Source organism: Chrysochloris asiatica, unplaced genomic scaffold, assembly GCF_000296735.1.
Source record: "Chrysochloris asiatica unplaced genomic scaffold, ChrAsi1.0 scaffold00099, whole genome shotgun sequence".
NCBI lineage: Eukaryota > Metazoa > Chordata > Mammalia > Afrosoricida > Chrysochloridae > Chrysochloris > Chrysochloris asiatica.
Window position 1 is genome coordinate 11,580,171 of NW_006408617.1, and position 60,434 is coordinate 11,640,604.

A 60,434-nucleotide genomic window follows, 5' to 3' on the forward strand; every position below is an offset into this window, starting at 1 on the left:
GTGTCATCTGCAAGTGTGGGTGTTCTTGTGCACATGCCCTCTCTTCCCATCAGCCGGCAACTCCATTCTCCACTTGAGTCCTCCGTGGCCACGTCACTGACTCTGGGCCCAGGAGTCCTCGGGTCTCCTTGCACTGATTGCCAACCAGGACCCCAACCGGGTCCACAGAAGCCCTCTGAATAGTGTGAGGCTTAGCTCACCGCTTCATTGCTGCCTTTACCCTCTTTCTCCCCAATGGTGATGCGTGTGTTTACCAATCCGAGCGTGCATTTCCACCGAGTCTGTTTTGGGGGGTGGGGGGCTACGTTGGTGGGACCCGACCTACTGCCCCAATGTCTCCTAGGGGAGCAACCCGTTTGTTCCCGTAGTAGCGGTCCATCTGTCTCCATTGTGTCATATTTTTCCTGTAGGTCTTCCAGGCTCATCAGCTCGTCCCTTCAAGTGGGGATTTCTCATCTCTGGTGATCTGGATGTGGTTCTGGTTTCTACCTATGGTTTTATGTATTGCAAAGGCTCCGCAGAAAGTCTCGTTCACTGGAGTGCATGGTACTTTAAATATTCTTCTCCAATACTACAGCTCAAATGCATCCATTCATCTATGGTCTGCTTTATTCACTGTGCAACTGTCACATGCATAAAAGGCTGTTGAAAATACAATGGCTTGGGTCAGGCGCAACTTAGTCCTCAAACCAACATTTTTGCTCTTGAACATTATAAAAAGGTCTTGTGCAGCAGATTGCCCAGTACAATACATAGTTTGATTTCTTGACTGCTGCTTCTAAGAGTGTTGATAGTGGATCCAAACAAAATGAATCTTTTCTTCACTTCAATCTTTTCTCCACTTATCATGATGTTAAGTATTGGTTCAGTGGTAAAGGTTTTTGTTTTACATTGAGGTGCAACCCATACTGAAGACTGTGGCCCTTGATCTTTATTAGTAAATATTTTAAGTCTTCTATTTCATTAACAACCTGCGATATGCAGCGGATACAATCTTGATCGCTGAAAGTGAAAAAGACTTGAAACATTTACTTATGAAGATTAAAGAGCACAGCCTTCGATATGGATTACATCTCAATGGCAAGAAAACAAAAATCCTCACCGCTGGACCAATAAACAACATTCTTATCAATGGAGAAAAGATTGAAGTTGTCAAGGACTTCATTCTTCTTAGATCAATTATCAACACTCGCGGAAGTAGCAGTCAAGAGATCAGAAGACGTATTGCACTGGGCAAATCTGCTGCACAGGAACTTTTTAAAGTATTGAAGAGCAGAGATGTCAGCTTGAGGACTAAGGTGCGCCTGACCCAAGCCATGGTATTTTCAATAACCTCATATGGATGCGAAAGCTGGACAGTGAATAAGGAAGATCGTAGAAGAATTGATGCCTTTGAGTTGTGGTGTTGAAGGAGAATACTGAAAGTGCCATGGACTGCCAAAAGAACCAATAGATCTGTTTTGGAAGAAGTGCAACCAGAGTGCTCCTTGGAGGCCAGGATGGCTAAGCTTCCTCTCTCCTACTTTGTACATATTGTCCGGAGGAAACAATCGGAGAAGGATGTCATGCTGGGTAGGGTGGAGGGTCAGAGAAAAAGAGGAAGACTCCCAATGAAATGGATCGGCCAGGTGGCATCATTGATGGACTCAAGTGTGGCAGTGGTAGTGAGGTTGGCCCAGGATCGGACATTGTTTTGTTCTGCTGTGCATGGGGTTGCTATGAGTCGGTTCCGACTCGATGGCACCTGACAACAACAACAACATTTCAGCAAGCAAGATTATATTGTCTGCATATTGCAGAATGTTAGTCTTCTTCCAATCCTGATGCCATGCTTTTCTTCAAATAATTCAGCTTCTCTAATTATTTGCTCAGCATACAAGTTGAGTAAGTATGGTGAAGGAAACCCTGGTACACACCTTTCCTGAGTTTAAACCATTCAGTACTTGCAGTTGAAAATACCATGGTTTGAATCAGTTGCACGTTAGTTCTCAAATTGACATCTTTGGTCTTAAAGATTCTAAAGAGGTCTTGTGCAGCAGATTTGCCTAATGCAACATGTCTTTTGATTTCTCAACTGTTACTTTCATGAGCAAGCAAAATGAAGTCTTTCATCACTTTGATTTTTTTCTCCATTTATCATGTTATTTATTGGCCCAGTTGTGAGGATTTTCATTTTCTTTACATTGAGGTGCAATTCATTTTGAAAAATGAGGGGAAAATAAAAGATTGTCTTGCCTCAAATAATTTAAAAAAAAAAAAGACTCCTTTAAATTAAGTGACTAAACTTTGAGCAAATATTATTTGAGGGGCTGTAGAAGAGCCATCTATTCATAGATGGAGTAAGGCCTTCTAAAATCACATATTTTTTTTGTTGTAAACTAACATATGCTGCTCCTATGTTACCGGCACAGTTCTTGGTACTGTACATATTGCATTTAATGCTCACAACTGTATGAAGTAGGGAAGATTTATCCTTCCTTGGCACTGTTTTATTCCTTGGAAGCTGAGAGGTTGGGTAACTTGTCTAACACAGCACAGTTATTTAAACCAACACAATCACCACCTGTCATGCAGGTGGTTCTGTCTCATGAAGACTTCACATATTATCAGTATGGAAGTGTGCTTCACAGAGTTTTCTACTTCATAGAAGCTCCCCAGGCCTTTTATTAGGTGACTAGGCGCCTGAAGTCAAGAAATTAAACGACGTATTGCATCAGGCAAATCTGCTGCACAAGACCTTTTTAAAGTGTAGAAGAGCAAAGATGTCAGCTTGAGGACTTAGGTGCGCCTGACCAAAGTCATGGTATTTTCAATAACCTCATATGCATGTGAAAGCTGGACAGTGAATAAGGAAGACTGTAGAAGAATTGATGCATTTGAGTTATGGAGTTGGAGAATAATATTGAAAATGCCATGGTCTGCCAAAAAAACCAGTAGATCCATTTTGGAAGACGTGCAGCCAGAGTGCTTCTTAGAGGCCAAGATGGCCAAACTTCGTCTCTCATACTTTGGACATATTGTCAGGAGGGACCAGTCGCTGGAGAAGGATATCATGTTCGGTAAGATGGAGGGTCAGAGAAAAAGAAGACCCCCAACGAGATGGATTGGCCAAGTGGCAGCATTGATGGAATCAAGTGTGGCAACAACAGTGAGGTTGGCCCAGGATTGGGCAGCGTTTCATTCTGCTGTGCATAAGGTCGCTATGGGTTGGTACCGACTCGATGGCACCTAACAACAACAACAAGGAGCCTGAGAGTACTGGCACCTCCAACCTTTTGGTTAGCAGCCAAATGCTATTAACGATTTGCATGCACTCAGGACTCCAGATTAAGAGTCATTCTCAGGCAGTTGGATTCTAGGATCCCAGCTCTCAAACACTATACTGTATTGTTTTCTTAACTTAAAATGTATTCATGTAGTAATTTGAAAGACTAACTTAATATTTGATTGGACTTTGACTTAATAAAAACAATTTGCAAATTAGATAAACGTTCCCTCATACAAGAGGAAACTGTTTGTAGAGAATGAGTCAGAACCAACTCCAGGGCACTTAACAACAACAACAATAAGCTCCTTGGAACAATAATAAGAACAATGGTTTAAGGTGTGGCGCTGTGGGTTAATACGTCAGACTGCAAAATCGTTTGAACTGCAAGGTCAGAGGTTCAAGCTCACCAGCTGCTCCTTGGAAACCCTATACAGGGTAGCTATGGGTCAGAACTGACTCTACAGCACTTAACAACTATCCGAAAAGTCGACAGTTCAAGCCCACCAGTTTTCTCTGCAGGAAAAGATGAGGTGGTCTGCTGCCGTAAAGATGTTTTTATAAATTTGATTCCTAAATTCTACGATTCCATGCATCAGTGATTTAAAAGAAAATTTACGTTTATTTTTCCTTTGAAAAGTATTACAACATGGTATCGTTTAAATATATGTGTGTGCAGTATCATTTAGAAAACACAACATTAACAAAACCAGTTCCAAAAGAATGTAGAGCCAGAAGACGGCTGAGGACTCGAACGCAGTCCAGATAAACTTAAAGATAAGTATTTATCCTGAGATGACAGCTATCTTCCAACACCACGCAGAACATAAGAACCCCACCTCTAGCACAAAGGCCGACGCCCAGCAAGACCGTGAAAGCTCTTGGTGTGCGCAGACTCAGAGCGCGTCGCCGGCTCCAGCCAGCCCGAGGCCCTGCCCACTCAGGCCGCAGGGACTGCCGGGACGGCTTGACTCTCCCCCATCTTCCGTACGCGCGTTAGGCCGCCGGCGGCGCTTATAAGTCTGGACGTTGCTGTTGTGGCTTCCGTTCCTGTGGAGCTTTTCTGCGGGACCGGAACCTTAAAGGTGAGCAATTCTCAGTGGCTGATGCGATTGAGGTCCAAAAGTGTCTGCTTTGCGTGGTGCGAGGGGAGCGTTCATCTTCCTTTCTGCCGCACGCGGGGCGCGCTCGCTCCCGGTCTTCCTCCCCTTCGGGCGAATGGCCCGGGTGGGCCCGTGTGGGCGCCGCGTGGGCCACAGCCCGAGGGGGCGTGCTGGACTAGGAGTGCTGGCGTCGCCGCCGCGTCGATTGCGGAGCTAACAACTGCAAGGGAAGCAGGAGGCCTGAGTTTCCCGCACGTGGCTGGGCCCCTGGTGATCCATTTGTTGCTTTGGAACAGGGCTCTGGCGGGTTCTTTGGGTAGATGCTACCCGCATCTTCACCGCGGCCTTTTGGCTTCAGGCCTTCGCAGTCGCCCGACCACCGAAGGCGGACTTAGATCACCCTTGTAAGTTTTCCTGGCAATTGGCGAGAGGTAAACGTCACAGGGCTAGGGTGGAGCTTTTGGGGCTGAGACTGGGTCCGCAGGTCTTCCAAGGCGGTACTCATTTGGGCTTTGGGGATCTTCACTCAGCAATACTGTGTGAAATCGAAAAGCGTGGGTAATATTTCACTTCAAGTTGTACACTCTGGGAAAGGAGTTGGTGAAATACCTAAATAAAATTGTGTAGGCCAAAGAGATTTCGTAGGAAAGAATTATTCTTGTAGCTGTCTCAGCGTTTGCTGTATGAGTGGCCCGATATCATGGTAGAAAAGCAAATGAATACAGTTAAGCAAATTCTGTAGTGGGATGTGTGCACCATGCACATCTCCATTGGTGACAATTGGAAGCTTAGCAAATGCTCCAAGAATTGTACCTGTAATAGTCCATCACTAGACTCAGCTAATCCATATATCTTTGATGAGTTCTTGTGAGTAGAGTTTTGTACTGTGTTGAAATACTGACCAAGGCTGTGAAAGAGTACACTGGTAGGCATGGTGGTGCTGCTGGTTATGTGCCGTGGAGTCGGTTCCGACTCATAGCGACCCTGTATAGGATTCCAAGACTGTAAATCTCTACGGGAGCAGAAAGCCTCATCTTTCTCCCGTGGAACAGCTGGTAATTTCAAACTGCTGACCTTAAGGTTCGCAACCGATTCTCAGTTTAATATTGATTTTGTGTCCCAAAGCTTGTGTTTTCATATGTTCCTTAAGCTTGTACAATAATCTAACCACTAGGACTTAAGTATTTGGGTGGCCTTTTTTCTCCCAACCTTGAAGTTATAATACCTATTTTTTATTTTTAAAAAAGGTAAGTCAGCATGTGTACAATTTTAAAAGACTATGACCCACAACTAATATAGGACTGAGATCCACAATGATATATACTGACAGTAATCTCTTTAAAGCTGGAAATGATTGGTAAGTTTTCTTTTTCCTCCCTAAAGCTAGCTTGACCAGTTAAATGAAGATAAAAAGTTGCTTTATTAGAGAATAGGGGGCAGTAATTTATTGGATGGGGAGCAAATTATTGATTTTCCATTTTCCATCACGTGTTTCAAAGTTTTGTATTGTTGAGATATTTTTAAATTGATGAGAGAAGTTGAACATGTGAAATTAGAAAGTTTTGAATTTTAAGGAAAAATAAAAAGGGACATTGATATTTTTTAAACATTTTCTGATCTTGAGTTTAAAAATAATCATAGTAATTATTCTTTATACTAATTTAGGACAATTTTCAGATCGCCACAATGGCCGAAAATGGTGATAGTGAAAAGATGGCAGAGCTGGAGGCCAAAATCTGTCATCAAATTGAGGTATGATTCCTGTGCTGTCTAATCATTAGAACAAGCTACGTAATATTTAGGCCTCAGATACAGAGAACATTACATTTCAGTTTGTTGAACTATACAACATTTTGGTTTATGTTTGATTCTTAGAATTCAGTTAACATACAATGGTATATAGTTTTATGTTGATGGAGCCAGTTTATGAAATCCATATTACTTAGACCCCTTAGGTGGCATAAACATTTTGCACTTGACTACTAACTGAAAGGTTGGTAGTTTATATTCAACCAGCAGAGGCACATAGCAATGACTTGACAATCTGCCTCTATAAAGATTATGGCCAAGAAAACCTTGTGGGGCTCAGCTCTGCTCTGTGCTTCAGCACGTGGGGTTGCCACGGGTTGGAGTTGACTTTTAATAGTAATGGGTTACTTAACTTTTTGTTTTCATTTCCTAATCTGTAGAATGAGGATATTAGTAGTATCTTCTTTATAAGATTGTTGTGAGGATTAAATTAGTTGGTAAAGCGTAAAACACTTAGAAGAGTATACCTGGCACGTAATAAGAAAACATAACAATTTTGTAAAGTACCTTCCCTACTAGATAATACATTTTGTGAAGTAGATTTTTATCTACATCTCAGCACTTTTTTTTTTCAAAGTTGCACCTCTCCCATTTTAAATGGGTTTAGTTTTGGTTTTTTTTTTAACTAATTATAAACGTAAAGAGAAATAACAAATTATTCGTTCTGTTTAATATTTAAAACAATATGAAGAACTGTATAGAAAATAATGCCTGTTCCATAGCCTGCCACTTCTCAAATACCCCCCTCTGCGGTTATCAAGGCTAAATGATGAATGTCCTTGATAGGACTTTGAACTGGTTCAATCATGGCCAGTGAATCACAAGTTGAACCCACCTGAATTTTTAAAATTTAGCTGCAGTGGAGCAATAACAAGAATGGTAAAAATTATGGGTTGAATTCTGGAATGGGAAACCCAGAAGAGGCATAGCAAGCCCTTTCAGGAGCCTGATGACAGAATATTGGATTATTGCCAAGACTGGAGAGAGACACACATACAAAACAGTCTGATCAGTTGCCTTCTATGAGCCAGGCACTGTTATTTCAAACTCTGTGGTTCAAGAGATTTTGGTTGCTATGCCTTCTGCATACTTACTGCCCTTGTTTTCTAAGAGAGAGATAAAGTTTGTACCAGGCATTAGCTCATCATTTTTCCTGTTCTGGTTATTGTTTACCCAAATTTTACAAATTTAGATCCGTTCTGGTTTCACTTCATGGGCCATGACTAAACCAGGAAGAAGTTCTGATTCTTTTGGTTCCATTTTCATACTGACATATTTTTCCCTCCACTGAACTTGGAGTGATGAGTTTTGGGGGTAAAAGTTTAGTGTAATTGATAATTTACTTAGTCCCCTTTCCGACATGTAGGATATACTTTTTTGGGTTGTAATAGTTCTTTTATTAGCCTTATAAATCTTAGGAAGCATATTTGTTTTTTTCAAAGATAAAATTCCTAGGATATATACTACTGGCTGATAGATTATATACGTTGAAAAGTTTATTTTTAAATATTGCTATGGAAAATGTACACAACAAAACATATACACCAATTCAAAAATTTCTATATGTACTAGTCAGTGACACTGATTACATTTAAGTTGTATAACCATTCTCCTCTTCCTTTACCAAATTATCCCTCTACCACTAAGTTTCTTCATTTAACCTTTTGAATTATTGTTGCCAGTTTGATTCCATATAAATAGTTATTTAAAAGAGCATGCTGCTCAAGGCAGACATTATACATTATTTGCTAATTAAACAATTGTTTGGTTTAAAGAAGACTTCAGAGAATAATTTTGGTTTCAACTTTAAAGATTGTCTCAGGGCATTCATCTAGTTTTACTCTGGCTTTAGAAAATCAGTTAGCAGACCACTGTGCCACCTGGGCTCTATAAACAAGATAAGATTTAATTTCTTGTCTTGGATATTTAAAATCACAGTTTCTTGGGACATCCAGATTAATTAACCTTATATCAGTTTTACTGTTTCTGTTGTACCTCCGGGTTCATTCAGTGACTGGGGTCTGAAAAACTTGCAAATGACTGTCCAAGGTACAAGTTGATCTCTATTCAGGAATTGTTGTTAAGTGCTGTTGAGTTGGTTCCAACTCGTGGTGACTCTGTAATAGGGTTCCTGAGGAGCAGCTGGTGAGCTTGAACCGTTGACTGTGAGGTTCAGACCAACCTTGCAGTACAGACTCCTGTTCAGGAATTATTGTTGTTTTTAAGTATCATTGAGTTGGTACTGACCCATGGTAACCCTGAATAAGAGCAGTTGGTGAGTTTGAACCACTGGCCTTGCAGTTTATATAAACTTTGCAGTCCAGCATATTAACCCACAGCGTCACACCAGGACTCCTATTCAGGAATAGGAGGAAGAAATGGAATGTATAGCTAATTGTCTCTATGAGCTGCTGCCTCCTTTACCATAAGATTAGAAAAACTGGATAGTGCCCAGCTATCATTATTGAATGGGATGCTGATCAAAAGTGGGGAAATATGGACCTGAATTTGCAATTCTGTTTTCAAATTTTTGATAGTTAATGGCTAGTTTATATCAGGGCTTTGAATCAGTTCCAAATAGTTCAGTGATTGCCATCTTAAACAAGGGTGATCTGTGGTATTTTGATCTGAGTAGGAACAAATAAATCTCTGTGCCCTGCTCAAAGATGATGGCCTACTACACTGTTTTGAATGTGTGTGGCTCACCAGAGCAGCCAATTTGTTTGCTATGCGTGCAAAGTGTAGGTGACTCGTGCTTACAATGGCAATTACTGAACCGTTTTCAACTGGTTTGAAGTTCAATTTTATGTCTATCCAGTCCATCACAGTTTCTGTGAAATCAGGTCAAAACTAGGTATTCACAATTTAAAAATTTTGGCCAGTTTGCTAAGTAAAAAATTCTTACTTGATTGCTATAAATAGCATGTTTTTATTAATAATGACATTGGTGTATTTTAAATTTAGCTACATAGCTACACTTTTTGTAACTATTACTCATATTCTTCACCTATTTTTCTATTGAAATATTCAGTTTTTCTTCCCTTGAGTTATAAGAATTCTTAACAGACTTGTTTGTCTTTTACTTTTTATGCTGCTTTGGCATTCCAAGGAATCACACATTTGTCTTTTTTGTGAAGGTTGGTTTTTGTTTTTGTTTTTTTGTTTTCCCCTCTTTGTTTTTATACTGATGTGTGTAATCCTGGTGTGGTACTATAAGCACTCTACTGTTAGCTGCAAAGTTGGCAGTTCAAGCCCACCAGCCACTCCTCAGAAACTCTGTAAAGGGTTCCTGTGCATCAGAATCAACTGACGACACTTCACAACATACTGAGAAAAAGTGCTTTTTGTGTTTAAAAATTCACCTATCTGTTATATTTTTAATTGTGATTTGGGTAAAAATTTGGGAAGCAGATTGGTTTTCCATTCAACAGTTCATACACAGTTTTTTGTTTTTTAACTTGTTCTTATGATTTGAGCAAAGGCTTACAGAACAGAGCATCAGCTTTACATTCAGTAAATCATTTCAGAGGTTGTAGTCCACTCAGTGTAATATTACTTATGACACTTCTCCCTGTGATTCTTGCTTCCCTTCTTAGTTTTGTAACAGATTACAATCCCTGTGTTTATTGTTTCTGTTCTCCCTTTTTTCCTATCCCTTCCTGCCTTCTTAACTTTATCCTTGGACAAATGTTGTCTTTTTAGTCTCTGTAGTCTCTGATAGTCCTTAGGAGTATATATCTCCCTGGTGTTATGGTTTACCTCCTAAGTTTGTATGTATTGTTTGACAGAAAATTGTGCCGTGTGAATGAGTTTAGTTACAAGCTTGAAGACTGTCTGAGGGCCATAGTCTCAGTAGTTCACTTATCTCTAGCAAATGATTTTGAGTTTTGTTCACATTTTCTGTCACTCTATTTAGGACCCCCCTTTCAGAGTTCCAAGCAGTTAGCAGAGGTAGCCATCTAGTTTTTTTGGTCTCAGGGTCATGTCATGGAGCTGGGGTTCATGTGGTCCATTAGTCCTTTATGCTAATCATTTTGTTGTGTCTTTGATTTTTTTCACTCTTTGTTCAGATAGGGAGAAGCCAATAGTTTTAGCTTTATTTGACTGCTTTTAAGACCCCACTTGTTACTCATCAAAGTAGAATGTAGAACATTGTCTTTGTAGACTGTGTTATGCCAGTTGATCTTGGTATTAACTTGGGTGAAGAGAAAGGAATTACACAATAGGAGGAAGGTCAGTACAAAATAATAATAGAGGCAAAAGAAGACCCTGGTCGTGGGGGGAGAAGGGGTAAGTGTTAAAGGCAACAAATATAAGTACTATCATATATACAACCCTGTAATAACAGTAATAATCTATGAGCTAGACACTCGAGCTGAACATGAGTGGGAAGGCTAAACAATCTATACCCAAAAATATATATAGGTTTGGCAAAGGATAATTCTGCATATGTATTTATTGCAAATATACCATGTAGGTTAAGTACCAGACTGCTAACCACAAGGTCAGCAGATCAAACCAACCAGTAGCGCCTCAGAAAACTCCATACAGGGTTGCTAATGAGTTGGGATAGACTCGACAGGACCTAACAACAATATAGTAGAGCATACAGGGGGCAAAGTTATGAAAACTTAGACTTAACCAAAGGCTTTGAGGCAGTGAGTTGCTGGGCCTTCCTGGAGTATCAAGACCATAGTATCAGAGCACATCAAGATTATTCACCAATGTTTTTGACTTTTAAAAATTAAGAGTGATTACCCAATCTGTTGAAATTCTTTTTATTTAAAGATCTGATGTTTTTGTGCTATATTGAAACAATAGGCAGTTGACATTTTAGTTTTATCTTATTAATTATAATTATCTCATTAAAGTTATATATAGAAGAAAATGTGTTTCATGTAAGTTATGATTTGTATTTATTTTTGTTTTATTGTGAATTATGTGTTAGTTTACATGGGAGAAGATTAGCTTTCCATTCATCCTATTGTATATCGTTTCATTGCCACGGTTACAATCCCCTCCATGCATCACAAACCAACCAAAGGGTATACCCTGCAAGCCTGTTCTTCGGTCATCAGCACATAACCCCTCTCCCTCTCTGGGTTTAGAGTCCCCAGCCGCTCCATCTCTCTATGTCATCATCTCTGGCATCACTGTTTCTCTGCTCTTCTCCCTTGATGGTCCCAGGAACCTCCGCTCTTGGACTGCAAAGTCAACCACTCCCCTCCTTTTGCCTCCATTTCAGGCATCACTGCTTCTCTGGGTAGGGTCCCGCTCTCTGCTCTTCTCCCTTGATGGTCCTAGGGACCTCCGCTCCTAGACTGAAAAGTTGTTCATCACTCCCCTCCTTGCTATAAAATGTCTACCTTTACATTTCCAACCCTCACAGTCAGTCCTGATAGCAATTATTCACTGTTGTACTACAAGAGTCCTATCCCCATTTCCTTTCATCAGCCCTGCCCAGACAGATTGGATACTACTCAGTGGAGATTCTACCTTCCTCCACGTCCTCTGGACCTAGGCTCCCTCTTGAAAGCTTGTAAGCCAGTCACTTCTTGCCTTTGTAGCCCCCCATTTTGGATAGCCAATGTCCAAGTTGTCCATCCCTGTATACCCTGTGTATCGAGGGGATAGGAATGATCCTCGCTATAAAGATTTGTTCCCTCTTTTGAGCTACTTGCATCCATAAGTGTAGGTCAAGTTCATCAAATTGTATCAGATTACTCTTTTTTTTCCTCTTCATTTTTCTTCTAGTTGAGTTCTGATCATCCAGCCATTGAAGCCAGGGCAGCTGGGTATTATCTGCCAAGTGTCGGTGTTCTTGTGCATATTCCCTCTCTTATCAGCTGGATGCTTCACTGTCCACTCTAGTCCTCTGTGCTATGTCACTTACGCTGGGCCCAGGAGTCCCCATGTCTTGCCATACTGCTGGCTAACCAGGTCTCTACCTGGGTTCACAGGAGTCTATTGAACATGGTAGGGCTTAGCTTACAGTTTCATTGCTGTTTTTCCCTCACTTCCCCTTATCAGTGACCAATGTGGTCACCAGTCAGAACATGTGTTTGCTCTTGTATTCCCATGGATCTTATTTTTGGAAGAGAGTTTGCCCTGAGGGGACCAGACCACTTGCCTTGATGTCTCCTGGGCCAACAACTTGCTGGTTCTTGTAGTAATCAGTTGGACTGCCTATATTGTTTTGTATTTTACCTGTCTTTCAAGAAGTATCTTCTGTTCCTCTAGTGGCTCCAGGCTGGTCTGCCCCTCCTTTCAAGTGGAAATTTCCCCCCTCAGATGATTCTGGATGAGGTTCATGATCTGTATTCTTAAAGAATAGAATTTAATAATGAAAATTAGAAAGTTCTAGCATTGGAGCCAGTATTATGTAATGTTCTTAAATATATTGTAATTCTCTTGCAGTATTATTTTGGTGACTTTAATTTGCCACGGGACAAATTTTTAAAGGAGCAGATCAAACTCGATGAAGGCTGGGTACCTTTGGAGACAATGATAAAATTCAACAGGTTAAACCGTCTAACAACAGACTTTAATATAATAATAGAAGCATTGAGTAAATCAAAAGTAGAACTCATGGAAATAAGTGATGATAAAACTAAAATCAGAAGATCTCCAAGCAAACCCCTCCCTGAAGTGACGGATGAGTATAAAAATGATGTGAAAAACAGAACTGTTTATATTGTAAGTGGCCATTACTGCATAGAATTATAACTTCCATTTATATAGAGGACTCCTGGTGTGGCATTGTTGTCTAAGCACTGGGCTGGTACTCCTTCAAAAGAACTGGACAACATTTAACAACAGCAGCAGTTTATTTAGAAAGGAAGTATATTAATGTGGTTAAGAATAAGGGTTCAGATGCATGGGTTTGGATTTATGGCAGGCTCTTCCCCATGGGCCTCTCATAGTGTCCCATGCCAGAGCAAACTGTAGCCCTGAACCATTGCTTGGCCTCCTTACCCATAGGCTGCAGCACTGAAGCGGGTTGCACACTAAGGAAAAAAAAATAGATAAGGGTTCCGGAATAGCTTCAGTAGTTACTATATGCTGTTGGACAATGTTTTTAACCTCTCTATGCCTTATTTTCATAAATGGAGAATAATGTATTTTTACTTTATAGCACTATTGTAAGAATTAAATGAAAAAAGACCATACATAGAACATTGGACAGAATTTTGTCATTAACAGCTGAACTTGGTAGTAGGTTTGGTTTTTAACTGGAAGGTTGATAGTTTGAGTCCCCTGAGAGATGCCTCGGAAGGAAGGCTTGGTTATCCTACTTCTGAAAAGCAGCCCCTGAAAACCCTGTGGGACATGGTTCTACTCTGACATAACATGGGATCACCAGGAGTCAGAATTGACTTAACAGCAACTGGTAACCTTGATGGCAGTGTTTTTAGAAGATTAATTTTTAAATAGATTTTAATAAAAATTTCCAAAAATACTAAAGTGGAATGAATAGTGTAATATACTTTCAACCAATTTCAACAGTTATTAACAGATTTTACCCGACTCCCAACTGAATTTTTTTTTAAATCATTTTGTGAATTGGGTGAGCAAATCAGTTTTCCATTCAACAATTCACACAAAAATTGTTTTTTGTCATTGATTATAATCTCCACAATATGGAATATGTGCTTCCCTGGAGTCATGGTGTAATGCTGTAGAATAAGCACTTGACTGCTAACTACCAGGTTGATAGTTCAAACCCCTCAGAAACCCTATTGTTTTTGTTGTTAAGTGCCATAATGTCAGTTTTCTGACTCACAGCAACTCTCTATAGGGGTCCCAAGGAGTGGCTGGTGAATTTGAACCCACGGTCTTACAGTTCAAACCAGCTTTGTGGTCCACAGCTTATCCTACATACAGTGTCATTAATCGGCATTTAACAACAGTGTGCTTCCCTGATGTTATTGTTCACTTTACAGACCTGTCTGTTATTAGGCTGAAAATAAAGCCACAGATGCCAAATGAATTCTTTTGACGCACATGTGATAAGTCAGTTTTATTACAGTGGAGAACAATGGCTCTTAACATAAGCAGTGGAAAAGATTAAGAGAAAAAGATGGCTAGATATGTTTGTATGTATGTCCGTGCTTCATTTGAAGACAAAATGAATCATAATTTCTCACAAATTTTTTTACCTCAGAAATCATTATTTATACATTTATTCCTACTCTTCACAGAAAGGCTTCCCAACTGATGCAACCCTTGATGACATAAAAGAATGGTTAGAAGATAAAGGTCAAGTTCTAAATATTCAGATGAGAAGAACATTGCACAGAACATTTAAGGTATGATTGTATGATGTTGCCGACTTCTTCTAGCTGTGATATCTATGGGACATAACTTTTTTTAAAAATATTTTCTTTTTATATAGGGATCAATATTTGTTGTGTTTGAAAACATTGAATCTGCTAAGAAGTTTGTAGAGACCACTGGCCAGAAGTACAAAGAGACAGACCTGCTAATACTTTTCAAGTAAGTGTTTGCTGATGTTTCTTGTGGCCACTCACACTAGGTTAAGGAGGATGGACTAGCATTAGCAGCACTGGATTGCTAATCATAATGTCACTGTTCAGACCTACCAAGTGCTCTTTGGAAACCCTAAACAGCATCACTATGAGTCAGAATCAATTCCAGGGCACTTAATAAGAGCAACAGCTTCGTCTTTCTCCTGAGAAGCAGCTAGCTCTGGTAGGTTTGAACCACTGACCTTGCAGTTAGCAGGTACTTCTACAGTGCCACATCAGGTTCTGTCAAAAAGTATTGCTACTAGGGTTCCAATTCATATGCATATGTGTTTATTCCAAACAAAACATGTTTCTGAGATCAGTGGATGGCTGTAGACATATTCAGTAATATACTTACCTTAGTCTAGTTAGGGTGCCTTCACAAAAAAAGAAAGAAAAGTTTTCAGATGGATGAAGTGTTTTCAGGAATATCAGAAAGACCTCAAAGATGTGCCAAGAGAGAGAAAACCATCATCCTTGACAAATGAAGAAACTATTCCTGAAGTCCAGAAATTGTTAAGACTGTAGAATTACCACTGACACGATAGCCGCTAAAATTGGGCTCTCATATGGTTTGGCATTTTCAATTTTAAGCAAACATCTTAGCCTCAGTAAGCTTTTGGCCAATGAGTGCCAAAAGCATTGCACAAAAATCAGCTAGCTCTAAGAGTTGATCTTTCTATCGCTCTTTTAAGCAAGACCAAAACTAAGGACAGGTTTTTGGCTTGCCAGTACAATACTGAAATTCAGTCAGAACAGTGGTTTCTAAAGGGATTTGCTGGGCCAGTTAAATACAAAGCACACAAATCAGAAAGTTAGGGTGACTTTTTTGGGTAGATCGTCTTGAAGGACAGAGGATAATCATGGAGGCTTATGAGTAGTTTTTTTAAAAACAGAAAACTGCATTGGTGGAAAAAACGGCCTGGAAAGTTGCACCAAGGAATTTTTTTCTAATACACCTGCCCATTATTCAGGGTAGCAAGGGCTCTGGGATGAGAATGTCATTGAGGAATGTAACCCACCCACCATTCAGCCCCTGATCTTGCCCCTTCAGACTTGTTTTTGTTCCCCACACTTGAACATTATAAAAAGAATACAATTTGAGTCCCTCCAAGATGCCAAGACTGTTATTTTGATGTGGACATGGAAGTAGGGATATCATTGCTGACATCAGATGCCTGTTGGCTGAAAGAGAATACCAGAAAGATGTTTACTTGTGCTTTTTTTACTATGTAAAGGCCTTTAGTTGTGTGGATCATGGCAAACTATGGATAATATTGTGAAGAATGGGCATTTCAGAACATTTCATTGTATTCATGAGGAATCTGTACCTAGCCCTTGTTCTAACAGAACGAAGTGACAATGAATGATTTAAAATCAGGACATCTGTGCATCAGGGTTGTATTGTTTAACCATACTTAAATTAAGCAAATTGAGAAGCTGGAGTATATGGAGAAGAATGGCATCAAGATTGGAGGAAGACTCATTAACCTATAAAGTGCATCTGCTGCACAAGACCTCTTTAAAGAGTTCATGGGCAAAGGTGCCAGTTTGAGGACTAAGGTGCTTTCATTCACCTCATGTGCATATGAAAATTCAACAATGAATAAGGAATGATACATTTGAATCATCATGTTGGAGAATAATATTAAAAGTACCCTGGACTTAAGAATAATAAACAAGTCTGTGTTGGAATAAATATAACCAGAATGCTCCTTAGAAGCCAGGATGTTGAGACTATCTCATACCTCAGACATATTATCAAGGGGGACTGCTTCCTAAACAAGGACATTGTGCTTGGCTAAGTTTAGGGTCAGTGAAAAGGAGGCAGTTCCCCAAGATTGACACAGTGGCAGCAGCAGTATTGAAATGTAACAATTGAGAGGATGGTGCAGGACCAGGCAATGTTTTGTTCTGTTGTGCATAGGGTCACTGTGATTTGGAACTGACCTGAGGGCACCTAACAACAATAACATAAACTTAGTTCCCTGTAAATGTCTCATCTAGATCATATAGAGATAATTCTTGAAATGAGCATAATACTCTAGATGTAAACATTCTTTAGTAGCTAATGTAAGTTGGTATTTGGCCTAAAGATGACTTCAGGATATAATTTTGGTTTAAAAATTACCTCAGAAGTAGTTTGAGGGGTTCATGGTTGCATTTATATACTGTACAAAAGATTGTTTAATAGAGATGTGGATCATATTTTTGACACAAACATAATATATGTATACCCGTATGTATATGTGAGGAGTCCTGGTAGGGTAGTGGGCTATGAGTTGGGCAGCTAACTGAAAGGTCAGTAGTTTGAATCTGCCATCTACTCCACAGGAGAAGATAAATAAGGCTTCTGCTTCTGTAAAGATTTACAGCCTTGGAAATTCTAAACAGGATTGCACAGTCGGAACTGACTCCACAGCAACACGTAAAAATCACACACCATGGCACTTTGCTGATGTTAAAACTGCAGGGCCATAGTTCTCTTATTTTGTTATCAATGTTTAACACCTTCCAAATTATGTTTTTGCCTGTGATTTTCATAATTATTCCTTGATGGAATTTTAGAATTTTCTCCTTTGGTGAATTGAAGTATTATAAAAAATTATGTGCAATATTAAAGGAGATCTGGTAGTATAGTGGTTAGGAGTTGGACATCATCTTTCTCCTACAGAACTGCTGGTAGTTTCTCATGGTCAGCAGTTTGAAACTACCAGCAGTTCTGCAGGAGGAAGATGATGCTTTCTGATTCCATAAAGATTTACAGCCTCAGAAACTTTATATGGGTCACCATGGTGTCCTGGTATGGTGCTGTGGGTTAATGTGCCAGACTGCAAAGCTATTTGAACTGCTAGGTCGGCATTTCAAGCTCACTAGCTGCTCCTCAGAAACCCTATACAGGGTTGCTATGAGTCAGAACCAACTTGATGGTGCTTAGCAACAACAGTGACAGTTCAGAACCCACTCCACAGCACATAACCACCACCACTACCATGCAACAATTAAGTATTTATTGTTAAGTGCTGTCGAGTTGGGCCCAATACATAATGACCCAGTATAGGGTTTCTGAGGAGCAGCTGATGGATTTGAATCACCAACCTTGTGGTTCGAACTAACCTTGCAATCCAGTGCTTATCCTATAGTGCCACATGACCTAATTTGCACCCTCTTATCCCACCCCCATATGGGATCTCTGGTGGCTCAGTAGTTAAGGACTCAGTTATGAACCACTATGCCGGTAGTTTGAACCCACTAGGTGTATCATAAGAATAAGACATGGCAGTCTGCTTCCGTAAACACTTGCAGCCTTGGAAACCCTATGGGGCAGTTCTGCTTTATGTCCTATCATGTCACTTAGTTGAAATCAACTCAGAAGCCTTGGTTTGTTTAATACGTGAATGATAAAAACCAACATGAAAGACTGCTAATGCATACAGAGTTTCTAGGGTGTTGAAGTAGCTCCCTTGGCATATTTTGAATTTGCCCGTTGATTAATTAATTGTATTAAACAATGTGTTAAGTATTCCTTTCTATGTGCTAAAAATTTTTTAAAAAGTAATTTGCAGTCTTTGTTCTCAGGAGTTTAATCTCTGTATTTTGTATCCTTTAGGGAAGATTACTTTGCAAAAAAGAATGAAGAAAGAAAGCAAAATAAAGTGGAAGCTAAATTACGAGCTAAACAGTGAGTACTGTCAGCATGTTGCACTATCATACATTGGAGTTTCTTAAAGGTTTGACTATAGTAGAGGTAGTTCTGGGAAGAGCCGATGAGCAGCTTTGAAATTGGTGACAATAAGCCTTTCTTTTGGTAGTGAAACATTAGGGGCTTAGGCTTCCTCGATATTCTGGGGGCATATTATGTTGCAGTCTAGCATTGGACATTTAAAACCTGAGGTCCAGATAGTGGTCAAGATTAACTTCATTAGGATTTCGTTTCCTTATATATTAAATGAAAGAGGTTCTGGTGTCAATGTTCTTATTTGTAGAGAGCAAGAAGAAAAACAGAAGTTAGCAGAAGATGCTGAAATGGTAAGTATAACTATTACTGGTATTCAGGAAAGCTATAAACTATGTAAAACAAACCTATAGTAATTGTAATTTATAAATAACACTGGCTAAAAGTACTTATCCAGCAAAGTAGTGTAATAGCCAAATTTAGATAATAACTGTCACTTGCAGAAGAAATAAGTTAAATTGAGAAGCCACTGTAGAAGAATAAAAAATATGTTTAATTGTTAAACTACTTTAAAATAGTATTTTCATTATCTAGTGTTTTCATTTTATTGGTATAGAATGTTGAGCCATTTGTTGTGGTTACTTTAAGAAATTATTTGATTCCCTTGTATATTGTAGAAATCTCTAGAAGAAAAGATGGGCTGCTTACTGAAATTTTCAGGTGATTTAGACGATCAGACGTGTAGAGAAGATTTGCACAGCCTATTCTCTGATCATGGAGAAATCAAGTGGATAGACTTTGTCAGAGGAGCAAAAGAGGTTTGAAAACTATAGTAAATTACTCTTTTAATAGTTTTACTTATTTATAAGTGTATTACTGTTATTAGATAATGCTCAGTAAAATCCATTGATACTGTGATGGTATATGGGAGAATTACAGGGTGGGAAAAATGAGTTTGAATGAAGAAAAACAAGTACTGCAGACTAAGGGTATGTCTTTGTTTTCCACATTTGGTGTAGGGAGTAATTCTGTTTAAAGAAAAAGCTAAAGAAGTATTGGATAAAGCCAAGGATGCAAGTAATGGTAACCTACAATTAAAGAACAAAGAAGTGACCTGGGAAGTACTAGAAGGAGAGGTAGAAAAAGCAGCATTGAAAAAAATTATGGAAGATCAACAAGAATCTCTAAACAAATGGAAGTCAAAAGGTCATTACTTTTAATTTATCTCAGTTTGGTTATATTAACTCATTTAATATCCTTGTTCCAAAACACAGTGACCAGAGATTTAAGTTTCTTAATTTTCAATTATGTCTCTACAGGTCGCAAATTTAAAGGAAAAGGAAAGGGAAATAAAGTTGCCCAAGCGGGGTCTGCTAAAGGAAAAATACAGTTTCAGGGAAAGAAAACTAAATTTGATAGTGATGATGAATGTGATAAAAACGGTGCAGCTGGTAAGTTTTTCTACCTATTTAGTTTTTTGGGAAATTTTTTGCTTTTATGAATTTTTTTGTAGGAGAAATCGGTGTGGTTTTATCAACTTCTTAAGAGTGAGGTTCTTGAATTAACATTGTACACACTTTTGACAAATGATAAACAAGGCGATCTGGAAAAGAAAAACACTTTTCTCATCAGTATAGGGAAGAAGTTGCTATCATCTTAAAAACAAAAATTATCTTTATTATGAATTGTACTCAGTAGTAAAAGTGAGTAATAATTTTCCCTTGAGTTTAACAAATGAATTCTGTTATTGTCTAGGACCAGTGAAAAGAGCAAGAGAAGAGCCAGAGAGAGAAGAGCCTGCCTCAAAACAACAGAAAACAGAAAATGGTACAGGAAACCAGTAGTTTAGTGTAAACATTTTAGAATTCATTTTATTTAGGTTTGAATCTACTTTTCTCTCTGGATTTTCAAAAAGAAAATCGAATTAGGTCCACTTCAATGTCCACCTGTAAAAAAGAAAAAACTTTTGTTGTTTTGTCTTTTTTGTTATTAAATGTTTTTAAATGTATAACTGCTATCAATGATTCAAAAGGAAGATTCTTCCACTAAATTACATTTTTAATACGAGAATATATTAGTATAAACTTTAATAAAATATATGCTATATAAAAAAGCAAGTAGTTTTTTTCCCCCCAACTTTTTGTTTTTGTGCCTAAAGCATTAAAGAATTTGTTATCTTAAACCAGATTACTGGCTGGCTGTTGATTATGAACCCATTTTCTAGTGAATTGTCCTATTTCCTAGGCTTGCTTATTTACCTAGAAAACTTGGCAACAGAAGAAACAGTTACTTATTGAAAGACATTTCTTAATGTATATACTTAGACCAGAATTAAGAAACTTACTGATTTCTTTTTATGAAATTTGTATGATGCTGGCAGATCATATCTCAGTTCTGGAAAACAGAAGAACACTTATTGTAAAACATTAACATTTCAAAATATATAACCGCCTGATACAATAAACAAGTAATAAATTACTTATAAGCTTAACATTAACTCATGCCACGTTAACTCATCCAAGTTTAACTTGATGTATCCTTAAGATTAGCCATGACAAACTGAGCTTCTTATTTCTACAATTTTGGCCATTTATATTGAGACGGGAGAAGTTTAGAAAGGTAACAAAGAGACAAATATGTATATTCTATGAAAGTAATAATAAATTTCTATTTTTTCATTTCCTGATCATCAGTTTTAATTTTAATGTTCTCATAACCATGCTTGCTTTAAAAAACTTTTTCATCTTGATTTTGGCAATGGTAGTTTAGCTAGTTATTGTCCACTAAAAGCTCTCAAATGAAAACCCATTTTTATGTTGTTTTCCTTTTCAAGAGTAATGTAGGTTCTCCAAATTCTTTAATCACGCTAATCAATTTTAGAGAGGGATAGCAATGAATCTGCCTATCCTTAATTTTTTGCCACATTAATTCTAGCCCTCTGTATCACAGCTTCTCAGATTTTCATGTGCAATCAAATCACTTGGGAATATTTAGAAACACAGATTATAAAAGGTTTTAGTGATGCCCCAAATTATTTCTAACAAGCTCCCAAGAGATATGAAAGCAGATGGTCTGAGGACGACACTTGGAACAGCAAGGCTTTAGCTAGGAATACTATTAGGACTTCTAAGTGCATACTGTATATTGTAATACTGTAAGTGAGGTAAAAAATGAGAATAATGAATATAAATACAACAGCAGGCCTACATTACTAATTATTTATAAGTAGTTGTAGTCTGCTATCATTTTTAAGACATTTTCCCTTCTTGCACTCTTCAGGTTCAAAATTATATGGATTAAAGTTAGCTTCCAGTTAAGTTTTTCCCATTTTGATGTTTGTGAATATTACCCAGTTTACCAATAAAATTTATCAAACACAATAATAATAGTGTGAGTGTTTATATTCTCCTCCTCCAAAAAGAAAGTGGAAAAAGCTTTCTGAAGTTTTTATAAAAATGCAAAATTGAGACTGTCTCAAGTAGTTCTTCAGCCTTTGCTCCCTTTTCATTCTACTACCAACCATGTAAGGAGCTCTGGTAGCATAGTGGTTATAAATCAGCCTGCTAACCTCAGGGTCAGCAGTTCAAAACTACCAGCTGTTCTGCGGGAGGAAAATGAGGCTCTTTGCTCTTGTAAAGATTTACAGCCTCAGAAACCCTACACAGGGTCACTATGAGTCGGAACCGACTCCACGGCACATAACAACTGACCATGTACATATTGCCACACTAAAAAAAAAAAAAAGATCTTGTACCTTCTTTTCTCAATATTTGCATACACATTTAGCTAATACATATTTAGATAATTAGGGTTTGTGGGAAAAGTAAATTCATCATCTTACCTGCAACAATATTTATCTTGATTTTCCATTCTGCCGCTTTTTTTTTTATATGCTGAGAATAAATAACATGTTAATACAAATTTAATCTTAACATCATCTTTTAAATTTGACTTTACTAATAATGTTTTTTAATTTGTCAAGCCGATGGCAACCCCCATAGGGTTTTTGAGGCTATAATCTTAATGGATTGTTGTTAAGTGTTATCGAGTCAGTTATGACTCATAGTGACCCTGTGTACTTTCTGAAGAGCTGCTGGTGAGCTTGAACTGCTAACCTTACAGCCCACTGCATTAACCTGCTATCAGCTGCTCTTCAGAAACCCTATACAGGGTCGCTATGGATCAGAACCGACTCATGGCACTTAACAATCTTAATGGAAGAAGATTAACAGGCCTGACTTCTACATTACCACTAGGTGGGTTTGAACCACCATCTGTTAGGTTAGTAGTCAATGACTTTCAATAGAATTTAGACCCCTATGAAAGCTTCAATTGTATGGCAATATTTCTGAAAAAAATTAAGAAAGCACAAGCCTTACAGATACAAATATCGGTGTTCACTTTTTAACTCTCTGTGCACATACTCCTGACGATCTCTTTTCAGTTTCCATTTATGATAACAGGAGAAAAATCTACCCATCTACTTTATGCATTAACAATATACTTCATAATATATGCTGAGTGAATATACACTGGCTGTAATGGTTAAGGTTATGTGTCAGCTTGGTTGGGTCATGATTCTGTGGTTTGGCAGTTATGTAATAATCTAGTCATCATATTGTGATCTGATGTGGTCATCCTCCAATTTTTGCATAATGACTTGGGCTTTGGAACCTAACTATATCAAGTGAAAAGTCATTGTATATGTATGCTTTAAGTAATAGTAATAGCAAACACGTAATTACATGCAATAGACAATGTTCTAAATGCTTTGTAAATATTAACTTCACAACAACCTATCAAGTATAAAAGGTACTCGTAGCTCCATTTTATAGGTGAGAAACAAGCTCATGTACCTTGACCAAGACAACACAGTTGGAAAGCAGCAGAGCCTGTATGTAAATCTAGACAGTTTGGCTCCACAGAGTTTTTAATCACGTTATCCTAATGCTTAAAAAAAAAATTCCTTCAGCTTTCCTCATACACATCTTAAATACTTACTTGTGCTATATGCTGGCAAGAATAAGTGGAGATTGCATCTGAACTCAGATCTGTTTTAACTCCAGGATCAGCATTCTTAAAAAGCCAAGCCTTATTGTCTCCCTAACACGAGGCCATATAAGAGCACAGGTATCAGCCAGGTCTTGACAAACCAGAATATATTGTAACCTTAGTTATGCCACATGTTGTTACTGAATTGGGCAGCTAACTGCAAGCAAGGTCAGTAGTTCAGATTCACTAGCCACTTGGGGTGGGGGGTGGGGGATGAGGCTATCTCCTGTAAATATTTATAGTCTTAGAAACCCCATGTAGGATTGCTATGAGTTGGAACCGACTCAATGGTAATGGGTTTGGATTTGGGGGTGGTTTGGAAGTGACATGTTAAAAACATGAGAAGAAATGGATACTGTGACATCTGGATGTCACAAAATCCTTAACAACACTGTCATAAAAAACTGAACATACTTCTCTGGTGGAGGATTTGTGTAAAGAATATACTGCTGTTCTTGCCATTTCCAAAGCAGTTTTCAGAAAAACCATATCTGTTCCTATGAAGAAGAGGGAAACGTTTTATTTACATTATATACTTCATAACAAAATAGAAGATCAATATTTTAAAACTTTTTCTCAAACTTAAAAATAGCCACTTCAGTTTTTCTGTGTAATAGAACAGGCTTCAAATAAAATATAAATATATCCTTTTGAAATTGATAGACTTAAACTAAAATTTATACTGTTTTGGTTAAATAAGGCTAAAGTAAAAACGTTATATACTAAATAAATGATTTTCAAAGGGGGAAAACGGATCATTAAGAGCACAAATTGGAGTCATCCAGGGTGGTTTTTTGAGCCCACCAGGAACTCTGGAAGAGACAAATGAGGCTTTTTCTGTTCTTGCAAAGATGTACGGGCCTTAGAAACCCTATACAGGGCTGCTATGCATCAGAACAGACTTGACGGCACTTAACAACAGGGTGGCTTTGTGACTATTACACATCTTTTTCTCCTCTTCTTAACTCCATATCATTCTGGTCACAAGACACAAAAGAGCCATAGGGAATCACTGTAACTGATGGGCACATGTTGAAATCCCTGGATGTGTTAAAGGCATTTAAAAGTTTCTAGAAGTATAAAATTCTTTATAGGTTTCATAATCATAAGGGTCGAGCAAATCATTGAAAACAGTGTAAGTGAATAGAAGACTTTACAAACATTTGTGAATAACACTGAAAATTCCAGTTCTCAAAGACGTATTGAAAAAATAGAAATTGTAATAACTATGGCTATGAGACTCGCTTATATAATGAATAGTAATAACTCACTTAATCCACATGATCAATGGTATAGTCTATAAAATCTTACTTTTCTACAAATACATCAGTGTACCTGATTCTTGTTACTAACCTTTATTATTCTTTGTCCCAAAAGGAGGATTCATAATTACTGTGTCAAATGACTTGGACATTCTATTAGACAGTGAGCTCACATCACACTGAACCATATCAATGTTTGTTAAATCAAATTCTTCCACATTTCTATTAAATATTTCCAGTGCATCTTCATCTATATCAAATCCAACGCACAATCTATATAAACACAAAACAAAGCATAACTACTTACACCTCTCAAATTTAAAAAAAAAAAGGACGTATCTGGTTGCTGTTGTCTTTTTGGTAGTTTCTGATATGCCTATTTAAAACGTATTCAGTATCATTCTTGCTCCCTCAATTTCATACTGTGGAGCTTGTAAATATAACTCAATTGATCCTACATAGGCTTACTCAGTATATAACTGAGTGATTTAAAATTTGGAAAGGAGTGTGTCAGGGTTGTATTCTTTCACCATACTTATTCAATCTATATCCTGAGCAAATAATCCGAGAAGCTGGGTTATATGAAGAAAAATGTGGCATCAGGATTGGAGGAAGACTCATTAACAACCTGAGATACGCAGATGATACAACCTTGCTTGCTGAAAAGGAAGAGGACTTAAAATATTTATGGTGAAGATCAAAGACCACAGACTTTGATAAGGGTTGCACCTCGATGTAAAGAAAACAAATCCTCAACACTGGACCAATAAATAAGATAAATGGAGAAAAGACTGAAGTTGTCAAAGACTTCATTTTGCTTGGATCAACTATCAACACTCATGGAAGGGCTTCAGCAGTCAAGAAATCAAAGTATAGGTACTGCCTTAGGTAAATCTGCTGCATAAGACCTCTTTAAAATGTTGAAGAGCAAAGATGTTAGTTTGAGGACAAAGGTGCACCTGACCAAAGCCAGGTATTTTCATGTGAAAGTTAGACAATGAGTAAAGAAAACCATAGAAAAATTGATGCATTGAGCTATGGTGTTGGAGGAAAATACTGAAAAGTGCCATGGACTGCCAAAAGAACCGATGTGTGTTGGAAGAAGTACAGCCAGAGTGCTCCCTGGAAGCCAGGAGACCAGACTTTGTCTCTCATACTTCGGACATTGTCAGGAGGGACCAGTCCCTGGAGAAGAATATCATGTTTGGTAAAGTGGAGGGTTGAGAAAAAGAGGAAGACCTCCAGCGAGGTGGTCTGGCACAGTGGCAGTAGCAATGGGCTTAAACGTAGCAACGATTGTGAGGTTGGCACAGAACCAGACAATGTTTTTTTCTGTTGTGCACAGGGTCACTTCGAGTGGGTACCAACTCAATGGCACCTAGTAATAATGAATGCTTCTTATTAACTAGGAAGATAGGGGAACACTTAAGTAGGTTTGCATGTGCTAAATGGGACAGAGGTACATAGTGATGTATACTCAACCTTTGAACAAGTCTGTGATACAAGGATCAAGGCATAGTCTGAATGGGTAAAAGGGGAAATAATGTTAAGGGGCTTGATTGTATTGTGGATATTAATTTCCCTTGTCTACTATTGTAAAATAAGACATTTAAGTGGGATAGAAAGGAATATTGGAAAATATGATTACAGAAAGCTTGTAAGCCTGTCTGCAGCCTATAACTGACTATAATACCTAAAAGGCGTTCTAGAATTTGTCCAGTGAAATATGCTTCTTGTTAAGTCTTTGTAGAGTATGGGCCCTTAGGTGGAATCCTGAGCCCCATCCAGAACCTTCTGAGATAGGACATTCCCACTTGAAAGGACATGCAGACCAACCTGGAGTGGCTAGAGGAACAGAAGATACTTCTTGAAAGAAAGACCAGCAGGACAAACAAGCAGACTGTTTGGCTATTACAAGAATAAGCAAGCTGTTCACCTGGGAGCCATCAAGGCAAGAAAAGTCAGTCCTTAGGACAAAGTCCCTTCCAAGACTGAAACTCAAAGGGAACACATGAGAAGGCTTATAAGCTTGCTGGTGACCACCTTGGCCTACTTGTGATTGGAAGTGGGGGAAAATCAGTAATGAAGACGGGCTGAGTTCGATCATGTTCCATAGACTCCTGTTGACTTTGAGATGAGAGAAGAGGAAGAACTTGTTGGTCTGAAGTTTGGGGAGACCTGGGAACTCCTGAGCCCATGAACACTGACCTAGCCACTGGCAGCTAAAGATGAGTGAAGTGACCAGCTGATATGAAGTAGGGGGAGACATGCAAGAACACCCAAACTTGCAGATAGTACCCTTTTGACCTAGATTGGATGGCTTGCTGATCAGAACTCAACTAGAGAAAGATAAAGAAGTTTGATACAGGAAGCAAGTGTAAATTGCTACAATTTGATGAACTTGGCCTTTGCTTATGGATATAGTTGTTCAAAATACCCAATGAGAGGGAAGAAATCTTCACATCAGGGTCAAACCTATCCCCTTAGTACACAAGGTTGATAGGGATGGGCAACTTAAGACACTGGCTACGTAAAATGGGGGGCTATAAAGGCAGGCTCACCAGTTGCTCCTTGGAAACCCTATACAGGGTCCCTATGGGTTGGAACCAACTCAACAACAACAACATAAAGACAGGAAGTGGCTGGCTAACAAGTTTTCAAGAGTGTACTTAGTTTCAGAGTGAGTGGGAGAGGGTAGAATCCCCATTGAATAATTTCTATCTTGTCTAGATGGGTCTGGTAAAAGGGGATGGGCGAGGTTGGGGATAGGATTCTTTTGATTCAACAGTGAGTAATTGTTATGCCTAATTGCGACTGTCACAACTATAAAGGTAGAAGATGTATAACAAAAAGGGGTAAGTAGTTAATCTTTCATTCCAGGAACAGAAGACCCTCAAATCATCAAAAGGGAAAAGTATGAGTGGAGCATGGGGTCCTAACCAGAGAAGCAGGGACATCAGATATGGAGGCAGAGGTGATGGCATGGAAAGAGAGAGCAGCTGAAGACTCTAGACCATAGAAAGATAAAGGCTGTTTGCTGGCGGGCAGGAGAGGCTGGCTTGCAAAATGTGCCCTTTGGTTGTTTAAATGAATATACATTTCTATGTGTCTTGTGTACATTAAAAAAAAAAAAGGGAATAGAGGCAAATACTGTTAACGGATGGCATATGGAGGGGATTGTAATCATTGCAATGAAACAAAATATGATTGGTTGAGTGTAAAACCAATGTTCTGTCATGTAATATCACTCAATTCAGAATAAAAGCTTTAAAAAATAAATAAATGCTTCTTATAGCTTTACTATTATAGACTAGGTCACCTACCCTGCTCCCAACATTGCAGTTCCGATGCTAAGCACGCCACAACCACATCCTAGATCTGCAACCACTTTATTTTCAATGTCATCATATGTGTTATGGATTGTATACAGCATACATGCTACAAGATAAAAATACATATTAGGAATAAGTAAGCAAAATCTCATATTTGTAAATGACCATTTCTAAAATAACTTTTTCTGTCTTATATTATTATTTTGTCCTCCTGTTTCAGAACACTAAGAAAATGAGGGGTATTACTTGGTATGTGGAGTCCTGGTGTGGCACTGTGGGTTAATGTGCCAGACTGCAAAGCCATTTGAACTGCATGGTAGGCAGTTCAAGCTAACCAGCTGCTCCTTGGAAACCCTTTACAGGGTCGCTATGGGTTGGAACCAACTCGATGGCACTTCACAACAACAACATCTTGGTATGTGGGGTATGATGGCTCTATACGATAAGCAATGGACTGTGAATCACAAAGTCAGAGGCTTGAACCCTGTGGGAAAAAGATGAGGCTTTTGGGTTCCACAAAGATTTGTTTTTAAAGCCTCAGAAATTTTATGTAGGGTTGCTGTGAGTTGGAATTGACTCAATGGCATTTAACAACACTTGGTATGTAGTAAGAAGCACCACAAAACAGGCTAACACATAACGTTTTTGTTGTCATTAAGTGCCACTGAGTATTCCAACTCATAGCGACTCTACACAGGCTTTACGAAGAGCATGTGGTGGGTTTGACCTGCTGACCTTGTGGTTCACAGTCCACTGCTGATCTTACAGCTCCACACCAGGAGTCCAACATGTAGTGGTGGTTTCCAAAAGTTAGTTTTTACTAATGATGCCAATAATGACAGTAGTTTAACCAGTCTGTGACATAAAAAGAAAAAAATAAGGTCAAAATGTTTTATTTTTCTTCAGTCTATTTAAAATATCACCTACACATACATGTGTCTGTGTGATCTTACAGTGAATTGTCCTACTTCCAAAGCTTGCTTTATTTACCCAGAAAACCTGATAACAAAAGAAATATATATGCCCCAAAATGCCAGTGGAAAAGTGGAATTAAAATAATAATGAAATTTTCCACAAACTTTTTGAAGCCCCCTTGTATGTGTATTAGCAGTTCTTTCTTTGATATCAAAATATTTTTATATATGATAAATGGATAATAAGAGTAAACAGGTTTTAAAAAAATATCCTTGTCAAAAAGTAAATTTTGCAACTGTACATCAGTCTAAGTTGTTTTCAAGTTTTACTAATCTGTGAAGTCCAAAATTTTGGGAATCACTCAGATCAAACAAGAATTAACATAAAAAAATCACATTTTATTTACAACAATTTTGTTATCAAGACAAGTATGAATTCAAGCTAGAATGGGAAAACACATCAGCCATGTAGCCTTTAGGCACATGTATACTTGTGGCTCTGTAGGATAAGCACTGAACTGGGACCCACAAGGTTGGCAGTTTGAACCCACTAACTGCACTGCAGGAGAAAGAGGAGGCTTTCTGCTCCAACTATTTACAGCCTCAGAAACCCGATGCAGAGTCACTATGAGTCAGAATGGACTTGATGGCACCTAACAACAACATACCTGATCCACACACACATATAATCTACAAATGAGTTTTATTTGATAAGAGAAATACTAAGGAGCAGAGCAGAAGCTAGAATCTTCTAGAAACACAAGTCACAGATATAGTGAAGGCTAAGTATGAGTGCTAGTGTGGTGCTGTGGGTCAATGGGCTGGACTGCAAAGCCAGTTTGAAATGCAAGGTCAGTGGTTCAAGCTCAGCAGTCCGCTCCTTGGAAACCCTATACAGGGCCGCTATGGGTCAGAACCAACTTAATTGCCACCTGTCTGTCAATCTGTTGTATTGTAGTGGTTGCATGTTACTATGATGCTAGAAGCTATGCCACCAATATTTCAAATAACAGGGTTACCCATGATGGACAGGCTTCAATACAGCTTCCAGAAAAGACATTAAAAAGAAAGTCTGTCAAACAATTTTTGAAAATTATAGTTGTTAAGTGCCATCAAGCCGACTCCAACTCATGGCAACCCTGCATAGGGTTTCTGAAGCTGTAAATCTTTATGGGGAGCAGAAAGCCTTTCTCTCGCAGAGCAGCTGATAGAGTCAACCTGCTGATCTTGGGGTTAGCAGCTCAGCTTGTAATCCACTACGCCACAGAGCTCCTTTATCAATTCATACCTCTTGATAATTACACTGAATGTAAATGGATTAAATGTACCAGTAAAGAAACATAAAGAAAATATATAATAGGATCCTTCCATATACTGTCTATAAGAGACATATCAAAAAGATGGAGACAGCCTAAATGCCCATGAACAGAATGACTAAACAAACTGTGGTAGACACACAAAAGGGAATACTATAAAACACTGAAGATGAAGGATGGATCTGTGAAACACTTTACAACATGGTTGAACCTGGAGGACATTATACGGAGTGAAATTAGTCAACCACAAAAGAACAAACTTTTTAAGAGGCCAATGTTGTAAAAAGTTAAAAAAAAAAAAGTTTTCTTGGTAAAAGAAACAATCTATGATTGTTGTTGTTGTTACGTGCCGTCAAGTTGATTCCGACCCATAGCTACCCTGTATAGGGTTTCCAAGGAGCAGCTGGTGAGCTTGAACCACAGACCTTGCAGTTCAAAAGACTTTGCAGTCTGACGCATTATCCCACAGCGCCACACCAGGACTCCCTATGACTGTTGTTGTGAAGTGCCATCGAGTAGAGTTGGTTCTGACCCATAGCAACCCTATATAGGGTTTCCGAGGAGCAGCTGGTGAGCTTGAACCTTGCAGTTCAAACAGCTTTGCAGTTTGGCGCATTAACTCACAGTGCCATACCAGGATTGTTAGTGGGGGGATAATTCATGGACTAAAGGACTAAAGGGCAGACATATGTTAACACAGGTGACAGGGCAGAAAATATACATCGAGGGAGGTTAGCAGAGGAAATACGAAGGTAGTGGGAGGCACAGAGTAATGCAATAGTTTAATTGAACAGAGGTTAATGTTGTTAACTGTTGGTACATGGAGAGGATTGCAACCATGCAATGAAGCAAAGTATGTATGAATTGTTGAATGTAAAACTGATGAGCTCTTTTGTAAACCCTCACTCAACAAACAACATACTGCTTTAGGTAAATCTGCTGCAAAAGACCTTTTTCAAGTGTTCAAGAGCAAGGATGTCATTTTGAGCATTTAGGTTCACCTGACACAAGCCATGGTATTTTCATTTACCTCATATGTGTGTTAAAGTTGGACAATGAATAAGGAAGACTGTAAAAAAAAGTGACACATTTGAGTTATGGAGTTAGAGAATATTAAAAGTACCATGCAGAGCCAGGAGAAAGAACAAATCTGTACTGGAAGTATAGCTAGAATGCTCCTTAGAAGCCAAGATGGTGAGTCCTTGTTCTTGTACTTTGGACATTATGCTTGGTAAAGTAGAGGGTCACCAAAAAAGAAGGAGAACCCCAACAGGATGGATTGGAACAGTGGCAACAACAATGGGCTCAAATGTAACAATTACGAGGATGGGGCAGGGTGGGGCAGTGTTTTGTTCTGTTGTGCACAGGATCCTAGACCCAACTCAAAGGCTTCTAACAAGAAGAAACCTTGCAGTCAGAGAGCAATTATCTAAACTGTGAGAACTAGCCTCAACCCAAACACAGTTCTGCACCAAGTTTTGTTTGGAATTATGACAATTAAGTGCCAATATGCCTTGGTTCAAGAGCTATTTGAAAGGATGGCTAGAGAAACTCTGGGTCATATTGTGTCACCATCTTGTTCAATCTCCCAACTGCCCCTGTAAACTGTCTAAAAATTAGTAGTACTTATTCTGTGCCCATGGGTCACAATAAGGCTACTGATCTTATTGTTACGGCGGCCAGCTTTGCTTCAGCTAATGTTGGTTGTCTGAGTAAAGTCTACAGAAATGCACTGTAAAGAGTTATGTAAAGCCCTACTTGTTGACAAACTGGGTGTCAGTGTTAAAAAAGTGCCTGTCAAAGACGTTGGCCATGGCAGTTTGGCTGGTCATAGTAAAGACAGCCTACTCACAGGAGCCGTCAGCTTCCCTGCTCAAGTGATCATCCAGAACCATCTAAGCCAAGTCACTGCTGACTGCGTTGTGCTGCTTTGTGGTGCGTTGTGGTGCTCACATTGCTTACAAGTTCACTAACTTGGAGGAAACTGATCATCATTCAGATATGCAGTTGTAACATGGCCCCAAATTCCTTAAATCAAATAATGATGCCATGATTTACATGGTTCCCACCATGCCCACATGTGTACAGGGAGCTTGACACAAAAAGGTATATATTTCTCATTACCTAAGTCAAATACTAAAATATATTTCTACTTATACATATGCATGTGAAAGTTGGACAGTGAGTAAAGAAGACTGTAGAAGAATTGATGCATTTGAGTTATGGTGTTGGAATATTAAATGTACCATGGACTGCCAAAAGAACAAATCTGTGTTGGAAAAAGTACAGCCAGATGCACCTTAAAAGTCAGGTTGGCCAGACTTTGTCTCTCATACTTTAGACCTATTTATTATTAAGCAGAATCAGTCCCTGGAGAAGGATATCATGCTTGGTAAAGCGGAGGGTCGGAGAAAAAGAGGAAGACTCACAACAAGATGGATTGGCACAGTGGCAGCAGCAATGGGCTCAAGTAGAGCAACAATTGTGAGGCTGGCACAGGACCAGGCAATGTTTTATTCTGCTATGCATGGGGTCGCTATGAGTCAGTATCGACTTGATGGTACCTAACAACAACAACAAATATATATTTTTGTAATACAAAGTCTACTAAGAAAACTCAGATGACTAAAGTGATACTGTTATTAATATTTGCCACCCAGTCTTGGAGTCCTGGTGTGGTTCTGTAGGATACACACTGGACCTCAAGGTCAGTTTGAACAGCAAGGTTGGTGGTTCAAACTTACCTGTTGCTCCTTGAAAACCCTACCCAGGGTCGCTCTGAGTAGGAACTGACTCCACAGCACTTAACAACCACCATCTCTCTCAGTCTTAATCAGTGGTGAAAGAACAGTCTCAGAATTATTTGTCAGAACTGGTCGCTTGGATTTAGTTGTAAAACACAGGTTAATAACAGTGCATTATAAAAACTTCAGAAGGAAAGAGATATTTTACGGATCATTTTTTTCATGTAAGTTTGAACTTTTTAGATTTAAAAATACGTCCTTTTAAAAAATGGAATAACTTGATACAAATCTGACCAGAATTTAAAGATGAGGCTTTTTGCTCCTGTAAAGATTTACAGCCTTGGAAACCCTGTGCAAGATCACTATGAGTTGGAACTGACTCCATAAGTACTTAACAACAACAACAACAACAACAATGTAGGACAAGAAAATAGGGTATAGAAAGATACAGAAAAAAAAAACTACCAATTCCTGAAAAAAAATTCAATAGAATGGTTAGAAGAAAAATGTGAAAGAATCTTTCAAATTTCCTTAAAAAGGGTCCAGAAAATATGAGAGATGAGTCAGAGAGAATTAATTCAGTATGAAATTAACAAGTATTCTAGAAAGAGAGGTTACTATACAGATTTAATTTGTCAAACCAACTACACATAAGCATCTCTTAGAGCTGAAGGGAGGCATAACCTTTAAACCAGAAGGGGCACTTCTGTTTGTACAAAGTATGTAAATCTGAAAAAAGAAAAAAATTCATACCTAAATACACCATTTAAAAATGTCAGCACACTTAGGACACAGCAATGCTTAACGCTTGCCGACACAAAATAATTTACTTTTAAGGAAAAGCTACACTTACATGAAGCAAAGTATATTATTTAAAGTTATAAAGGCAGTCCACAAAGCAGTAAAAGTAGCAAAGCAATTACATTGAGAAGGGGTTAGAGGTAATTAACAAAATAAAAGTAGCAGTACAGTTATTTTGGGAGGAAGGGAAGGAAAGTAGGATGATATAAATCGACTAAATTCTTACACATCATTGTAGATATTCAAAAGATGTTTTACACTGACATCTTAAGACAATGAGTTGCTGGGCCTAAGGGGCTCAGAACCATAGTCTCAGGAGACACCACGGTCAGTTGGCATTAAACACAGTCCATAAAGACAATGCTCTACATTCAACTATGGTGAATAGAGTCTGGGATCTAAAAAGCTCATGAGCAGACACCTAATGTGCATCTATTGGTCTCTCCATGTGCAAAAGAATGAAAAGAGATGAGAACTGAACTGAAAAGGCTTGGAATCAATTAATCCAACAGATCAATAGTACATGTGAAGAACATCAGTCTCCACGACTCTGAGACCAGAAGAATTAGATGGTGCCTGGCTACCACTACCAAGTGTTCTGAAAGGGTTCACATCAGAAGGTCCTAGATAGATTGGTTATGTGGAACAAAACTCAAAATTATAAAAAAAAAAAGTGGGGCTTAATGGTCAGAAAGAATGCAGGAACCTGAGACTATGGCCCTCAACCACCCTTCAGATCTGGAAAGGAACTCACCCTAATGGCCCAATTTTCAGCCAAGCAGTAGACAGGTATATAAGGGGGACAACACTAGTTATGATAGGCTGTTCTTGTTAAGTGCCATCGAGTTGGTTCCGACTTATAGCTACTTTGTATAGGGTTTCCAAGAAGCAGCTGGTGGGTTTGAAATGCTGACCTTGCAATTCAAATCAACCTTGGTCCAGTGTATTACCCTGTAGAATGATGGAACAGTCAATTATTCAAAATCAAAAGGGCAACATTTACCTAAGAACAAAGTGGAGAAGGGAAAGGAAGGTGGGTGGGATAGAAATAGAACCACAGGGAGAAAGCCAGATAACCATTGTTCCATGGAAGAGACTGAGATGAAACAAAACGTCTGATCTGTTGAATGTAAAACTGATGATCTTGTCTGTAAATTTTCACTCAAGTTACAAAGAGTTAAAAAAAAGAAAAAGTCAACAAAACCGTTTACAATCTAAAGAGAGAAACTAACAAACACAAATGCCTGACAGTTTCAAAGGATATATTAGAAGGTAAGATAGCAAAGGTGTAGAAAAGGCTTCTCTAACGCATAGGTGATTTTGGAGGCTGAATTTCTCTAGCCACTCTTTGTATTCAAATAATTGTTCAATTTTTATCGTCTGGTGTGACTCTGTGGGTTAATGCGCTAGACTGCAAGATGGTGGTTCAAGCTCTCGAGATGCTCCTTGGAAACCCTATACAGGGTCACTATGAGTCGGAATCTACTTGAAGGCATTTAGAACAACTAGTTGGACTTCTGGTGTGGTGCTGTAGGATAAAGCACTTGGCAGTTCAAACCCACCAGCTGCTCCTCAGAAACTCTGTACAGGGTCACTATGAGTCAGAACTGACTTGGCGGCATTTAAGGAGTAGTTGCTCCATGGAAGAAAGAGAAGGCAGTCTGCTCTCGTAAAGATTTAGTGTCAGAGTTTGTTTTTTGGTTTAGTGAGCACACAGGACTAACACAGAAAGAGCTCAGATCACTAGCTACCCTACCTGCAATGTGAGGCCTGGTCGGATACTGTTCTAGAAGTAGTTTGGGCTTTTCGAATCCATCCACTTGTTGCAGGCGACTCTCTAGCTCCTTAAGCCTTAATTTCTTCATCTGTTTTTTTTTTTTTTTTTTTTTTTTAATTTTGTGTGTGTGGTGGCAGGGTGTAACAGCAATGGTTCTGCAGAGCTGATTAAATCTCTTTCTTCAAAATCTTGTTTACCCCCTGCAGACCGCCACGGTTCCCGATCCGCAGGTCAGTGTTAGATTAGGGTGATGGTCTTGATCCGAGGGAACACTCGATGCACCTGGTTCGGACCTTTGCTGTCTTCCTCACTCCCTGGTCCACAGTCAGATGGTGCTACCCCTGTCCCGCCTCCAATGTTTCTTGCGCCGCCCTCAGACCCCAAGGAGAGGGACCAGAAGTGGCTCAAGAGTGAAGCTGATACAAGATCCAACACTTCCGAAGGCAGCCGATGCCTCCGGTGGGGACGGAAACGCCGCCGCGCACAAGCGTAAGCGTCCATTGCCCTGCGTTCCCGCGTCGAGTTGCAACCTCAGCCCAGCGATTGGGTTCCGCTTGCTACCCTGATGCCTCCTCTTTTCAAAGGGTGTCTGTACCAAGGGCGGAACTCGCCAGGATCACAGCTCTGGGGCAGGGCCTCTCAGCCTCACCTAGCTATTATCCTCTTTTAGTTGTGTGCGCTGCTCCGCGGGAGAAAGATGAGGCTTTCTGCTCCCGTAAAGATTTACAGCCTCGGAAACCCTGTACAGGGTCGCTATGAGTCGGAATCGACTCCACGGCACATAACAACAAGTTGTGTACCTGCAGGTTGTCAAAGAATGGGATGAAAAAAGTGATGAGAGAGAGAGAGAGATGATGAAACTGAGGCTGAAAGTCACTGTCACTTTGTTTTATGGCTCTTTATGTCACCTGTCTCCCAAGTCTCTCCCAAAGTGTAACTTTCTCCACTCTCCTTTATCTCCATTGCTATTCACGTGCCCATTTTCTGATGTGGCACTTTATAATAAGCACTGGACTGCTAGCCACAAGGTTAGCGGTTCAAACTCACCAACTGCTCCTCATAATTGACTCGACTCCACTGAACTTTAGTTTGACTTCGCTTTTTTTTTTTTGTTTCCCTCTTTTAAGTCACCTGTGTCGCTTACTTTTACTCACAGGAGTGGTGATGTAAGAGACCCCTAAAGATGAGTTTAAGTGAAGGAATGGGAGCAAGTGGAAAGAGCACTGTTACATTATGGGAATTGAAATCAATGTCACAAAACAAAATGGGTATGAATTGTTGAATGGAAAACCAATCTGCTCGGTACATTATCACTCAAAGTACAATGAAAAAATTCAAAAACAAACGCTGTAATTAAGCTCCTGAGGTGGCACAGGAGGCACTCATTCATCTCTGCCAAGAAATTTGGACGACAACTAGCTGGCTGACTGATTGGAAGAGATCCATATTTGTGCCCATTCCAAAGAGAGGTGACCCAATGGAATGCAGAATTCATCGCGCAATCTCTATGATATCCCATGTGAGTGAAGTTTTACTAAAGGTAATACAGAAATGGCTGCAAGCATACATTGACAGAGAACTTCCAGATGTTCAAGACAGATTCAGAAGAGGCTGTGGAATGAGGGATATCATTGCTGATGTCCGATGGATCTTGGCTGAAAACAGAGAGTATCAGAAAGATGTTTACCTATGCTTTATTGACTACACAAAGGCTTTCTATTGTGTGGATCATGACAAGCTATGGACAACATTGCGAAGTATGAGTATTTTAGAACACTTAATTGTACTCATGAGGAATCTGTACCTGGACCAAGAGGCAGCTGTTCAAACGGAACATGGAAACACTGAATGGTTTAAAATTAAAAAAGGTTGTACTCTTTCACCATACTAATTCAACCTGTATGCTGAGCAAGTAATCCAAGAAGCTGGGTTATATGAAGAAAAACATGGCATCAGGATTAGAGGAAGATTCATTAACAACTTGTGATATGCAGATAATACAACCTTGCTTGTTGAAAGTGAAGAGGACTTAAAACATTTACTGATGAAGATCAAAGAACACAGCCTTCGGTATGGATTATATCTCAATGTCAAGAAAACAAAAATCCTAACCTCTGGACCAATAAACAACATTCTTATCAACGGAGAAAAGATTGAAGTTGTCAAGGACTTCATTCTTCTTGGATCAACTATCAACACTCATGGAAGCAGCAGTCAAGAAATCAAATGATGTATTGCATTGGGCAAGTCTGCTACACAAGACCTTTTTTAAAGTGTTGAAGAGCAAAGATGTCAGCTTGAAGACTAAGGTGTGCCAGACCCAAACCATGGTATTTTCAATAACCTCATATGCATGCAAAAGCTGCACAGTGAATAAGGAAGACCATAGAAGAATTGAAGCTTTAGAGTTATGGTGTTGGAAGAGAATATTGAAGGGCTGCCAAAAGAACCAACAGATCCGTGTTGGAAGAAGTGCAGCCAGAGTGCTCCTTGAAGGCCAAGATGGCCAAACTTCATCTCTCATAGTTTGGACATATTGTCAGGAGGGACCAGTTGCTGGAGAAAGATATCATGTTCGGTAAGTTGGAGTGTCAGAGAAAAAGAGGAAGGCTCCCAATGAGATGAATTGGCCAAGTAGCAGCATCGATGGACTCAAGCATGGCAACAATAGTAAGGTTGGCCCAGGATCGGACAGTGTCTCATTCTGCTGTGCCTAGGGTTGCTGTGAGTCTCAATGGCACCTAACAACAACAACATAAAGTTCCTGGAAGATAGCAGAGACAAAGGTTAGGGGATGTAATTTTTGACATTGACAGCCTATCCATGACAAGTAAAAATTCATGAATGACAGATGATAAATTAGATAAATGAGGCATCCTAAAAATTATGCTCATCGAAAGACCTTACCAAGACAGTATAAAGAGAACCTATGGATGGGAAAAAATTCTTTGACAATGACATATCAGATAAGGGTATAATCCCTAAAATATATAGAAAATTCCAACATCTCAACAACAGAAAGGCAAACACCTATCCCCCAATAATAAAAAATATGGCTAAGGATATGAACAGACACTTTACCAAAGATGACATTCAGGCAGCCAACAAGTATGAAAAGACACTCATGATCATTAGCCATTAGAGATACCAGCAAAACTACAAGGAGATACTATCTCACCCCTATTAAAAATTACAATGGTCAAAATAAATAAATAAATAAATAAAATAAAAACAACAAATACTGATGAGGTTGTGTGGAGATTGGAATTGTTATGCATTACTGATAGAATTGTGAAATAGTACAACCACTATGGAAAACGGAGTGACTCTTCCTCAGTAAGCTAGAAATAGAAATACCTATGATCTAGCATCCAACTTCTGGGTATCTATCTCAGAGAGATAAGAGCAGGGACACGTCAATGGCCTTATTAATCACAACATCAAAAAGATAGAATCAATCTTAAGTGCTCAACAACAGATACACATACAATGTGATAATGAGAAGTTCACAAAATCTCTTGTAATGTAGATGAGCCTGGAGTACATTGTACTGAGTAAAATCAATCAATCACAAAGGATGCATATTACATGGTTCCACTATAATAATAAAAAAAAAAACAATAGTAGATATACACATGCAGAAAGCAACATTTTATTGATAGTTACCAGGGATTGGAGTGGTTGGCCATTAACTGCAAGGTCAGCAATTCGAATCCACTAGCCACTCTGTGGGAGAAAGATGAGACCTTCTGTTCCCTTAAAAAGATTTGCAGCCCTGGAAACCCTATAAAAGGTCATTATGGGTCAAAATCGACTTGGCAGCACATAACCACCACCACCAACACACTATTTCTGGTGACAAGAAAGGTAATACTAAGGATGGGTGAAGTCAGCACCAACTTGACCAAGACAAATAAAGATACCAAAAAGTATACAAAAAAAAAAGGGTACAGACAAGTGAGTGTTTTTACTGCTGTATCAGGTTGTTGAATGATTTCTAGCTATTCTACTTCTATTTCATTAATTCCTGGAGGTTTGTTTTTTGTCAATGCTTTCAGTGCAGCTTGGATTTCTTCCTTTAGTACCATTGGTTCAGTGAACGCTAGAACATATGTAACTTTGCAACAATAGTACCTTGTGATACTGTTATGAATGTGGTTTTATATATATATATATTGTTGTTTGTTGTTTTAAGTGCCAATCGAGTCAGGTAGTGACCCTGTATAAGGTTTCCAAGGGCCAGCTAGTGAGCTTGAATCACCAACCTTGTGGTTCAAACACACTTTGCAATCTAGTGCATTAACCCACAGCACCACACCGGGACTCCACATATATATTTATATGCATATATGTATATAGAAGGTGTTGTTGTTATATGTCATTGAATCGGTTCCAACTCATAGGAACTCAGTATAAAGTTTCAGAGGAGCAGCTAGAGGATTTGAACGTTAGAATAATCAACAATTTGAGATCAAAAGGGCAGCATTTATCCAAGAGCAAAGATTTGTGGTTCACAGTCCATTTTCTTATCCTACAGTGCCACACCAGGACTCTCTCTGTATATGTGAGTAAATGCACAGGCATGTATAGGTGTATGTGTAGGCATATGTGTATACACATTTGTGCGTGCTGCATATATATAGACATGTTGTTGTTTGTTGTTAAGTGCCATCGAGTCGGTTCCGACCCATAGCGACCCTGTACAGGGTTTCCGAGGGTGTAAATCTTTATGGGAGTAGAAAGCCTCATCTTTCTCCCGTGGAGTGGCTGGTAGTTTCGAACCGCTGACCTTAAGGTTCGCAGCCCGATTCGTAACCACTACGCTACCACATACATTATTTTATTTATTGCTTTATTGTTCTTCATAGATACTGAATTCTTTTTTTTTTTAATTATTATAAATTGAAGGATTGGACAATGCTATGGTCTGAGCAAGTCTATCAGTATCATTTTTTCAACAGCATGTGCTCACTTCATGGCTCTGGGTCATAGTTTGGTAATTCTCACACTATTTCAAACTTCTTCATAATGCTATTACACACATAATAGACTACAGTATAGACCCTGGGCCCTGAAGAGTGAGGTGGCTGGGGCTTTGCTGGCCTCACCATGTCCGCCATCTTCAATTTTCAGAGTTTGTTGACTGATCTTGATGTTTATGTGTACCTGTGCCTATACCAGATGATTGTCACCCAGCATCCTAGACAGAAGAACACTGGATTGTTGGGTATATTTTGGAAATGTGCCAGAATTGGTGACCAGAAGAGTACTCACGTTGCAGTATGCTACGTAGTAATGTCCTTCAGCGTCCTGTTCATACAGTAGCTTGGAAGAACTCGGGAATTTAATTGCCATCAGATTTCAGTATGGAAAAGAACTTATCTGTAGAAAACAATGGAAAGAATGGTTAACCCTTTTGTCTCTGAACATTGAGTAAGATACATTTCCAGGTGCTGTTCTCCATTTTTGTATTGGACCAATGTTCTATATAAAGAATGAAGATGTAACCATTTAATACTCAATAAGTTTAATGTGTCTGTAACAATCAACCTCAGTATTGTCACTACAATATTACATTCTGCCAGTGTTGTTCTGTTGTGTCAGATACCAATTTTTAGCAAGGTATCTCTAAAGCAGATAATAGAAAGCAAAATTAATGTTACTACTCAAGTTCCTCTCACTGTGATTTGGAAATGATAAATCTTTATAGAATGAGGCCTTTTTGGACTAGCTTTTTTTATGGGGAGAAAATGGCTCAATGTATGTTGGTAAGGATTGCATTCATATTTTACAATTCTTGTTTTCCCACTGGCCACACCATTTTGAATGCATGTTAACCAGAGTACCTGACCCTTAGCAAACTCTGTGGTTTATTACAGACTTTTTAGCTATTTAAAATAAGACTATGAATTTTTTAAGAAGGGAGACAAATGAGATGTAGCTTCAGAGTATTGTTAGGAAAATGTTCATATTTAACATAAGTTTAGACTAGCTGACTATATAGTAGCCTCTGAAACCCCTCTGGTCAAGTATACATAAAGGTCTTTAGCATAAATTTGACCAGCTAATTCTCTGTCTCTGAAAAAGACAATGGAGTATATATATATATATATTGTTTGTTTGTTTTTGTTAAATGACTATAGTATAGTGGGATCAACACTGCACCACGAGTTTGGTTTGAATCACAAGGTTGGTGATTCAAACTCACCAGTCGCTCTTTGGAAATCCTATACTGGGTCACTATATGTCGGATCTGATTGGACAGCACTTAACAGCAACAACTAGTAATATGGTATAAACATAACTGTATATGCACAGTGAAATCATAAAATTCAATAGTCATCTATGAGTAGATGTGTAAAGAGACACACAGATTAAATGGGTGTGGGAGAGAGAGTGGGAGTACACCTACAAATACATAGATATTTGACAGGATATTTGTACAAGGTCACCTTTACTGCAAACATATCTATGAATGTGGTGTTGCACACAGCAAAGATATGACAAATTCTTAGGTACAACTGAACACCTTGAAGAAATAAGTCACTGGGCCTGGGGACTCAGGATCACGGTCTCAGAGGATACTGAGGACAATTAACATAACACAGTCCACAAAGACAATGTTTTACATGTTTCTTTGGTGAATAGTGACTAGGTAGGGTCTTTAAAGCTCTTGAGTGGCTATGTAAGGTGCAACTATTGGTTTCTCCCTTTTAGAGGAATGAAGAGTGATGAAAATCAAGGACACATGGGAACTATCAGTCCAAAGGACTCACGGACCCTGTGAACATCAGTCTCCATGCTCCTGAGACCAGAAGAACTAGATGGTGTCCAGCAACCACTACCAACTGCTCTGAAAGGGATCATACTAGATAGTCTTGGATAGAGTGGGAGAAAATGTGGACCAAAACAAAAAATCACAAAAAAGACTACTCTTACTGCTCAGATACTGAAGATTATGATCCTCTGTCACCCTTTAAATCTGGAATTTAAAGGGTCACCTTTAAATTCCAGATTTTCAGCCCTATGGCCCAATTTTCAGACAAACAATAAGTAGGTTTATAAGGAGAGCTATAACATTAATGAGGTATGCACATGTTAGAATAATCAACCACTTGAGATCAAAAGGGCAGCATTTATCCAAGGGCAAAGTTCAGAAAGGTAAGGAAAGAAGGAGGGATGAAATCAAGAAACAAATGGAGGAAGTAGGATTACAATCTTTGCGATGACACATAACATGTACAAGTTGCTGAATGAAAAACTGATGATCTGCTCTGTAAATCTTCACCCAGTTCATAATAAAAACTTGAAAAATTAATGTGATTTACTAATGCGATATTCATTTTATTGCAGTGGCCTGGAACCAAACCTGCAATATCTCTGTGATATATATATGGTATCCATATATGCAAGGGTGAGCCAAAACTTAAACATTTCTGTTTATATAGAAATGCCCATCCATGTCCAAGGCTGATGACAACATTGAGCATGCACGTGAAATGATTCTGTAGAATAGATGAATGACTGGATTATGTGGCAAATCATCTGCAAATCAAGTATGGTTCAGCCTATGAAATAGTCAATGACAGACTTAAGTTAGGAAAGTTGGTGCAAGATGGGTACTGAAACAACAGAAGAGCATAAAGATAGCATTTGGACATCTGCAAACAAAATTTGGACTGATACTCAAAGGAAGGTAAAAGTTTCTTTTAAATATTGTAACTGGTGTCGAGACATGTATTCATTGCTACAAGTCTGAGAGTAAACAGCAGAGTATGAAATGAAAACATCCTCAATCACCGACCAAGAAAAGTCAACCATCAGCTGGAAAATGATGCTTACAGTTTTCTGGGATTCTCATGGGCCAGTATTGGAACACTATCAGGAAAGGTGTTCAACAATCAACAGTGCTTATTACAGTGACATACTTACTGAAAACCTGAAGCCTAAACTTTGCAAATTAAACACAGAAGACTGCTATCCAATGACATTGTGATCTTGTATAACAATGCATGTTCACATACCTCTACCCACACTGTTAACTCTCTGCAAAAACTTTATTTTGAGGTGTTAAAGCATCATCTCTATAGTCCTGATCTTGCTCCATCAGACTTTCATCTGTCTGTTCCCCTGAAAGCAGCTCTTTGAGCATGAAGATTCACCTCTGATGAAGAAGTGAAGACAGCAGTACATTCGTGGCTCATAGCTCAGCCTAAAACATTTTTTAATAATGGAATACAAAAACTGGTTGACAGATGGGCAATGCGTATTGAAAAACAAGGAGTTTATGTCAAAAAACGATGTATTTATCTTTTCTAAAAGTTGATTAACATAAATTCTACAGCCAGAGTGCAGATAATTTTTGATTCACCCTCATATAACAAAGCACATAGAAGGCATAATTACAGAGGTTTCCTTCTTCTTGTTGTTAGGTGCCATCAAGTCAGTTCTGACTCATAACTAGCCTATGAACAACAGAACAAAACACTGCCCGGCCACACACCATTCTCACAATTGTAATATTTCAGCCCATTGTTGTTGGCACTGTGTTAATCCATCTCTTTGGTGGTCTTCCCCTTTTTTGCTGATGCTCTGTTTTACCAAGCATGATGTCTTTCTCCAGGAACTGGTCCCTCCTGATAATATGTACCAAGAATGAGAACCAAAGTCTCATTATCCTTGCTTCTAAGGAGCATTCTGGCTGTACTTTTTCCAAGACAGGTATGTTTGTTCTTCTGGCGGTCCATAGTACTTTCAATATTCTTCTCCCAATACCATGATTCAAATGCATTGGTTCTTCTAAGGTCTTCCTTATTCAGTGTCCAACGTCCACATGCATATGAAGCTATTGAAAATACCATGCCTGTGTCAGGCACACCTTAGCCTTCACATTGACATTTTTGCTCTTGAACATTTTAAAGAGTTCTTTTGCTACAGATTTGCCTAGTGCAGTATATTTTATTTCTTGACTGCTGTTTCCATGAGCTTTGATTGTAGATTCAAGTAAAATGAAGTTTGTGACAACTTCAATCTTTTCTCCGTTCCTCATGTTTTTTATTGATCTGGTTGTAAGGATTTTTGTTTTCTTTACTTTGAGGTGCAATCCATATCAAAGGCTATTATAGTCTTTAATTAGCAGTAAACATTTCAAGTCTTCTCCTCCAGCAAGCAAGGTTATGTCATTTGCATATCTCAGCTTGTTAATGAGTTTCCCTCCAGTCCTGATGCATACTTTTCATATAATTCAGTTTCTTGGATTATTTGCTCAGCATACAGATTGAACAAATATGGTGAAAAGATGCAACCCTTTACTGATTTTAAATCATTCAGTGTTCCCCTTGTTTTCTTTGAATGACTGCCTCTTGGACTATGTACAGGTTCCACATGAGAACAATTGACTGTTCTGTAATACCCATTAATACTGAAGACCAGAAGAGTTATGGGATGACATCAAGAACATCATAGAGGAAGTAAGCAAAAGGTCATTACGACGGCAAGCAAGAAAAAAAAAACTAAAATGAATGTCAAAAGAGATTCTGAAACTTGAGCTCTAGTGTAAAGATGTTACAGCAAATGGAAGAAATTAGATAAAAGACCTGAACAGAAATTTTCAAAAGGCAGCTTGAAAAGACAAAGTCTAAAAAGTAAATTATAAACCAATATCCCTCATGAAGAGTCCTGGTGTATCGCTGTAGGATCAGCACTGGACTGCTAACTGCAAGGTCAGCAATTCCATCCCACCTGCTGTCCTTGGAAACTCTATACAGGTCTTAATGAGTTAGAATGGACTCAATGGCACTTAACAGCAGCAGCAATAACAATCCTTCATGAACTCCAATTTTCAAAGTCAAATATTATAATGAAATGTGCAAAAACCTGGAGTTAGAAAACTGAAAGAGTAGAACATGTTCAGCATGATCTAACATGCCATCAAGATGCATTGATAATTATAGGTGATTGGATTGCAAAAGTTGGAAAAAAAGAGGAAGGATCAGTAGTTGGAAAATATGGCCTTGATGGTAGAAATTATGTTGGAGATCACATGATAGAATTTTGCAAGACCAATGACTTACTCATTGCAAATACAAATGTGTTCCATTTAATTTTTGACGACTTCCAATTTTCCTAGATTCATACCTCATGTATTCCATGTTCCAATCATTAATGGATATTTGCAGTTGTTTCTTCTAATTTTGAGTTGTGCATCATCAGCAAATGAATATCTCAAAAGTTTCATCCATCATCCATCATTATGGCCAACTGTCCTTTGAGGAGAAAACTCTTCCCTAGTTTTATTTTGAGTGCCTTCCATCTTGAGCAGCTGATCTTTCAGTGCTATGTTTGATTGGGTTCTGCTGCTATTCCTAAGGTTTTCAGTGGCGAACCTGAACTTCAGAAGTGGTCTGCTGCTTCTTCCTAATCTGTCTTAGCCTGGAAACTCTCCTAAAACCTGTCCACCAAATGTGACCATGCTGGTATTTAAAATACTGGTGGTGGCATAGCTTTCAGCATCACAACAACATATAGTCACCACAGTATACTAAACTGACAGATGAATGATTGTTTCAAGTTATACTACAAAATAATGTTTGATTAACTGCCTGAGTCTGTATGATAGTATATATGGACTACAAGGTCAGGGACATTGCCCAGGAATCCTTACAGTAGGAAACTTACTGTGTGAGTCATTCTCTAAACATTCTTTCATAAATCCTTGCTGCTGTTAGGTGCCATGGAGTCAGTTCCAACTCATAGCGATCCTACACAGGGTTTCCGAGGCTGTAAATCTTTACGGGAGCAGACTGCCTCATCTTTCTCCCACGGAACCGCTGGTAGTTTTGAACTGCTGACCTTGCGGCTTGCAGCCCAATTTGTAACCACTACACTACCAGAGCTCCTTATCTCATGCTTTATTCGACATGTCTTACAAGCTTTCATTTTCTCTATCTACATTGGCTCATTAATATAGTATCCTTTCTTTTTCTTCTTCTTAGGGAACTCTACCTAATTTCTGTAGAAGACATGTTCTAAATGTCTTTATGCATATGTCCTGTAAAAGATAACAATACTTCCCATTATTATTTGATTTTCACTCGGACCTTCTAACATGTGCCACTATGGCATTTATGCTGTTGTGAAATGAACTTTATAGTTTCTCCTTCATACGTGTAGAAGATATGTCAATACAACCTATTTTAATAAATTTGGAATGTTTCATAATCAGTGATGAAGATTTATTCACTTTTTTAAAAAACTCTTTTGCTTGAGGTAAAATGTGTATAAACACAAATCATAATGAATGGCTCAATGAATAAATGAATGTAGTGAACAAACTTTCAAGAAATAACATCATCAGTATCCTAAAATGTCCCCTCTCACGCCCATTTCCTTTCATTCTCCCATACCTGACTTTTGACACCACATATTAATTTTGCCTATTTAAAAAAAAACTTGATACAAAATCCATGTCGGCTCATTTTATTTGCTGTATAGTATTGCATTGCACAAATATACTATAATTTATTCATTCTACTGTTGATCAACATTTAGGTTGTTTCCAGTTTTCAGAAATTTTACTTTAAAACTTTATTTACTCAACATCGTTGTTGTTCAGTGCTGTGAAGTCGGTTCTAACTCATAGCAACCCTGTATAGGTTTCCAAAGAGCAGTTGGTGGCTTTGAACCACCGACCTTGTGGCTTGTAGTCCAGGGTTTATCCTACAGCAAGCACCACACTAGGAGTCCTATTGAAAAAGGCTATTGTTTATATAAAATGCACTGATTTTAAGTATTTTAAGGTTTGGTGAAGCTGAGTAATTTCCCATCTACTCTTTCCTACCTCACATTAAAAAGGCCCATATGTATAATTTTATTTCTAAGAAGTTCTATAATGAACAAAATCAAGCTCATTACATTAAGGTTATTATAGAACTTCTTATAAATAGAATTATACATATGGGCTTTATTTACTGTTGGGTTTCATTTACCTAGCATTAAGTTTTTGTGATTCATACTGATGACTTTACTCCTTTTTGTTGCTGAGTATGGCACCTAACAACAACAACAATAACCCTTTGTATGAATATACCACAGTTTACTTACTCATTCATCTGCTTTGTATTGTTTATTGTATTTGGCTAATACAAGGAAAGCTACCATAAACATTTTTGCATAGTTTTTTCTGAGTATATGTTTTATTTCTTAATTGTATATTTATATATTTATTCTTAACTGTAATGTCTGTGCCATAGAGTAGATATATGTTTAACTTTATAAGAAGCTACCGACTACTTTCCAAAGTGATTAAACTATTTTATACTTCCACCAGCACGATTTGAGAATGTCAGTTGCTCAACATCCTCACCAATATCTGATGTTTCAGTCTTTTAAATTGCAGTCACTGTAATGAATGTCAATATGGTTTAATTGGTGGTGGCTTGCTGTTGACTTGGTTCCAACTCATAGTGACCTTGTATAGGGTGACCAAGGCTGTAAATCTTTACTGGAGCAGAAAGCCTCATCTTTCTCCCACAGAGTGTAAGCACTACGCTACCAGGACTCCTTGAATTATCAGTTTCCTAAGTATTGATTTCATATTTATTTGTCATCTGATATTTTAATTTATGAGTTCCTGTTCAAATCTCTTGCCCATTTTTCTATTGGAATGGCTGTCTTTTCTGTATTGATTTGTAGAAATTCTCAACACATTCGGTTTTTGTGTTTCAAATACCCTCTGCCACTCTATGGCTTAACTTTTCAGTCTTTTAAGTGGTGTCTTAATGAAAAGTCAATTTTAATTTTAAATTAATTGAATTTATCAACTTTTCTTTTTCCTGTGGTTAGTTAGTACTTCATGTGTTGTTTAATCATTTTTCTCGCTTTAAGATCAGAATAATACAGCAGTAACACAGCTGTAGATGTGCTACAATTTGTACTGTTTCTATCAGACTGCAGCTTCTGTGTCAGAATCATTGTAGTGTCAGAATCATTGTAGTCCATGTAAATATGTTCCTGGAGTTGTGCCATGTGAAGCCTTACCAGGGATTGGACCTCTTTTGTTCATAGTGCTGTCCTTAGCTCCTCTTATGTTAAGTGCTGTCGAGTCAGTTCTGATCCATAGTGAGCCTGTATAGGGTTTCCAAGGAGCAGCTGGTGGGTTTGAAGAGTCAACTCTGCGGTTAGCAGTTCACTGCTTATCCTATAGCACCACACCTGGACTCCATCCTTAGCTCTAGCAGAGAACAAATGATAAGGCCTCAATAAATATTTGTTAAATCGGTTTGTTACATGAATAAGGCAATGGGTAAAAATCTGTAGTAGATATGCAGAGAAAGAAACTTTCCTGGTTTATAAAATATGAGAGATTGAAAAGAAAGGACAACTTAATATTAAAAGATAATAAAAGTTGCTAAGTATTTATAATTTGGGGAACATTGCATGGGCCAGTCTATAGAGGAGCTAATCTAGGTCACAGTCTTATTGCACTGTCATGCTTTTCCCTAAAAATATTTAAGCATGAGTTGACAAACTTACTAAAAATGTCTTTATTTAATGCTAAACAAATGAGAGAATGTCATTAAGTATAGTTACAAGGTCTAAAAGGACTTATTAAAACAAAAGGAAAGAAAGCAGTACAAGGACAGCAAATTACAACTGCTGCCTGTAAAATAGGATAATAATGATTGCCTTTCAGGGTTACTGTTAGCTATAAATGGGATCACTTGTCAGAATAACTTTGCATGTGTTGTTGTTGTTGTTGTTGTTGTTGTTGTTAGGTGCCATTGAGTTGGTACCGACTCATAGTGACCCTAAGCACAACAGAATGAAACACTGCCCAGTCCTGGGCCAACCTCACAATTGTTGCCATGCTTGAGCCCATTGATGCTCCATTTTGTCAATCCATGTTGCTGGGGGTCTTCCTCTTTTTCTCTGACCCTCCACATTCCCAAACATGATATCCTTCTCCAGCAACTGGTTCTTCCTGACAATGTGTCTGAAGTATGAGAGGCAAAGTCTGGCCATCTTGGCCTCCGAGGAGCACTCTGGTTGCACTTCTTCCAACACAGATCTATTTGCTCTTTTGGCAGCCCATGGCACTTTCAATATTCTCCTCCAACACCATAACTCAAAAGCATCAATTCTTCTGCGGTTTTCCTTATTCACTGTCCAGCTTTCGCATGCATATGAGGTTATTCAAAATACCATGGCTTGGGTCAGGTGCACCTTAGTCCTCAAGCTGACATCTTTGCATATAGTTGTTGTTATTGTTGTTAAGTGCTATCACATAGTTGTTGTTGTTAAGTGCATCCAGTCGGTTCTGACCCATAGCGACCCTGTATAGGGTTTCCGAGGAGCAGCTAGGTACCAACAATTCTTTCCTAGAGAAATAACTTCAGTACTCACTAATGCCAAAATATTATAGCAGAATGTTTTATGCTTCTTATTTGTAAAACATGTGAAGATGGGGGTAGTTGAGTTTATTTGTTGATAAACTAATGTTTCTCATGGTGTGAATTTCAACAACGCCATTAAGACTGATAAATTTATTGAGCACTTAGAGAAGGTCTCGTCTGTATTTGGAAGCCAGGCAGATATTTAGGAATTAATGCGGTGGTGGACATTTCATATGTTTACGTGCCCAGCAGCGATCTGCTCCCCTTCTTTCTGGTGGCATGGGCCACCAGTTACACCGGTTGGAGTTCTTACCCAAGTTTTAAGTGGAGTTGACAGGATGTAGACTTTTTCTTTGTAGAGTCATGGGGATACAATCTGGAACTGGGCCTGGGGGAGTCGTATGTATAGATGCTAGCTGGAGATAATACAGTTGATACTTAGAGAAAAGCAAAGATATTTATACAACATGTTTAAGTCCACTTTTTCTCTTAACTTGTTCATGTTGAGTTTTTATCTCTTGCAACTCAGAAAGTCCTGCTAAATACAATAACCAATAACCTTTAGAATGTTTAAGACAACTTTGGAGTATTTGCATTATTTAATAAATTCTCTGTAAAGGGCCTCTGCTTTAGCTAATTGTGTAAGAAATTATGTTATTTGCCATTTATAGCTTTTCCCTTACCTGGGTGACTTATTTTGACAAACCAATTTAGAACTATCAATCGATTCTTCTTCACATTAAGTATGTTGGAATGAAACAAGACATAAAGTTATTAGGTGCTTTTGTATCTTCTGTTTCTGTCCAGTTGGTACTCATTCATAGCCACCCTGTATCAGATTTCCAAGAAGTGGCTGGTGTGTTTGAGTGGCCATTTTGCAGTTCAAACTGACCTTGCAGTTCAGTGCTTACCCTATTTGAGCACAGTTTTCAACTCAATGTCCATCTGATTTTCCCTCCTGGAAATACGATTACTGTAGGAATCCCCACACAGACTTCTGACAAGGTTACAGTGATTTCAGAGAGAAGCAATTTAGAAGAGATTTTTCTATTGCACGAAAACATTGTGGCACTGTAGGATAAGCACAGAACTACAAGTTTGGTTTGAATCACCAAGTCTGTGACTCACATTCACCAGCCACTCCTCAGAAATCCTATACAGGTCACTCTGAGTTGTAACCAACTCAACAGCACTTAACAACAAGAACAACATTGAAGGGGTGGAGTGGCTCTGTAGGATAAGCACAAGGTTAGAGCCCACCAGTCTCTCAGTGGGAGAAAGGAGGTTTTCTGACCCCATAAGGATTTACAGCCTCACAAACTCTCTATAGGGTTCCTCCCTCGGAGTCAGAACCTACTTGACAGCATTTAAATCCAACAACAGCAAAACATTTAAAACGAAAACTGTCGGACTTTCTAGATCTGAATGATGGGCACTGTAGCCAACCAGGAAGCATCAAAGATTTGAGAATTCATCATAGTAATTTTGAAAGCTCTGGTAGCGTAGTGGTTACGAATCGGGCTGCGAACCTTAAGGTCAGCGGTTCGAAACTACCAGCCGCTCCGCGGGAGAAAGATGAGGCTTTCTACTCCCGTAAAGATTTACACCCTCGGAAACCCTGTACAGGGTCGCTATGGGTCGGAACCGACTCGACGGCACTTAACAACAACAACAACAAAGTAATAAAATAGTTTCTATCTGGGCAGAAACTTGATTATTTCACTCATTTCAAACAATAGGTGTTTGTTGTTGTTGTTGTTAAGTACCATGGAGTCAGTTCTGACTCATAGCAAACCTGCACAGGGTTTCTGACGCTGTAAATCTTTACGGGAGCAGAAAGCCTCATCTTTCTCCCACGGAACGGCTGGTAGTTTCGAACTGCCGACCTTGAGGTTAGCAGTCTGATTCGTAACCTTTACTACCAGATTCGTAACCTTTACTACCAGATTCGTAACCTTTACTATTGCTACCAGAGCAATAGGTGTAAGTGATGATAATTAACAATGTTTTTTTTGAGGTATAATTTTACATACTAATTACATGTATTGAATTGTGTCCCACCAAAACTGTTGTTGTAAATTCTAACTTCTATCCTTGTGGTTATAATCACATTTGAAGATGAGTATTCAGAACCAACAGAGAGAGAAAGCCTTCCCTTAGAGAGCAGGTGATCTGAATTTGGACTGAAAGCCTCCTAAACTGTGAAAAAATAAATTCCTGTTTGTTACAACTGTCCGTTTGTAGTATTACTAAACAATTAAGACACAGGCCATAAAGTTCATCTATTTTAAAAGTACAATTCATGAATTCTTAGTAAATTTGTATAGTTGTGCAATTATTACCCAGTCCAATTTTAGAACATTTCTATCGTACTTTCCACATCTTGGAAAGCTGAGGCTTTCTGCTCCCACAAAGACTGACAGACTCAGAACCATATACAGGGTAACCACGAGTTGGAACTGACTGGACAGCACATAACAACAACAACAGGTAGAATTCCTAGGAAGGAGCCCTGGTGGAAGAACAGTTAAGCAGTAGACTGCTAACCAAAGGGTTGATGGTTCAAACTCACCCAGCGGCTTTGTAGGAGAAAGACCTGGTGATATCATCCTGCAAAGATCATAGCCTAGAAAGCCTTCTGGGGCAGTTCTCATTTGCCACATGAGGTTGTTGTTGTGCCGTGGAGTTGGTTCCGACTCATAATGACCCTGTACAGGGTTTCTGAGGCTGTACATCTTTATGGGAGCAGAAAGCCTCATCTTTCTCCCGCGGAACAGCTGGTAGTTTTGAACTGTTGATCTTAAGATTCTCAGCCCGATTCATAACCACTACACTACCAGAGCAGTTAAATAGACTCAGTGTCATCTAACAACAGATTCCTAAGGGTACTGCAAAAATGCAGTACATTTTATGATTAACTTTTCGTGAGACTGCTAAACTCTTTTCCAAAGAAGCTATTGGACTGTAAGCCACAAGGTTGGCAGTTCAAATCCACCAGCCACTCCCTGGGAGATAGATAATGAGGATTTCTGCTCCTGTAAAGATGTATAGCCTTGGAACCAACTCAGTGGCACCCAACATCAAGAACAAGAAGTGGTTGTGTAGTGATGTATCATTTAGTTTTTATGCATTTTCTTAATGCCTAATGTTGTTGAACATCTTTTTCATATGCTAACTGGCTATTTGTATATCTTCTTAGGTGAAATGTCTATTCAAAAAAGTTAAATTTTTTTTTTGTGTGAACCGAGGAAAGGTTTACAGAGTAGATAATCAGTTTTACCTTCAACACATCAAATTCTTCATTTCATCTCAATGATTGCTATCCTCTCAGTGTAACATCTCTTATCCTACTTCCTCCCTGTGATTCTTTTTTCTACCCTCTTACTCCAACCCTTCAGAATTTTGTCCTTAGGTAAATGCTACCCTTCTAATCTCAAATGGTTGACCATTCTATGGTGAACCATTCAAGATAAAGTCATGTTGATGTTCCCCGTATATAACGATCTATTGCTTGGCTAGCAATTGAGCCACAAGGGTGGGTTCAGTTCCAGACCTGAAGCGTGACTAAGGGCCAGTCTCAGGGTTCCTCCAGTCTCTTTCTGACCAGTATGCCTGTTCTTTTCTTTCTTTTTTTTTTATGATTTTAAGTTTTCTTCCACATTTTGTTCCACTCTATCCAGCATCTTTTAATATATTCCCTTTCAGAGCAGTTGGTAATGATAATTGGGCATCATCTAGTTCTTCCATTTTCAGGGTCATGGGAACTAATAGTCACATGTTCCATTAATTCATTGGACTGATTGCTTCCAATCATCTTCAGTTTTCATCACTCTTCTTTCTTACACATAGTGAGATACCAATAGTTACAACTTAGATGGCTGCTTTTAAGATTCCAGTAGTTACTCAACAAAGTAGGATATAGAACATTGTGTGGACTATGTTATGTCAGTTGACCATGGTGTCCACTACGGTCTTAAACACTCAGACCCAGCAACTCATTCCTTCAAGGTGTTTGTTAGTGTCCAAGAAATTTTCATGATTTTACTCCTGGTATGGTGTGGCACAAGGAGCTCTGGTAGCATAGTGGTTACAAATCAGGCTGCTAACTTCAAGGTCAGCAGTTTGAAATTACCAGTCATTCCACAGGAGAAAGATGAGGCTTTCTGCTCTCGTAAAGATTTACAGCCTCAGAAACCCTATACAGGGTCACTGAGTTGGAACTGACTCTACAGCACACCACCACCACTATGGTGTGGCACTGTAGGATAAACACTGAACTGCTAACTGCAAGGTCAGCAGTTCAAACCCACCAGCCACTTGTGTAAACGCTAAACTAAACAACAATGCCTCACTATATTCATGGATATGCTTGCAGCAAGGTAAATACCCATGTACAAATATCCTCTGTCAAACCTTTACATATTTGTACATGTATTCCCATTCTCTGTCCAACTCTCGTTCAGTCTATGTATCTATCCATGTATACCCATGGTGGTGGTGGTATGCCATAAAGTCAATTCCAACTCATAGAGACCCTGTTGCTGGATTGTGTATAGAACAGTATTTACCTCTATTCCCTTTAATTCTTGCGTCCCTTTAACTCAGTGTCTTCCCCAGCCAACCTCCCTCTTGTATATATTACTTTCCCCAGCACCCAAGTTAACACATATATTACTTTCCCCATTACCTAAGTTAACACATGTTTATCCTCTAGCCAATGAATTACTACTGTTTCTTCTTTCCTTCCACCCCTATTAAATCGATTTTTAAAATTTGCCTATTTTTAAATCGAGTTATTTGTATTCTCTTATTGTTGGCTTTTTTGTTTTGTTTCTCCGATTTTGAACAGGTCTGCTATGTCATGAGAATACATAGGAAATCTGGCAAATGTCCAGTTTTTTGTGCTAGTAACTCAATGTCTGTGCAATTGAAAAAGGGGGTTCTAATTTAAAGGCGCTCTGGTAGCATAATGGTTATGAATCAACCTGCGAACCACAAGGTCAGCAGCTCGAAACTAACAGCTTCTCCGTGGGAGAAAGATGAGGCTTTCTGCTCCCGTAAAGATTTACAGCCTTGGAAACCCTGTACAGGGTCGCTATGAGTGGGAACCCACTCCATGGCACATAACCAACCACCATGGGTTGTAACCGACTCGAAGGCACTTAACAACAACAACAAAATTTAAACTATTCTTTGATGTTTGTTTTGTTACAGAACCAAAGAGGCATTGGTGACAAGTGTTGGGATTTTGTGGAAATATACAGAAGTTTAGGAGTATGTGGAGACCACGGAAGAATGCTGGAAGGGTTGCATTCATCAGTATGCTCCATCACGGGCAAACAGAACAAGCACCCATGCTATTCTCTGCAGGAAAGCAATCCTGGGTTTACCAACACACTGCCACAACTGCTTTAGTTCGCAGACACTGATTAGTCAGAACATGCTATTTCTACCATAGCTTGAAGAATGTTTCTTGATCTTATTTTGTTTGTAAGTTAGTGATTCATGATGAGAATTATTGATAAACTTTTGAATTAATTATCGCTATTAAACAGCAGGAAACCCTGTACAGGGTCGCCATGGGTCGGAACCGACTGGACGACACTTAACGACAACAACAAACAGTGTAATAGTTAAGAGGCAGGCTACTAACCAACCTCAAGGCTAGTGTAGTTACCCTAACTGAATCCATTTTTGAATCATGAGTAGCCCCTACATGCTCAAATCCTGCCCGAGTAGAAAAGTTTTAAGTAGGAACTTTCTCAGCTGCACCTCCCATCCCCATCCTAATCATAGCTTATTTTTGCTTCTGTCAAACAGCTAATGCATACATCCAACCCCTGGTTTCTCAAGATAACTGTCCCAGCAGACAAACCCCTAGCTCCACCCTAATGGCTTATGCATGTACCTTACCCCTGGTTTGTGCCTATGTATAAATATTCCTTGAAAAATTGGGTTGGGGCTGCAGTCATTCCCGCTTTTAGGGAGGCTGTAGTCGCTGGCCAGCTAATAAAGGCTTCTTTGCTGATCCTGAGAGTCTTGAGTGGTCATCTGGGTAAATTGAGACACAACACTAGGCAGTTGGAAACTACAAGCCATTCTAAGGGAGAAAGATGAAGCTTTCTGCTACTGTAAAGATTTACAGACTCGGAAACCCATACAGGGTCACTATGAGTCAGAACCTGCTCCACAGCACACCGTAACCACCACTACCACCATTAATGATGATGCAGCATGCGGAAAATAAGGATGGGAAGATAAGTTGGAGAACTTGGAGGTTTTGAGAGAAGGTTTAAGGAATTTGTGTTTTGTTTCCACTAAAGATTTTGACTAGGAGAATGTACTTTAATCAAGTAAAGAATGTACCGTATTTTAAATGATTAACCTAATAATGGAATGAAAACAGGAATTGATTCAGGAGGTAAAAATTAGGAGGCTGCTTCAATAATAATAGTAATTCAGTAGTAATGCAGGTTTTGAACTATGTGACAAAAGTGGGAAATCTACATCTCAAAACGAGATCCAGTTGCCCACAATTATTTGCCAATGGCCCAGGCAAATAAACAACTTGTGCATATTAAGAATTTTCTTTAAGGTGTGCCGCTTAGCTCTTAACTTTCTGAGAACTTTAGACCTGAGAGCCAAGAGGGGAAGGAAGGAAAGGAGGTGAGGAGGAGGAGTCCAGAAGAAAGCAGCGGGGAGACAGCACAGCAGCCTGATGGGGCGTGTGCAGGGGCGGGGACGCGGGTTGAGGTTCTCCGGGGTATCGCGAGAGTTGGGCGGGCCGAGCAATCGCAGCAGTCAATTCTCCCACCCTCCCGGGAGGAGCCGTAAGTCTTGGGCTCTCTAAATTCTGAGCTCTCATCATGGCGGCGGCGGCGGCGGCGGCCGCAGCCGCGGCGACTGTCGGGAGTCCGCAGTCGCCCCAGCCCGAGCTGTCCGTGCCGGGGCTGGCCCTGGACAAGGCGGCCACTGCCGCACACCTAAAAGCTGCCCTCAGCCGGCCGGACAACCGGGCGGGCGCCGAGGAGCTGCAGGCACTGCTGGAGCGGGTGTTGAGCGCTGAACGGCCGCTTGCCGCGGCGGCGGGTGGCGAGGAGGCGGCGGCGGGTGGCGGGGGCGGTCCGGGGGCGGCCGAGGAGGAGGCCCTGGAGTGGTGTAAGTGCCTTCTGGCGGGCGGCGGCGGCTATGAAGAATTCTGCGCGGCGGTGCGGGCCTACGACCCCGCGGCGCTATGCGGCCTTGTCTGGACTGCCAACTTCGTGGCCTACCGCTGCCGGACCTGCGGTATCTCCCCCTGCATGTCGCTGTGCGCCGAGTGCTTCCACCAGGGCGACCACACTGGGCACGACTTCAACATGTTTCGCAGCCAGGCCGGGGGCGCCTGTGACTGCGGTGACAGCAACGTGATGCGGGAGAGTGGGTGAGTGGAGCTCTTTTCCGAAGTGGAGCGACCCCCGGGCGAGGGTCCCGGGGGACGTGTCGGAGACTGAGAGCCGACCCTGAGTTGTCAAGGGACGGAGGTGGGGGAGGGTGCAGCCACATGGGGATGGAGTTGACTGAGCTGTCAGTTGGTGGAAAGGGGTGGGGAGTAGGGGAGAGTGGAGAGCATGCTTAGGGGGCATGGGTGGTGAGCGATAGCGAGCAAAGAGCTGGTGCGTGGGGTTGGAGGGGAGGGCGGAAGAAAGGATACTTGGGGAATATGGTACCGAGCTGTCAGTTGTGCACTTACTGTTGGGAAAGCCTGTAAAGCAGCTTGGTTCTTAGATTGGCTTGGAGGGGGCGGTGTTGGGGAGAAAATTGGGTCGCGGTATGATTCGGGGAGGCGGGGGAGGGTGGTCTGTAACTGCATAGGAGGACACTTGGGGTCGTGGTGGTGGGAAGGACTTCTGAAACTGTCAGTGTGTCTGTCTGTGCGAGGAAAGGAGCTCTGGATTTGAGGGAGGAGGGAAAGGGAGGGGCCTGAATGAAAAGTGATTTGAGCTGTCAGTGCAGTATTTGGTGCGCTGGCATGACATCTAGAATTGGGCTACTGAGCAGTTAGTTATAGAATATCCACCATACCAGACGAACAAACAAAACAGCGAATTAGCTATCAAGTGATAGATCTTCTCCAGTTAAGGACATTTTGTTCACTGGCTAATAATGTGAGCATCTGTTGAAAAAGGAGGCGCTCAACAAATGTTTTTTTTTTTTTTTTTTTTTTTTTTGACAGGAGTGATGCCCTAGGGTGTTGGGATTTAGGACAAAAGGCAATATTCAGAAGTTGCAGAGAGTCAGAGAATTGGCACTTGCAGGGTCTTGGGATACGATGTCAGTGTCATCCTGGAAAAAAAAAGAGTAAGCTTAGTGAAAGATGGCAGTTTTTGGTTGTGCAGTAGTTGAAAGAACATTAGCAAATCCAGTAATTCAAGTTTTCTAATTTCTGAGTATATAATCCCTTTAAGGAGCCTTGGTGGCATAGTCGTTAAAGTGCTCAGATGCTAACCAGAAGGTCAGTGGTTCCAATCCACTAGCTGCTGTGGGAGAAAGAAGTGACAGTCTGCCTTGGAAACCCAATTCTACACCATATTGGGTTGTTGTGGCACCATACTGGGTTGCTGTGAGTCAAATTAGACTCCAGGACACCTTTTTTTTTTTTTAAATAATCCATTTAGAAACCTTTGCTTTCTTTTGAAGTAATTATATGATACAGTTAATTCCACAATGTTTATACTACTATGTTGCAAGCAAGGCCCCTTAGATACTATTAGATACTAAAAATGAACATGACATGGATTTAGCCCATAAGCTGTTTACCTAGAATAAAACGAAAACTAGGCCAGAAAACAATAAATTCTTTAAATATTAGTCTGGAAGTGAGGAGGGAGAGGTGACTTCTGCATAGAGTGAATATGAAAAATGCCTTCAGAAAGGTGTTTTGAATTTGCTGATAAGAACAACAATGTAATAAATGCTTTTTTAACTTTTGAGAGCTTAAAGTATATGCCTAATACAACTTTAAAATATTTTGAACATTTGATATTTGAATAGGTAAAATATCCATGCAGTTAAATAATGAATGCAATAAAAAGATTGTTGTTGTTAAGTACCATCGAGTTGGTTCCAACCTATAATGACCTTGTATAGAGTTTCTTAGTAGCAGCTGGTGAGCTTGAACTACTGACCTTGTGGTTTGCAGTCCTGTGCATTAGCCTACAACACCATACCAGGACTGAATAAAAAGACACACGTTTGAATTCATCCTTCCCTTATGTATCCCATCTATCCACTATTGTTTGTTTCTTAGTGTAAACACATGCAAGGGTGAACATGTATTCTAATTTTTCAGTAGTTTTTGGATACAAGATGTAATATACTGTATGCACCGTATACTTCTCTTAGAGGTCTTTCTGTATCAGTATTTCAGTGACCTCATTTTGTTAAAAAAAGACAAAACAAAAAACCAACTGCTGCATACTGTCCCATGCCGTAAATTTGCCATTCTTTATTTGGACACATGGGATTCCATTATGAAAATTTTAAATCCTGGCATACTTGTCTTTTCACATCTGTGCAAGAATGGGGATAAATTCTCAATATTGGTATTTCCAGATTGCCCTCCATTAAGATTTAGCAATATATGAGATTGCATATTTTCTAATAGCTTCATCAGCAGTGTGTTAGTAAAACTTTTGTGTGTGGCATTGTCGGATAAATACTGGACTGCTGCCCACAAAGTTGGCAGTTCAAACCCACCAGCTGCTCCTTGGAAACCTGTACAAGGTCTCTGTGAGTTGGAATCAACTTGATGGTAGTTAACAACAACAATTTGATGAGTGATCAAATTCTAGCTGCTTTATATAATTTAGCATGTTTAATCTTCAGCAACTCAGATTGTTACTATTATTATTATTCCTGTTGTACTTTAGAGAAAGTCTGGCAAAGAGTTTTTTTTTAATTTAAGGTTTTTATTGTGGATTGAGTGAAAGTTTACAGGGCACATCATCAGTTTCACATTCAGCCATTCATATAATTTGTTTCATTACATTGATTATAATCCCCTCCATATACCATGAGTTAAAAGTATTTCCCTCTATCCACTTTAGCTTTTTAAAAAACACACAAACAAAAAAACCCACTCAGGCATACATAATAATTTACATCTCCAAAGGGCACATTCTGCAAGTTTGCTCCTGGCCACCAGTTCTTAGTCCTTCTCTTCTTAGTCCATGAATCTAGAGTCCTAATCCTCTCCCCCTGTCTCCATGCCCCCATCTCTGCCTCCATCTCTGGTGCTGCTGCTTCTTTGGGTAAGGTCCCGCAGTCTGCTTGTGCGTTTCTCTCTTGATGGCCCTAGAGTCCTCTGTTTCTGGACTGTAAGATTAACCACTCCCCTTTTTTTGTTACAAAACTTCTACCTTTACAAGTGTGACAGTTGCAATTAGTCATGATAACAGTTATTCACTATTGAATCTTACGA

The 60,434-nt window shown here is 39.3% G+C and overlaps 3 protein-coding genes and 1 pseudogene across 3 annotated transcripts in view; 3 read left to right on the plus strand and 1 right to left on the minus strand.

Annotated features, from left to right (window-relative positions):
* Positions 1–6,054: 6,054 nt before the first annotated feature.
* SSB (Sjogren syndrome antigen B (autoantigen La)) lies at positions 6,055–20,225 on the plus strand. Its single transcript, XM_006867027.1, has 10 exons — positions 6,055–6,120; positions 12,595–12,873; positions 14,379–14,486; positions 14,573–14,673; positions 18,316–18,387; positions 18,692–18,734; positions 19,059–19,199; positions 19,401–19,587; positions 19,701–19,832; positions 20,137–20,225. Exons 1-10 carry the CDS (start codon positions 6,055–6,057, stop codon positions 20,223–20,225), a joined length of 1,218 nt encoding a protein of 405 aa, XP_006867089.1.
* A 6-nt stretch (positions 20,226–20,231) lies between these two features.
* METTL5 (methyltransferase like 5) lies at positions 20,232–35,667 on the minus strand. The gene is made up of 7 exons (XM_006867028.1): positions 35,559–35,667; positions 28,019–28,133; positions 24,787–24,968; positions 23,848–23,930; positions 22,223–22,274; positions 20,726–20,775; positions 20,232–20,327 (listed from the first exon to the last, which is right to left on the minus strand). The coding sequence occupies exons 1-7, from the start codon at positions 35,665–35,667 to the stop codon at positions 20,289–20,291; spliced, it is 630 nt and encodes a 209-aa protein (XP_006867090.1). The 3' UTR covers positions 20,232–20,288.
* A 5,021-nt stretch (positions 35,668–40,688) lies between these two features.
* On the plus strand, positions 40,689–40,904 carry LOC102810875 (annotated as a pseudogene).
* A 15,934-nt stretch (positions 40,905–56,838) lies between these two features.
* Positions 56,839–60,434, plus strand: part of UBR3 (ubiquitin protein ligase E3 component n-recognin 3 (putative)) — a 247,525-nt gene continuing 243,929 nt past the window's right edge. Inside the window, exon 1 of the mRNA XM_006867038.1 lies at positions 56,839–57,395. Within this exon, the coding sequence (XP_006867100.1) occupies positions 56,839–57,395 (557 nt within the window). The remainder of the gene's footprint in view (positions 57,396–60,434) is intronic.

Excerpts from the sequence above, each read along its gene's own strand:
- SSB (XM_006867027.1), top strand. The coding sequence starts at position 6,055 with ATGGCCGAAAATGGTGATAGTGAAAAGATGGCAGAGCTGGAGGCCAAA. Across the intron at positions 14,674-18,315 it reads GACCTGCTAATACTTTTCAA|GGAAGATTACTTTGCAAAAA; the intron begins GTAAGTGTTTGC and ends TGTATCCTTTAG. Across the intron at positions 18,735-19,058 it reads TAGCAGAAGATGCTGAAATG|AAATCTCTAGAAGAAAAGAT; the intron begins GTAAGTATAACT and ends TGTATATTGTAG.
- METTL5 (XM_006867028.1), bottom strand. The coding sequence starts at position 35,667 with ATGAAGAAATTAAGGCTTAAGGAGCTAGAGAGTCGCCTGCAACAAGTG. Across the intron at positions 24,969-28,018 it reads ACTGCAATGTTGGGAGCAGG|ATTGTGCGTTGGATTTGATA; the intron begins GTAGGTGACCTA and ends GTGTTTATATAG. Across the intron at positions 23,931-24,786 it reads TGGGACAAAGAATAATAAAG|GAACAGATATGGTTTTTCTG; the intron begins GTTAGTAACAAG and ends TCTTCTTCATAG.